This window comes from Camellia sinensis, unplaced genomic scaffold (genome assembly GCF_055761805.1).
Source record: "Camellia sinensis isolate YWXY unplaced genomic scaffold, ASM5576180v1 Unanchor11, whole genome shotgun sequence".
Lineage (NCBI taxonomy): Eukaryota > Viridiplantae > Streptophyta > Magnoliopsida > Ericales > Theaceae > Camellia > Camellia sinensis.
Window position 1 is genome coordinate 7958247 of NW_028128989.1, and position 63189 is coordinate 8021435.

A 63189-nucleotide genomic window follows, 5' to 3' on the forward strand; every position below is an offset into this window, starting at 1 on the left:
AAGGTAGGACATTCATCTTCTTGTTGTTGTTATAGAATTAATTCTTGCATAATTCATGCTTCAATTGTAGAGTTAAGTCTTGTTTTAGTTCATACATGTTGATATAGAGCTCATTTCATGCTTGCATGTTTGAATTGTTGAGTTGTGAGTTGATTTCATGGTAAAATAGTGCATGCATGTCCATAATTTTGTAATGGTCCATGTTTTCAACTTGTTTTGGAATCAATTGGCTCCTTAGAGCATCAAATTGGAGCTTCAAAATGATTTGAATTCATGCATGTTTGCATGTTCATATTTTTCATGAAATTGGTTTGAAATTGGGTTTGAATTAAACACCCTTGGGCTTTGATTTCTCAAAATTGAGCTTTGAACCATGTTATTCTAGGTGTTTATAAAGGTTTTCTAGAAAAATGGGCCCAAGAGGATTGGTTTTGATGCATTTGAACCTGGTTTTGGCTTGGAGGCGCAATCTGGAATTCCCAGATTTTGCACTTCCGCTCGAGCGGGGAAAGTGGCGCTCGAGCGTGGAATCCGAGCATCCAGTATTTCTCTGCACTGTTTTACAGTCCGCTCGAGCGGAGGATTGGGCGCTCGAGCGGAGGATTGTGTCTCAAGCTCGAGCGGGCGTCGAGCGGAGATTTCACCCATCCAGTACTTTTACAGTACGCTCGAGCGGGAAAGTTGACGCTCGAGCGTGTACCCTTGTTGCATGTCCGCTCGAGCGGGTAAACCTGCGCTCGAGCGGGACTCTGTTTTTCTGAATATTCTGAAACTGCTTTTTGAGTACATCTTTGCATCCTCGTCCCATTCTAGGCATTCTTAGACCTAGTTTAAGACATCTTGTTGAGGATATAGATGTAGAACACACCAAGGCAAATTAGGGATTAAGTTATGATATTTACCAACTGTGTAGCTTAGTGTGTGTTCAACCTGTGAACTGTGTAGGGTTGGCGACTGGGGAGACACGCTCTAGCATACTGTAGCCCAAACTCTGTGAGTAACAATTGTGTAAAGATATGTTCAACTGAGAATCTTTTCTGACTGTTTAACGAAACTGTTTTCTGAAGTAATTATTGTTAATTGCTTGAATGTATGTCCTATGTTCTGAAATGTATTGTGGCATCCTTAGCAACTGTTGTATACTGTCACTGCTACTGTTACAGAGATCTCTGTCGGTTCCCTCGTGGAACCACTACTGTTTACTGATTGATGGCCAACATTACTGTTCGCTCTTTAAGACCTACTGTTTACTGCTATGCTAATGGATGTACCACATATGATTGAATAACTGTTCTGACTAAAAGACTGAAGTATTGTTTAATGAACTGCTTTCATTACTGTAAGGACATTTCATTCTTAACCTCTTTACGCATTATGTTATTCACTGGGCTTTAGCTCACTATTTATATATATATATATATATATATGTAGGTGCTCAGCCACCAGATCGGAGCTAGGAGCGTGGGTTAGACTCCAGTTTTGTCAAGCCAGCCTTTGTGCCTCACTGCGAGGTTCCGAGTTGCCATGCTATGGCTTTGGGGTGTTTTGTTTTTCCCCCGTCTGTCTCCATACTGTTTGGATTACTGTATAGACTGTCAGCTACTAACTGTACTGTTATCAAGGGATTAGGTCCCTGTACTGTGTGACTGTGAATTTTGTATAGACTGTATTGTTTGTATGTACGAATGCATGAAAAAAAATCTTTTTGGCATACAGACTGTCACAGCTCAATGGACATTATTTATTTACTGTATTGGCTTCCGCCGGGCCCTGAACTCTGTTTTACTGTACTACTGTTAAGCAGGCCTTCGGTAATCTCGGATTACTGGCCGGTTACGGTGCTAAACCCATAGGGCCGGGTTTGGGTCGTGACAGAGTGGTATCAGAGCGATACTTAACCACGAGTCATACCGCACACACGTGTCCAAATGAGCTATAGGGTGTCCTAGAAAAGTGATTAGGGCATTTCATGAACTTGAAAAGTGTGTGGCTATGTTATGACTAAATACATGTTGATGTGATAACTGTCTAAATATGCAACTGTTTATGTTACAATTGCTATAACTGTTATAACTGCTTATAGTGAAATGGACAATGCAAATGAACCTGAATCCTCATCTACCGAGGCAAGAATGGAAAGAATGGAAAAAATGATGGAACTGATAACTGCTAGACTTGAACAACAACAGAACCAACAGCCCCCACCTCCTCCTCCTCCGGTACAGCCGAAACCTAATGCGAATGTGAATGATGGGGATATTATTGCTCTCACCCATAAATTCAGCAAAATGAAACCGCCGTCCTTTCAGGGAGGCCTCGAACCGTTAAAAGCTGAAGCGTGGGTTCTTGAGACAGAGAAATTATTTGAGGTGTTCCCGTGCTCTGAAGCACACAAGGTACTGTTAGCCACCTTTACTCTGCAGGAAGAAGCTAGAAGGTGGTGGATGCTTATCCGTAATGAAAATACAGTTATGACTTGGGCTCAGTTCAAAGGAGCCTTCTTTGAAAAGTATTTCCCTCAGTGTGTCAGGGATAGAAAAGTGACTGAATTTGAACAGCTGAAGCAAGGCACAATGTCCGTTGCGGAATATGAAACAAAATTTACTGAACTTGCCAGATATGCACCACACATGGTGGACACTGACTACAAGAAGGCCAGAAAATTTGAGGGTGGCCTTAATGTTGCAATACTTGACCGAACAAATGTTTTGAAACTACCGACTTTTGTGGGTGTTCTCGACCGGGCATTGATGGCCGAGTCAAACATTGAAGCACTGAAAACTGAAACACCAACGTCGGAATGGCGTAGTAAGAGGCAGGGTTTTAAATTCAAGAAAGGCAAGCACAACCCGGCTAACAAGAAACAGAATACGGGGTCGACAACTAACCCCAGCAAAGGGAGTGGGTTCATTCCACCCTGCTCTGTATGTGGCAACAAGCACAAAGGGGCTTGTCACAAAATATCCGGAGCCTGTTACAGATGTGGCAAAGTGGGCCACATGGTTAGAGACTGTCCCTCTGCTCCGCAAGTTAGTAGCAAAGCTACGCCAAGTGCAGCAGCGTCAACTGTAGCACCAAAGCCTAACCCCAAAGCTACCGGGAAAGAGCCCATGAGGCAGGGCCGAGTGTTCGCCCTAGTACCGAGAGACGTGCAAAATACTGAAACCGTTGTGTCAGGTATCCTCTCTATTTGTACACAAAATGCATATGTATTGATTGATTCGGGGTTTACACATTCTTATGTATCGCATGCTTTCTCACGGAAATTGAATAGACCCTTAGAACCCATGAACTATCTGCTAGCCGTATCATCACCCGTAGGAGGATCCATGACATGTGCTTATATGTACCCCGTATGTGAAATCATTGTTGGGGATATGCATCTGTTTATTGATTTACTACCATTGAACATTGATCATTTTGATGTAATATTGGAGATGGATTGGTTACAAAAATATCATGCCACTATTGATTGTGTGACCAAGCAAGTTGTTTTCCGTCCACCTGGTTTGCCTGAATTCGTGTTTAATGGGAGTGGAGTAGTACCTCCTCCGTATTTGATTTCGTCAGTGAAAGCTGTTAAATTAATTAAAAAGGGGTGTAAAGGATATCTGTGTTCTGTGCTGACTATGTCTACTGATGATAGTGTTAAAACTGATGTGAATTGTATTTCTATAGTCAAGGAATTCCCAAATGTATTTCCAGATGATCTGCCAGGGGATTTGATTGACAGGGAGATTGAATTCGCTGTTGATGTGATTCTCGGAACGCAGCCAGTATCTAAAGCTCCTTACCGAATGGCCCCAACTGAACTGAAAGAATTGAAAGTGCAACTGCAGGAACTGCTGGATAAGAAGTTTATCAGGCCTAGCACTTCGCCATGGGACGCTCCTGTTTTGTTTGTAAAGAAGAAAGATGGCTCATTGAGATTGTGTATAGACTACCGTGAACTGAACAAGGTAACTGTAAAAAATAAATACCCATTACCGCGCATTGATGACTTATTTGATCAGTTACAGGGTGCTCAAGTGTTTTCTAAGATTGATCTCAGATCGGGGTATCATCAACTGAAGGTTAAACCGGAAGACATTGATAAAACTGTTTTTAGAACGAGGTATGGACATTATGAATTTTTAGTTATGCCATTCGGAGTCACGAATGCCCCTTCTGCTTTTATGGACCTCATGAACAGAATTTTTAAACCATACCTTGATGATTTCATTGTAGTATTTATTGATGACATATTGATTTACTCCAAAAGTATAGAACAACATGAACATCATCTGAGACTTGCCCTGCAGACCCTAAGAGAACAGAAACTGTATGCTAAACTGTCTAAATGTGAATTTTGGCTTGACCATGTTATGTTTTTGGGGCATGTTGTTAGCAAAAATGGAATTTCTGTTGATCCGCAGAAAATTGAAGCTGTAGTGAACTGGCCTAAACCAACAAATGTGCCTGAAGTCCGAAGCTTTTTGGGATTGGCTGGATATTACAGAAGATTTGTCAAAGATTTCTCTAAAATTGCCCTACCATTGACTCAGTTAACTCAGAAGGGGACATCATTTGACTGGACTGACCAAAGGGAATCAGCATTCCAAGAGTTAAAAACTCGACTTGTGACTGCACCGGTTTTGACTTTACCTTCAGGTACGGATGGTTATACCGTATTTAGTGATGCTTCTCATAAGGGTTTGGGGTGTGTTTTAATGTAGAATGGGAGAGTTATTGCTTATGCTTCCCGACAGTTGAGACCACATGAAAAGAACTACCCGACCCATGACCTGGAACTTGCTGCGGTGGTGTTTGCGCTGAAAATTTGGCGTCACTATCTGTATGGGGCGACATGTGAAGTATACACCGACCACAAGAGCTTAAAATATTTCTTCACACAGAAGGAACTAAATATGAGACAACGCAGATGGCTAGAACTGATCAAAGACTACGATCTACAGATTCTGTACTATCCGGGAAAAGCCAATACTGTTGCCGATGCATTGAGCCGAAAGTCAATTGCCAACTTAGCTTGTTTGCTCACCGGACAGAAAGAGCTGCTTGGTGACCTTGAACAATTTGAAATTGAAGTTGTTTTGAGAGAACAAGGTGGAACGCTAGCCGCTATTTCTGCTCAACCAGCCTTGATAGAAGAAATTAAAGAGAAACAACAACAGGATGACTTCTTGAAAAAGATCATCGAAGAAAGAGAGTCTAAGCCGAGACCGGGTTTCAAATTCGAGAACAATGTACTGAAATTTCAAGAAAGACTGTGTGTGCCGAATGACACTGAACTGAAAAGAAGAGTTCTGCAAGAGGGCCACAATTCAAAATTGTCTATCCACCCGGGGAATACGAAAATGTACCAAGATCTGAAACTAAATTTCTGGTGGCCGGGAATGAAGAAAGAAATTGCCGACTTTGTGTCCAAATGTCTTCATTGCCAACAAGTCAAAGCTGAACATCAACAACCTGCCGGATTATTGCAACCCCTACCCATACCAGAGTGGAAATGAGAGCATATCACGAAGGATTTTATCGTTGGGTTACCTCGCTCCAGAAAAGGTATGGATTCAATTTGGGTTATTGTTGATAGACTAACCAAATCTGTTCACTTCTTACCTGTCAAGACAATCTATAATGCGGACAAATTGGCTGTTATCTATATTGATGAAATTGTGAGACTGCATGGAGTGCCTGTGTCTATTGTTTCTGACAGGGATTCGAAGTTTACATCGAGGTTTTGGCAAAGTCTACAGACTGCACTGGGTACTGAATTGAGGCTGAGTAGTGCCTATCATCCTCAGACAGATGGACAGTCAGAAAGGACCATCCAAACTCTGGAGGATTTACTGAGAATGTGTGTCCTTGATTTTCAGGGAGATTGGGAAAGTCATCTGCCATTAGTTAAATTCGCTTACAACAACAACTATCACTCGAGTATTGGCATGGCGTCTTTCGAGGCATTGTATGGCAGAAAATGTAGATCTCCGATTTGCTGGGCAGAAGTTGGAGACGGGCCTTTCCTTGGGCCCGAGATTGTTTATGAAACAACTGAGAAAGTGAAACTGATACAACAGAGATTGAAAACTGCACAGAGCCGACAGAAGAGTTATGCGGATGTCAGAAGACGGGACAGAGAGTATGAAGTGGGTAATCACGTTTTTGTGAAAGTGACACCAATGAAGGGCCAGACTCGTTTTGGAGTCAAAGGCAAGTTAGCGCCAAGATACGTCGGACCGTATGAGATTATTGAGAAAATTAATCCGGTGGCGTATCAAGTTGCGCTCCCTCCCGAAATAGAGCACATGCGTAACGTTTTCCACATTTCGATGTTAAGAGATTATCTCCGGGATCCCTTCCATGTAATTGAGCCTACTCGGGTAGTGTTGAGTGATGACTACACTTACGAGGAACGGCCTATACAGATTGTAAACAGACGGATCAAGAAATTGAGAAACAAAGAGATCCCGCTAGTGAAAGTTGACTAGCAAAACCATGGTGGTGTGTATGCCACTTGGGAAAGGGAAGATGACATGGCTAAAAGATACCCTGAACTATTTCCACTGAATCCTGTTTTCTTCCAGAACGAAGGTAACTCGAGTTTAGAGGACTAAACTCTTTATAAGGAGGGGAGACTGTAATAACCCTCACCACTGATTACCGATAAACATTGATTACCGTTAAACTGAACTGATTATGACTGATAATTGGACTGGTTAAAGTACTGAACTGACTGACTGAAAACTGGAACTGAATTGACTGAGTGTGTATGTTAATATGTATTCTATCTGTTTGATTGATTATTTGATCTGTTTGTGTTTTATGTTTAAACTGCTAATTGAAGGCCTTATCGGCGGCTGAACCGGGAATTGACTGATGTTTTATGATCCTCATAATTAATGTGATTTTATGGTATATTTATCTGAAAACTGAGTAGGTATGATTAAATTAGATTAAATATTGATGGATTACAAGTTTTGGACTTAATTACCAATAAACCATCTAGTGGGCCACTACCTAGGCATATTGAGCTACACCACACTTGAATCAAAAACCATTTCCTCAGCCCTTTTCCTTATACTAGCCGACCAAGAGAGGAAATAGGAGAGAATTGAGTTCATTTTGTTGAATTGGCTTGAATTGCTTGGAATTGAAGTGTAAATTGTCAAATTGGACTCCTAAACCTTGAATACAAGACTAAGGTAGGACATTCATCTTCTTGTTGTTGTTATAGAATTAATTCTTGAATAATTCATGCTTCAATTGTAGAGTTAAGTCTTGTTTTAGTTCATACATGTTAATATAGAGCTCATTTCATGCTTGCATGTTTGAATTGTTGAGTTGTGAGTTGATTTCATGGTAAAATAGTGCATGCATGTCCATAATTTTGTAATGGTCCATGTTTTCAACTTGTTTTGGAATCAATTGGCTCCTTAAAGCATCAAATTGGAGCTTCAAAATGATTTGAATTCATGCATGTTTGCATGTTCATATTGTTCATGAAATTGGTTTGAAATTGGGTTTGAATTAAACACCCTTGGGCTTTGATTTCTCAAAATTGAGCTTTGAACCATGTTATTCTAGGTGTTTATAAAGGTTTTCCAGAAAAATGGGCCCAAGAGGATTGGTTTTGATGCATTTGAACCTGGTTTTGGCTTGGAGGCGCAATCTGGAATTCCCAGATTTTGCACTTCCGCTCTAGCGGGGAAAGTGGCGCTCGAGCGTGGAATCCGAGCATCCAGTATTTCTCTGCACTGTTTTACAGTCCGCTCGAGCGGAGGATTGGGTGCTCGAGCGGAGGATTGTGTCTCAAGCTCGAGCGGGCGTCGAGCGGAGATTTCACCCATCCAGTACTTTTACAGTACGCTCGAGCGGGAAAGTTGACGCTCGAGCGTGTACCCTTGTTGCATGTCCGCTCGAGCGGGTAAACCTGCGCTCGAGCGGGACTCTGTTTTTCTGAATATTCTGAAACTGCTTTTTGAGTACATCTTTGCATCCTCATCCCATTCTAGGCATTCTTAGACCTAGTTTAAGACATCTTGTTGAGGATATAGATGTAGAACACACCAAAGCAAATTAGGGATTAAGTTATGATATTTACCAACTGTGTAGCTTAGTGTGTGTTCAACCTGTGAACTGTGTAGGGTTGGCGACTGGGGAGACACGCTCTAGCATACTGTAGCCCAAACTCTGTGAGTAACAATTGTGTAAAGATATGTTCAACTGAGAATCTTTTCTGACTGTTTAACGAAACTGTTTTCTGAAGTAATTATTGTTAATTGCTTGAATGTATGTCCTATGTTCTGAAACGTATTGTGGCATCCTTAGCAACTGTTGTATACTGTTACTGCTACTGTTACAGAGATCTCTGTCAGTTCCCTCGTGGAACCACTACTGTTTACTGATTGATGGCCATCATTACTGTTCGGTCTTTAAGACCTACTGTTTACTGCTATGCTAATGGATGTACCACATATGACTGAATAACTGTTTTGACTGAAAGACTGAAGTATTGTTTAATGAACTACTTTCATTACTGTAAGGACATTTCATTCTTAACCTCTTTACGCATTATGTTATTCACTGGGCTTTAGCTCACTATTTATATATATATATATATGTAGGTGCTCAGCCACCAGATCGGAGCTAGGAGCGTGGGTTAGACTCCAGTTTTGTCAAGCCAGCCTTTGTGCCTCACTGCGAGGTTCCGAGTTGCCATGCTATGGCTTTAGGGTGTTTTGTTTTTCCCCCGTCTGTCTCTATACTGTTTGGATTACTGTATAGACTGTCAGCTACTAACTGTACTGTTATCAAGGGATTAGGTCCCTGTACTGTGTGACTGTGAATTTTGTATAGACTGTATTGTTTGTATGTACGAATGCATGAAAAAAAATCTTTTTGGCATACAGACTGTCACAGCTCAATGGACATTATTTATTTACTGTATTGGCTTCCGCCGGGCCCTGAACTCTGTTTTACTGTACTACTGTTAAGCAGGCCTTCGGTAATCTCGGATTACTGGCCGGTTACGGTGCTAAACCCATAGGGCCGGGTTTGGGTCGTGACATTTTTGGTTGATGCTTGGGCCGCAACTAAACAAAATAGGTTGACTTACTAAAAGCTTAATCAATGGAAGATCCGTGCTGAACTTTACCGAGATTTGACAAATATTGATCCAAATGACCTTCAACCCAATCAAATTGGTCAAAGGTTTGTTTTGCCATCTTCATTTCCTGGAGGTCCTAGACACATGTTTGAAATCTTTCAAGACTCAATGGCTATCACACGATACAACCAACATCCAGACATTTTTCTCACCATGACTGCAAGTCCTAATTGGCCAGAAATTACTTCGGCATTATTACCGCACCAAAAGCCTATTGATCGTCCTGATTTAATTGCCTGTGTTTTTGAGTTAAAGAGAAAGTGTTTGATGAAGGAGATAGAAACAAACCGAGTGTTTGGTAATAAAGTTGCGCATGTTTTTACAATTGAATTCCAAAAGCGAGGCCTTCCTTATATGCATGCACTCCTATTTCTTAAGGGTCCAGACAAAATTCGGACATGTACTCAAATAGACAAATTGGTTTGTGCAGAATTTCCAGATCCAAAAGATGAACCTATGCTTTTTTAAACAATCAAGTGTTGTATGGTATATAGACCATGTGGTGCACGAAATACACAAGCACCATGTATGGAAAATGGTAAATGCACTAAGAGATACCCTCGAGCGTTCGCAGAAACAACTACTATGGATCAAGATGGATATCCTATCTATTGTCGTCACAATAATGGTCAAGCTCATATTGTGAAGGGGAAAGAAGTTGATAACAGAGACATCGTACCATACAATGCATATCTTTCTAAACGTTTCAACTGTCACATAAATGTCGAAGTTTGTGTCGGAATGAGATGTGTCAAGTATATACACAAGTACATTTACAAGGGTTATGATCGTACAATGATGGTGTTGAGATTGATAAATGAGATCCAACAATATCTCGATGCGAGGTATATTGGACCTCTAGAAGCTGCTTGGCGAATATTTGGTTATCCATTGCATGCAGAGATACCAACAGTTGTACGCTTAGCACTTCATTTACCTGGAATGCACCGCGTTCTTTTTAATCTTGATGAATCATTAAAAGCAATTATTTCGGGAGCTGGCCAACAAATGTCAACTCTTACTGGTTTTTTTGCATGTTGCGCTTCTATGGAAGATGAATGTTCATTCACTTACCAAGAATTTTCACAACATTTTGTTTGGCTTAATTCAGAAAAGAGATGGAAACCAAGGCAGCAGGGCTATGCAATCAGTAGAATGTACTTTGCTAGCCTTAATTGTGGTGAGAGATTTTATTTGCGTTTGCTATCAACTGTTGTCAAAGGACCAAAATCGTTTCAATGTTTATGCACGGTCAACAATGTTTTGCATAATACGTTTAAATCAGCATGTGTTGCAAGAGGACTTTTAGAAGATGATGAAAAATGGATACAATGCCTTAAAGAGGTTGCAGTTATGAAAACTGGTTATCAATTAAGGAGATTGTTTACTATTATTCTTACTCAGCCCACTGCAACCATATGCATTATGGAATCAATTTTCAATGCATATATGTGATGATCTTGCACATAAGATTCGAACATTGTTTGTCATTTCTGAACCAACTGAGGCTCAAATTGAAGACTATGGTCTATATCTTTTGAATCAAATGCTCCAAGAATCAAGAAAAAGTTTAATTGACTTCCCGCCAATGCCACAACCTTCTACAAATTGGAGTGCAGTAGTTGGTAACAGGTTGATATTCGAACATCAACAACTGCATAATGAGGCATAACAGGCAGATGCAGAAATTATTATTGATTGCCTCAACAATGATCAACAAACAGCTTATGATGCAATCACTTCTTCAGTCTTTGAAAATAAAGGAACTATTTTCTTTTTGAATGGAGGTGCCGAAACAGGGAAAACATTTTTGTACAATGCGATTGCATTAAAGTGTCGCAGCCTTGGCCACATTATTATTACTGTGGCTTCATCTGGAATTGCATCATTGGTATTGGCAGGAGGTCGTACTGCTCATTCAACATTTTCCATTCCGTTGGATGTATTGAAAAATTCAATTTTTGGATTTAGCAAGCAATCATTGCAAGCAGAATTGTTTAGAGAAACAAAACTTATAATCTGGGATGAAGTTCCTATGCAGCATAGACATTGTGTTGAGGCAGTTGATCGCACACTTTGGGACACTTGTGATAGTGAAAAGCCATTTGGGGGTATCACTGCTGTTCTTGGCGGAGATTTTCGACAAATCTTACCAGTTATAACCAAAGGAATCCGTGAGCAAATTGTGAATGCATCATTAAGACACTCTTTTCTATGGAAGGATATACATGTTCTGTCTTTAAATTTGAACATGCGCTTGAATCATGCAAATCTTGAAAATGCTAATTTTGCAAAATTCTTGATGGAGGTAATATTTCTTCAAACTTTTTCTCTATTATATGGTTCTTTTAAATTGACGAAATACATTTACGTTTATGTACTTTAATTGATTTTACTTACTATTTTATTTATTTATTTTTATAAATAGATTGGGACCAATCCTCAGGAAATTGTTAAACTTCCATCAACAATACACAAATGCCAAGATCTAAAAGACATAATCTCAGTAGTTTATCCGCAACTGGATGTGGCAATGACATCGACTGCAACATTTTTAACTGAACGTGCAATTCTTTCTGCACGGAATGATGATGTCAGTGCTATCAATACTGCAGCATTGAACATTTTTCCCGGTAACACACATACTTATTTGGCAGCAGACAAGATGTCTGTAGATGATGAAATTGATCGTACTATAATAAATAGATATCTTAATGAATATTTAAATTCATTATATCCTCCTGGGTTGCTGGCTTTTAAGGTAGAGTTGAAAGTGGGTTGTCCTATAATGTTGTTAAGAAATATTGCACCAAAAGATGGACTGTGCAATGGCACAAGATTGATGGTTTCTAGATGCAATACTCGCATAATTAAAGCTCAAATTTTAACTGGAGAAAAATGTGGCAATTTGGTATTCATACCAAGGATATCCTTGACACCATCTTCCTCAGAAATATCTTTCCGAATGACAAGACATCAGTTTCCAGTTCGATTGGCATATGCCTTGACCATTAATAAATCTCAAGGGTAATCTCTGAAATTTGTTGGAGTTGATTTGCGCACACCAGTGTTTAGTCATGGGCAATTGTATGTGGCCCTATCTAGATGCACATCTTTTGATCGTATAAGTGTCCTTTTTCCCAATGATGAGCCAGATTCTACTACAAACATTGTTTATCCTGAAATTTTGTTATAGTGTTACTTATGGATCAAACCACTTTTGTCAAAAGGTACAATTTATTTATTGATAAATATGTTTTTATTGATTACAAATTGTTATTTTTAAAATATTTTACTATATGTGTCGACTTTTGTAGGATTGGGTTAAAAAATATATGGAGCTCAAAAATATAAATACAACTAGATTGTTTCGATGGGGATGTAACAAGGTAATTTCAATTTGAAAGTGTTTTGATATATATATATAAATTTTCTTTTGCTAATATACTAACTTTTTTTATTTTTATAAATTAGTAGATTGTCGTGCATGTTCCTCACTGGGGATACATACAAGTTGATACGAGGACTTTTTGGAAAGTCCTAGGATTTCTAAGAAAGAACAAGTTTGAATCTCATATTTATTTTTGTGAAAAGCGTACATATGCTAGTTACGATCCATATTTTGTAAAGTTTCCGATCGATGTGAAATTTATTACTTACAATAGTTTTGTAAAACCTTTTATCTATGTGAAATTTATAACTAAGTTTAGATGTATGTTAGATAATATTCATTTGAATTATTGATTTATGCTATGAGTTTGTTTTTGTAAATGTAACACACTAGGTGATATATATTTTTTTGTTTTTTCTTCCTAATATGATCTTGAATTAGGTTAAACAAAACTAATCATGTTTTTATTTGGTTATCTTTTTATCAGGAAGAGTGTTGCATTTTCTTTGTATTACAGAACATTGGTTGGTGTGCTTAATTTGTTATTTGACATTTTTTTTTTTTGTATTGCAGAGCACTGGCTGGTGTGCTTAATTTGTTATTTGACATTTTTTTTTTGTATTGCAGAGCATTGGCTTGTGTGCTTAATTTGTTGTTTATTTTTTTCTATTACATAGCATTAGCTGGCGTATTTCGTCTGATTTTTATATAGATGTTTCTGTGTTGTGGGACTTACATTTTATTGTTTGTTTAAAATCTTATACTTTTGTTGTGCTTGAATTTTACATAGCATTTATGTGTTTACTTTTCACTATTTCGTTTACCTATAAATTTGGAAAATTTATGTTCAAATTGATTTATTCACCAAGTAGCATACAATTTATTTATTTTTCATTTATTTAATTTTCTGCACAATAAACTGACCACCAAACCATAAAAATTGGTAGATTTTAACCATTACATTAAAATTGATGCAAAACTATAGCTTTGAGATCTCTCTTCTTTACTTCAATCAAAACTCACTATCTTAAAAAATGTGGATATAGAAATTTATTTGAGTACTGTTATTGGCTAGGATAATAAAATGCTTATTTTTTATTACAAATTGCAAGGGGGTTACATAAACAAAAATACTACAATAGTCAATATTTGTTGATATGATCTTTGTTTGCATTTGTGTCATCATACTACAATACTCCAAACTCTTTTAAAAAATCTAATTATAAAATTCATTTGAAAATTCAAAACCATACAGATCATTTATTTATATTTTCACCTCAATTTTTTTTTCCCAACAAATTAAATAAATTACATTTTAACCTAATAATTCTATATTCAATTACATTTTCATATATTAATAGTCACCGTGCCTTCAAGCACAGGCATACCTAGTAATAAATATTGGAAGGGGGTTGTTATTGTGCTCTTAGTGCGCAACAATCACTGTTGTGCCTCTATTTGAGGCTTATTATAAACTTATTTTTATGATCTGAACCGTTCATTTTGTAGAGTTTGTTGAGTACTTCATATATCAAAAATTATATTGATCGGATATCGGTAGCTACATGATCAGATTGTATATTTTTTATACTATTGTAAAAGAAAAATAGATTGTTTATTTTTTATGAAAAATGTAATCCAATCACATAATCACCGATATCCGATTAATATGATTTTTTACATGCTTGAAGTACTCGACGAGTTTTATAAATGAACAGTTTGGATTATAAAATAAATCTCAAATTGAGGTGCAACAGTTACTGTTGTGCCCTTAGCACAACAACAACCCCTCTTCCATGATTATCCCGTCTTAAAAAAATAAATAAATATGTTTTAAGTATAAAATATATGACAATACTATTTTTCCATATAATTATTGACAAAAATATGAGTAAGGGGTTGTTTGGGTTATCCTAAATAAGTGCATTTTTTGACTTTCTTGACTAAAAAGTTGAGGAAAAAAATATGGTTATTTAGGTTAACTTTTTGACTTTTTATGAAAAAATATGTATTAAAAAATTGTATAAATTAGTGTGTAGGAGAAGATTAGGAGTGTGAGTTGTACGGTTGTCCTATCTGCGCAGGTTGAATGCTAAGAAGTAATTGTCTACTTTTTGGGCATTGCACTGGACGGTGTTGTTCGGCTCGTAGGGGCCATCATGGGTCCCGTTTTGATAATCTAAACCGTTCAATGTGCAGAACTCGTCGAGTACTATATACCTGTAAAAAATTACGTTGATCGGATATCGATAGTTATCTGATCAGATTTGTTTTTTTTCAACCATTAATTATAACACCATCCATTTTTTTTATACAAAATTGATTTGATCATGTAGTTATCGATATCTGATTAATGTGATTTTTTACAGACATATAGTACTCGACGAGTTCTACACATTAACGGTTTAGATTATCAAAACGGGACCTGTAATGGGCCCCTACAGGCTGAACAACAGTGTGTTAAAATTACACCCCAACTGTGCAATTTTTTTTTAAAAACGCAGCACAGATCTAAACAGGTCAAATTGATGAGTTGTAATTTTGTGTGTAAGATTAATTTTTTTTTGTAAATAGTGATAACTTTTTAATTTTTTGAGTAACTTTTTGATTTTTTATCTTTTTTTAGACATGCCAAACTTGGCCTAAATGTTGTACGACTTAAATCCCAAGTGAACCTAGTATAATTATACTAAAATTATGTGACTTGTTATATTCTTTAAAAATGTCAGGTAGATTAGTGTAACTTACCTTTAAATTAATGGTTAATTGGTCTAAGGTTTTGTTTGGAGAGAAACTATTTTAGTCAAAAAATTAAAAAGTCACTCTAAGTTATCATATCATTTTACTTTTCTACATATCTTTTCATAAAAAATCAAAAAATTACTAAAATAACATGTTCTAAACGAAGTCTAAGAGTAATTTTAATAGCAAAGACTAAAATGACAATGTGAATTTTTTTTGAGCTTGTTACCAAGTAAAAAATTTATTTTTTAGTCACACAATTCACATATTACTTTGATATAAATAACTTATTAATTTTTTGCCATTGAATGTTTTTGCCATAAAGTAACCTGTGATGTGATCATGATTTAATTTTTTTTTTTTTTTTTTTGAACACCATCATGATTTAATTTGTTAGCATGATAAAAATGATGTCAAATGTAGCTCAAGTTTCAACTTTGTTATTTTTACAAGACATTTAATTCATATGTGAGAAGAAAGAAATATTAGAGTTGCTTTAATGCAATCATAATTTTATTTTTACTATCTCTGTCTTACCAAACACCCCCCCCCCCGGCCCCCGGCGGACATTTAATTCATATGTGAGAAGAAAGAAATATTAGAGTTGCTTTAATGCAATCATAATTTTATTTTTTCTATCTCTGTCTTACCAACCTCAAAAAAAAAAAAAAATTATATTGAAAATATATATTTCTAGTGAGACTTATCATATTAATATCGCATTGATAAATAATATAAAATAGGGTAAATTACATTTACCTCCCCTGAGGTTTCTGACAAATACAGGGACCTCCCTTGTGGTTTGAATAATTACAATAACACCCCCTACTTTACCTGACAATCTCAAAATTCCCCCATTTCGTCTATTTTGCCCAAGCGACGTTAGTATCCAATAGAAAATGACCATGTGACCCTTGCTTTTTCTTGCAAAAAGACCAAAAAGCCCTTTGTTCACAAAATCCCTAATCAATACATTCACAATACAAATCGAATTGTTCAGAGAAAGAAAAGAGAAAGGGAGGCGATCGTCGTGAACCGATCGTCGATTGTGAAGAAGACGAAAAAGCTTGAGGTTTTGAACCGATCGTCGTTGCCAGTACACAATGTAAAAGAGTTTCATCGGTGAGAAGTTGCTGTTACGACTTCCAGGTAAGATTTCGAACTCTGTAAGCTTCGAATAGTGTTTTAAAATGTGTGTTGATGATTTTCGAATATTTTTTTCCATCTTTTTTCTTACAAATTTGTTTGTATTCTGTGTTTGATTTGATGAAATGTATGTGAAAATGGTTTTCTTCGAAAACAGATATTTAGAGTTTATATTTTATTTGCAAAATTTCTGACTGGAAAAAAGGAATTTGTTGAATATTACTATAATAATAGTGTAATGTAGGGATTTAATATAAATTTCTGATTTTTTTTATTTTATTTATGAGATGTATGTTTAGGGCTTTTATTTGATTTGCAATGTTCAGGGCTTTTATTTGATTTGCAAAATTTCTGATTCGAAAAGAAGAATAGTGTAATGTAGGGATTTAATATAAATTTCTGATTTATTTTATTTTATTTATGAGATGTATGTTTAGGGCTTTTATTTGATTTGCAATGTTCAGGGCTTTTATTTGATTTGCAAAATTTCTGATTCGAAAAGAAGGAATTTGTTGAAAATTTATGAATTTATGATTTTCTGGGTGTTATTCAGGAGATGTATGTTTAGAATGAATTTCTGATTTGTTGGGTTTTACTTATGATTGTTTAATATTAGTTAATTGTTGAGTACTGAGTTAATTGATTTGCATATTTTCTTCAGTTAATTGTTGAGTACTGAGTTAATTGATTTGCATATTTTCTTCAGTTAATTGTTGAGTACTGAGTTAATTTTTACATCATTTTTCTTCTTTTTCTTGTCAATTTGTCATTGTATGGGCTTGCTTATTTTATTTTATAATTGGTACATCATTATGATTACAGTATGGCTGCATTTCCTTATTTTGATTTAATCATCAACTACAAAGGAAAAGTGGGAAGAGTGTTTGATGTGGACCCAAATATGTATTGCTACATTGATGCCTTGAAGGATGTAACTGCAACAGTCCTGTCTCACATTTCTTGTAGTGAAGCAATAGCAATCACATTGCATTGTGATATGCTTGGTACTGACAGAAGGAGATTAGTAGAAAATGATCTTGATGTGCTAGACATGTTTTATGTGCAAGGAAGGAGTAAAACAATTAACTTGTATGTAAACATAGAATATTCTATTGGAATGAGTGATGGTGGACATAAAAGTAATGTTGGAAATGAAAATCATGGAGTAGATGCTGTAGATGTAGAGCAAGACTACCATACTATAGATGTAGATGAAGAGTACCATCAGGACAATGTTTATGGGTTTAGTGATGAGGATAGGGATTGGAATGCAACTGCTGAGGATGAAAACCAATCAGATGCCAATGAGATTTTGAGTGATGATGATGATAATGAGTGCTCAAGTGATGATGCTGAACTTAGTGATTACCAATCTGGTGATGATGAAGTGCCATATTCTACTACTGATGATGATTATGATGATGAAGCAGACTGTCTAGATGATGAAGAGATGAGGTTCCCAGGCATGAAGTATGATGGTACCTACAATGGGAAAGAGCCATATATGAATCAAGATGGAGAAGTTGTGTTGGAAGAAGGGATGATTTTTCCAGAAGTGAATACTTTTAGGGCTACATTAAGGGACTATACAGTGCAAACTGGTTTCAAGATAGTAAGAGACAAAAATGAGAAGTCTAGAGTAACAGCCCATTGTGCTGCTGAGGGCTGCCCTTGGAGAATTCATGCATCTCCACTTCCAGATGGGATCACCTACAAGATTAAAACCTTAGTACCTACTCACACATGTAGCAGGATGAACACAAACACTGAAGCTACATCAGCTTGGATTGCTAAAAAAATAGTTGAAAGTTTTAAGGACAATCCACACATGGGCTTAGATACCATGCAAATGAAACTGAATAAAATGTTTGGGATTGAGGCTTCAAGAATGCAACTGTATAGAGCCAAAAGAAGGTGCAAGGAGGAGCTGGAGGGTGATCATGGGAGCCAATATGTGTTGTTGCCAACATATGCTAGTCAAATCAACAAAACAAACCCTAGCAGCTTGGTTATCATAAATTATGGCATACCCTCTACCCCAGTCTCAGAAGATGGAGAACAACCAGACCCTACCATTCCTCAATATCCATTGTTCCAAAGAATTTTCATATCATTTGATGCAATGAAAGTAGGGTTCATTAATGGATGTAGGCCATTCATAGGGGTAGATGGTTGTCACTTGAAGGGTCCCTATGGTGGTGTTTTAATTTCAGCAGTTGCCTTGGATGGAAATAATGGCTTGTTTCCATTGGCATTGGCAATAGTAGAGGGTGAATGTAAGGACAGTTGGTCTTTTTTCTTGCACAACTTGAGAACAATCATAGAAGATGCACTACCTTCTAGACCATGGACCATCATGTCTGATCAACAAAAGGTACTTTACTGACATATTCAACAACTACTTTACTTACATAATTACAAATGATTCTCTAATTTTAAACTTGTAATGCTTAGTAATGTTTCATTGTTTTTATATGCAGGGCCTTGATAAGATTGTGAGTGACATTATATCGGAGGCAACTCATAGAAGATGTTGCATGCACCTATATAACAATTTCAGAGCCAAATTTTCGGGTTTAATTTTGAGGAAGCAATTTTGGAGAGCAGCAAGGGCTTACAATCAGATGGAGTATGATAAGGCTATGCAAGCCATTAAGGACCTGAACAATGATGCTTGCATTTGGTTGCAGAAGGTTCTAGTTGAAGGAAGGTCTAGGCATGCATTTGATGGTAGGATTAGAAGTGATCACATCACAAATAACATGACAGAGTCCTTCAACAATTGGTTAGGAAATTTGAGAAGTCAGCCAATTTTAACTATGTTAGAGGGCATAAGGTGCAAGTTGATGGGTAAGTTTCAGATGAGGTACCAAAAGGCAATGCAATGGAAATCTAATGTCATATTGAATGTAAAGAAACAGCTTGAGGTCACACTGAAATGGTCAAGGACTTGCACAGTGGAGTATGCAGGAGGCAATGAGTATGAGGTGAAGGATAATGAGGGGGTTAATCACATTGTCCATATTGGGGCAATGACTTGTGTATGTAGACAGTGGGAAATATCTGGTCTTCCATGCAAGCATGCTATGGCTGCAATTTCTCACAGTAGGTTAAACATAGAAGATTTTGTCCACCCCTACTATTCTAAGGCAACTTACTTGAGAGCCAATGGTGGAATGATACATCCCATCTTACACCATAGCATGTGGACACTTATACCTGGGGACCCTTTACAACCCCCACCACTAAAAAGATTGCCAGGAAGGCCAAGGACTTCAAGAAAAAGGGCTGCTCATGAGCCACCAGCTGGAACAAGTCAGACCAAAAGGTCTAGTACCTTGAGATGCAAATGGTGCATGCAATTTGGACACAACAAGAGAACTTGCCAAAGAGGTCCAGTCAGGGGTGAAGCATCTGCTGCTGGTAAGGGCAGTGGCACATCCAGTGGTAGAGGCAGTGGCAAAACTGATGGCACATCCAGTGGTAGAGGCAGTGCCAAAACTGCTGGTAGGGGCAGTGGCAGATCTGTGAGTAGGGGCAGAGGTAGAGACAATTCAAGTGAGAGAGGTAGTTCAGCTAAGAGGGGCAATGCAAGTGGTAGAGGCAACTCAAGTGGGAGGGACAGTTCAGCTGGAAGGGGAAATACAACTACAAGAGGAAGTTCAGCTGGGAAGGGAAGTTCAAGTGGGAGAGGCAAGGGCAAGGCCAACCATGCATAAGTGAGAGGCAATGGCAAGGCCAACCATGCACAAGTAAGTTTTTTGTATTTGTTTTGCCTTTTCATTTGTGATTTTTATTTGTTTTCTATCAATTTATGATATTGATATGCATATTTATTACCTTACTTTGGTTTTCAATTTAGGATATTCCAAGAGGGACCCCCCCAATGCCTGCTGAATGTGTGACACAGGTCACACAACATCATGTTAGTTATGAATTTACTTATGAAGTTACAATGAAATTAGCTAAGTTGTTGATATTTGTTTGTTTGTGACATAGGTCAGACAACATCAATTTATTTGTTTGTTTGTTTGTTTGACTTTTTTTGCAGATGACTTAGCTAAGTTGTTGATATTTTGGGTACAAGGATTAACATAGGTTGAAGGTATAAAATATATGTTGCTTGACTGTATAGTTAGTGAGGATCATGTTCCACTTTTTTGTATTTTTGTAGTGGACATGCAATGCTAAGAATAGCAATATGATGATGTGGCCATTTTTGTTTTTTTGTAGTGGCCATGAAGTATTTTATAACTGATGATGTAACTGAACATATCTGATAGGAATGATGTAAGTAAACTACTTGAACATATTTTACAACAATCATGATGTAATTAAACAGGTGTATATTTATGGAATGGTTTTACTTGCTGTTTAGATTATGTTTACAGGTCATTATGTTATTCAAATGAGATGTGCATATTTACATAATGCTGAAATAACTTCATCATATTTATATATGGTCCATTACAAAACATATTGCATTACAAACATAAGGTCTATTACCAAATATTACAAAACCTTACATAAGGGCCATTACAAAAGGGCCATTACAGGGCCATTACAAAACATTAGGTGAATCATTACCATTACATTTTTAGAGCAACCATTAGGGAAATCAAACACATCACAAAATTCATGATCATTATCATCTTTATAAACCCCATGTTTGCTTCAAGTACTTGCATCCTTGTTTGCATAGCCCCCATTTGGTTCATTAAATTCGTTGCAGGACTTTCTTCTTCATAGGATAAAGTGTGTCTGTTAACAGTTGTTTGAGTGTCTTCCATCATCATTTCTCCTCCAACAGATGAGTTTACTGGTTTGCACCACTCCCAGAATCCGCATTTCCCATTTGGGCATAAATAATACAATTTGCCTATGTTTTTTTCAGATTCAGTGACTTTAATTGTTGCTTTGCTCCCACAGTAACAGATCTTGCTTCTATATTTCATCACCCCTCCTCCATTACTTGATGATGATATATCCATCCAGTGAACCTACATTCATGAAATGTGAGAGTTATAATGCATTTTCAGGACATATATTGATGGGACATACCTGTTTTTGTGTTTCATTTCTCAATAATGGATCATAGTTATAATGCATTTTCAGGACATATATTCATGGGACATACTTGTGTTTGTGCTTCATTTCTCAATAATGGATCATAGTTATAATGCATTTTTAGATGCAATTCTTTTTTTTTTTTAAATAGTTAATGTGACTGGGAACATATGTGTTGTGCTTGTGCTTCATTTCTCAATAATGGATCATAGTTATAATGCATTTTCAGATGCAATTTTTTTTTTTTTTAAATAGTTAATGTGACTGGGAACATGTGTTGTGCTTGTGCTTCATTTCTCAATAATGGGCATAGTTATAATGCATTTTCATATGCAATTTTTTTTTTTTTAAATAGTTAATGTGACTGGGAACATACCTGTGTTGTGCTTGGCCCTTTCTTCTTTTTGTTGTTCTTTAGTTTTGGTTGCCTCTCTAAATTTTTCTCTTCCACTTGGATTTACTGAAGTGAAGCTGGAGACTCTAGCATTTGCTATACATAGATGGGTTGAGGGTATTATGGGCATTTTATTGTTTACATTTGATGACATAGGCAGGGTCTGTTAGGGGTTTAAACGGCTGTCAACTTTTGGGGGAATTTTGAGATTGTCAGGTAAAGTAGGGGGTGTTACTGTAATTATTCAAACCACAGGGGAGGTCCCTGTATTTGTCAGAAATCTCAGGGAAGGTAAATGTAATTTACCCTATAAAATATAATATCATAAAACTGTAGTAAGTATAATATTATTATTGATCTAAATTATAAAAATATTTTTTATTGAATTTTTAAAAATAATATAAAATGTCAATTAGTAAATAAATGAAAAAAAATATTGACCCAAGTCTCGCATTTTGGAAAGGCAAAAAAAAAAAAAAAATCAATTTATTCACTTATTTAGATCATATCACCTCTCTATTTTTTTATACATTTAAAAAAAAATCAATAAATTAAGAAAAAAAATCCACTTTCCAAAATAAGCTATATCTATATATTATATAAAGAAAGGGAGATTTTTAAAAAGAAATCTTCTTGGAGCTCCAAATCCCCATTCTAAAATTATTTAATTTTTTTAATTTTAAATAATTAAGAAAATTCTTATTGGCTAACTTTCATTTACCTTTTATTTAATAATCCCACATCGACAAAATAAAGAAAAAGTGAATTATTTCATTTACATAAAGTGAATTTTATACTCCCATTCAATATCTCATACTAATTTTTTTGATTTTCTTAATTTTAAACAATTAAGAAAATCCTTATTGGTTAGCTTCCATTTAACTTTTATTTTACAATCGCATATAGATGTTTTGATTTTAAAAATAATTTTGTATGATGTTTTGAAACTCTTATAATATCTCTCCTTAAAAGTATTCTTTTGTAACCTATATAGATATTTTTATAATTTCAACGTCACTCTTACTGCTTCTTAATACAAAAATATCATATTAATTATTGTTAAATATCACTTCATTTCACATTTAATTATAAAATTTTATATTTGTCTTAATTATAACTTTTAAATTTGTATATTTTCATAACAAGAAGAGATATGCCATAATTCATTTAATCAAGTTAAACTTTTTTTTTAATATAAATTTTCAAAATTGTACTGAATAGATTTATATATATATAGATATTTTGTAATTTTTTTAAACTAATAATTTAAAAAGTTATAAATACAAAAGTTAACTTATAAATTTCATGTATACCACAAGACAAAATATTAAATTACCTCAAGATAATTATAATGATTATTTTTTTTTTAAAATTTATAAAGCCTCGTGCATAGTACGGATTACCACTAGTATCTATACTATATATTAAGTAAAATTAGGGGTGCAACTTGGGCGGGTTCGGTCGGGTTGGGGGTCTGTCCAAGCCCGACCCGAATTGTATTTAGCAGTGCCCAAGCCCGCCCAAGCCCGACCATGAACCCGAGCATTGCTGCCCAAGCCCGGCCCGAGCTTTGTATTTTGAACTCGGGTTAGCCCGAATTGCCCGAGTCCAGAAACCTGTAGGTAGATCTAAGGGTAGACATAAAAGATGCTAATCTAATGGTAGAAGACTAACCAAAAAAAAATAAAAAATAAAAATTAAGACTAACTCTTTTACTTAATAGAAGACTAACCAAAAAAAAATAAAAAATAAAAATTAAGACTAAATCTTTTACTTAATTTATATATATTATATAATTTATTAAATTATATATATATTATATATTATAATTTATATAATATATTAAATTCAATTCGGGTTCGGGTTGCTCGGGTTGGCCATTGGTTCTGCCCAAGCCCGGCCCGAATTGCAATTCGGGCATCAAAATTTTGCCCAAGTCCGTCCAGATTACAAGATATAGTTGCCCAAACCCTAAAAAAACTCGGGCTGGGCTCGGGTTGCTCGGGTTGAGCCCGCCCGAGTTGCACCCCTAAGTAAAATGAGGTTTTTAACCCTAAGCCTTGTGGGAGCTCCAATATCCCAATCTAAATTTCTTGATTTTTCGATTTTTTTTTTTCAAAAATCTTAGTATTTATTAAATTCTCCCAACTCCCAAGTCTTACCATCATAATAACACTTTAATGCATTAAGAACAAACATAAAAAAAAATTCTTTGAAATCCAACACATATGAATTCCTTGAAAAGTCCCAACACATATGATTATTATCCCTCATAATAACACTTTAATGCATTAAGAACAAGCATAAATTTTTTTTTTTGAAAAGTCCAACACATATGATTATTATCAAAATATTAAACTTTAATATAATATAATAAAAAAATTACTTTTAATTCCTTGAAAAGTCCAACACATATGATTATTATCAAAATATTAAACTTTAATATAATATAAAAAAGGAAAAAAAGAAGACATTTAACAAAAAAAAAAAAAAACATTTAAAAATCTCAATTCACATATATAGATAATTGTAAATACAATCCGTGCGTAGCACGGGTGATATGCTAGTATTATATAAGGAAAAAGAGATTTTTAAGAAAAAATCTTCTAGGAGCTCTAAATCATCATTCAAAATTTATTGATTTTTTTTTAAATTTTAAATAATTAAGAAAATTCTCATTAGTTAACTTCCATTTACCTGTTATTTTACAATCTCACATCAAGAAAAAAAAGAAAAAGTGAATTGTTTCACTTACATAAAGTGAATCTTATATTCGCATTTATATAAGTAAAAAGAGATTTTTAGTGAGAAATCTTATGGTTAATGTCTCACACTAATTTTTTTTAATTTTCTTAATTTTAAACAATACATTTTTTACGGCATACTTTTGCATTTAATTAAGAAAATCCTAGTTTCTATTTAACTTTTATTTTACAATTCCACATAGAGGTTTTGATTTTAAAAATAATTTTGTATGTGATTTTGAAACTCTCATAATATCTCTCCTTAAAAGTATTCTTTTGTAACCTATATAGATATATTGATAATCTCAACATCACTCTTCCTGCTCCTTAATACAAAAATAATGAGATAATTATGATAATTTTAAATTTGTATTTAAAACTTATAAATCATGGGATAGATTATTATAATTTTAAATTTATATAGTGTCAATTTTAAATTTAAATTAATAAATTGTTTTCCATATTTAGTGGTAGTTTAAATTTTAGTAAAATAAAATTTAAAAATTTTAATTAATTAATTAATTTTTGTATAAGTTGGTTGGTCTTTTGACCTAACTGATTAAGCAAAATTGTTTTTTGTTTGAATGATTTGCTGGTTTAATCGTGATTTTAGCGGTTTTATCAAAATATATTAGTTACATTTGTTTGATTCGAAATAAACTAAATAATTGAGATTGTTTGATTAAAAATAAACTTCTTGCCCAAACAATTGTTAATTTTTATTTTACAATCCCACATTAGGAAAAGAAGGAAAAAATAAGTTATTTCATTTATATAAAGTGAATCTTATAAAAGGAGGGAGAAGCCTTATAGAAGTTTCAAATCCTAATTCTAAAATTTTTGAATTTTCTTAATTTTAAACAATTAAAAAAAAATTTATTGGCTAACTTCCATTTACCTTTTATTTTACAATCTTACATTGGGAAAAAAAAAAAAAATTGAATTGTTTCACTTATATAAAGTGAATTTTATGCTTCAATTTATATAAATTATTGAATTTTATTAATTTTAAACAATTAAAAAAATCTCCATTGACTAGTTTCCATTTAACTTTTATTTTACAATCTTATACCAGGAAAAAAGAAGGAAAAAGTGAATCTTATGCTTCAATTTATATAAGCAAAGTGAGATTTTTAGTGAAAAACACTATGATAAATATCTCATCCTAATTTTTTTTTTTGATTTTCTTAATTTTAAACAATTAAGAAAATCTCCATTGTTTAGTTTTCATAAAACTTTTATTTTATAATTTTACATAGAGGTTTTGATTTTAAAAATAATTTTGTATAATATTTTGAAACTGTCATAATATTTAACTTTAAAATAATCACAATCTCACATCGAAAAAAGAAAGAAAAACATGAGTTGTTTCACTTATATAAAGTAAATCTTATACTCCCATTTATATAAATTAATGAATTTTCTTAATTTTAAACAATTAAAAATTTTTTCTCATTGACTAGTTTCTATTTAATTTTTATTTTACAATCCTACATCAAGAAAAAAAGGAAAAATTGAATTGTTTCATTTATATAAAGTGAATCTTATGCTCCCAAGAAAAAGAAGATTTTTAGTGAGAAGCCTTATGATCAATATCTTATACTATTTTTTTTTTATTTTCTTAATTTAAACAATTAAGAAAATCTCGATTGGTTAGCTTTTATATAACTTTTATTTTATAATCTCAAATAGAGGTTTTGATTTTAACAATAATTTTGTATGAGATTTTGAAACTCTTATAACTAATTAATTTTTGTGTAATCTGATTGGTTTTTTGACCTAATTGATTAAACTAAAACATTTTTAGTTTGAATGATTTGCTGGTTTAATTATGATTTTAGCGATTTTATATGTTACGATGATGATTTCTTACTTATTAAGTTTTTAAAATTTCTTTAATTATTTTCCTTTCAAAAACTAATATGACAATTTTTTTAAATTCATATATTTTTATTCTAAAACAGTGAAATATTAGAATTATGTCATCTTTTTATAACAAAGCATAATTTTAATTATTAATTGTCAATATAATAATTTTAATCTATATGTAGTATATGTTATAATAAATGAATATTTGATACAAAATCTTTAAACTTATATATAAAATTTTATTTAAGAGAGATAAAATATAAAAAAATTAAATATAATTATTGTATTTTTAATAAATAATATATTATTTTATCCCATGTATAACACGGGTGATAGAATAATGCTATATATACCAATTAATATGCACACTAGTGTACTAATAGATGATATGACATCATTTGTATGATTTTGGGTATTTGTAACTGGTATAATAAATATGGTCAATAATGATATCATAACACTAGTTAGTATACTAATATGTACACTAATTATTACATGTAACACTACCGCTGAGTGATGCATTCATAGTCACATGCTCAAAGACAATTCGATCTCGCTTAGAAACTTAACAACTTGAGTTATTTTATTTTGCTATTTTATAAATTAAAATTTTTTTTATTTGAAATAATTTTTATTTTTTTAATTAAATAGATAGTTGTAAGAAAAAAATAATAATTAATATATAGAATGTAATATTTTACCTTATTAATTATTTTAATTTTTTTTTGTCTTTATTATTTATTTTAATCAAAAAAAGTTTTTCACCAATCATAAATGCATAGGCTTCTTACTATCTTCCAAACTAAAAATTATTAGTTAGTCTTAGGACATCACGTAATTATACCTTAAACCAATCACAAATTTGTCTTTTCATATTTTTCAATCACTCAATATAAAATCGTAGACTTTATCCCTTTTACTAATTACAATAAATATAGACGTTATCTCTTAACCAACCAATGACCTCTCCTCCCAAACAACCAACGTAAATGTAATAGATTATAGAATGGGTCATGATTGAGGCTCCCTCCGATCACCACCCCCCACCATCCCCACACACACACGTGGCGGGTGGTGATTGGAGGAGAAGGAAAAATCAAAAAAAGAAAAGAAAAATTGGCCGATCATATTGAGAGGGGATCAAAAGGGGTGAGGAAAAGGGAGTCTTGTACATTATTGTTATAGAATAATGCTATATGTACCAATTGATATATTAATTAATATACCAACAGCAATTTATATATTAATTGGTGCATGTAACACAATAGATTATATTATCAAATCCAATTATAATAAAAAATTAGTATCGCGTGATGACGTTGTTGGTACCCAAAAATTCCTCCCAAATCCAGGTCTCCATTTTCGAAGTGTTTTTGTTTGTTGAAGACTTTGTTGACTTAACTATCCTACCGATCATTGACACGTGTACGCAATTCCCGTCATCTTCGGTGATGGTGGCAATGCATTTTTCTCTCAACTCCGTGTTCCTACTTACCTAATTCTATTTTAAACAAATATAAAAAAAGATCGTTGTCTCCCCTCCCCACTGTGTGGACTTGACCGGCCCGGTTCAGGCTCAAGATATATCCCACTGTGCCGTTGACCCTGTTTTGGTAGTACTTATTTTTAACTTATTTTAATTTTTAATTTAATTTAAATTATTTTGATGTGTTTGATTCAGTTTAACAATACAGCTTATAACTTTTTATAAGCAAAAATTGAACTTATTCTTTGAGTGAGGGAGGAGAAGCTTAATTTATAAGTAAAAAATCAGTTTATGTTCACAGTTATAAATTGTTAAATTATAAGTTATAATCACTTTCCCACAGTTTTACCAAATGGGGCCATTGTGCTGTGTGTAAGTCTCCTTAAATTATAAGTATATTCTTGAGTTTTATTAATAAAATATAAATGTGTCTTATTAGTTTTAAAATTTATAAATATTTTATTATCAAAATTTTTTATTTAATAAAATTAATTAAAAAATAAAATTTAAAACTACTTTTATGTACAATAATAAAATTATTTGAATTATTAATTGAAATAAACTTATGATATCATTAAAATTATTAATTAATTTAATAATTTATTAATAAAAGAGATAATTTATTATGAAATTCGAAACTTCAAGAAGCAAAATATAATTATCAGAATTACATGAATAATTTGTATTTAAAAAATATCTAGGGAGATATTTATAATTTATTCAAAATTATTTATAAAAAAATTAAATTAATTCAATAATTATAATTATATAATTTCATTTCATTATCCTTGTCTTAAAAAACAAACAATTTGTGTTAAAAAAATAGATAATGTATTTTTTAAATTGAAAAATGTTATAAATTCATAATTTTAAATTCATTAATTCACTTATATTGATGTGACAACAGAGTGATGTCTTATATTATGTAACAAATTAAAAACTTATAATTGTTATATCATATCATTGTGCATCAAATTGTGAATTTTAAAAAAATAAATAAATCATATCTAATTCAAACTAAATACAAAATTATTTACATTTCATAAACAAATATGATGAAATTATATAACCACAATTATTGATTTAATTTAATTTTTTCTATAAGTGATCTATGAACATGAACATATAAATCAATAAATTCATTCATTAGAGTTAGATTCATAACGACTGTGATCTAGTTTAAAATAACAATGTTTGGTAGTTTAAATTTTTATAGTCTGAATAACTCGAATGTTTTAAAACGACGTCATTTTAAATGTAAACGACGTCATTTTGAGATGTTTAAGCCATTCAAATCACATAAATTTAAGTTACCAAATATTTTTCAATCTAAAATTGGGTTATGAGGCAAGATGGCTCTAATAAAAAAATCAGAGTCAATGATTACCGATTTGTAAAAACTAGTAATAAAATCACCACGTTGTAAATGAGATAAAAAAAAAAAAAATTCTGACAAAATATTATAATGATGTATACTAACATTTTTAAATTAAACTTCATTAGTTTATTATTAGGCTCCAGTGAGCCATTAACCTACTACAGCTAGCGTGCCATTGGACTGGGCTGAAATTTTTTGAACAATTCAGGACAGGCCCATCGTCAATTCAGACCGATAATAAGGCCCCCCCAAAAAGAAGGCAATCTGTCAAACTCCTCCTCCGCCACCGTGATAGGCGGCGCAGTTGATCCCCGCCTGAGTTCGCCACCGTGTCTCCGCCCCATCCCCTGTGACTCCTTGCTTTTTCCTTTGCGATTTTTTTATTTTTATTTTCTTTGTTTCAGCATCAAGCCAAAGCGATCAAGCTCAGGGTTTGATTGATAGGCAAATTAAGCAAAGATTTTTCTTGCTTTTTGCTGAGGGATCATTATTGTTCAGCTACAATCGGGTAACTATTGATATGTGTATCTCTTATATGATCAGATTTGGACCAAAGATTTTGTGCAACTTCATGTTCGATCAATTTCCTGGCTGAGAACACTGCTAAACTTTGATTATATTGTGTTGTTTTAAAAATACAGTTCATTACAGGTTCAATGATTTTATCGAATCATCCGCTCATGCGTTTTTTTCTTTGATAATATTGCGGTTGTTTATTAGCTCATTTTTGTCTTTGTAGAATTTTTCTTTTTTAAATTTAATTTTATTTATCATTTTTCACATGCTAATCTTGCTTAACTTTTCTTTCTCAATTATCAAGAGGTCTTTGTGTATATGACCTGTGCTTAATTAATGTGCTGATTGTAGCCCAAAAGGTGAAGGGATCATGGTGGGATTCAAAAATAGGTATATGGTCATGGAGGTTTTTCTGGATCCTAATAGAGATCTTGTGGTAGATGATCCCATTATAATCACCCAATTTAATGTGTCAAAAGCAATCAAAGATAGCCTTCTTGAAAATTTTGGGGAGTGTGGTCTAGCTTCATCACTTGGATCATTACAAGGTGAGTGCATATTGCCAGAAGTTTTATCGGTTGCATTATAAGCTTGCTTTTCAACATTTAATAATATGCCCTGATATATTTGGTGACCTTTTGTTATTTTTGAACAGTCAAGTATGTGAATCCCATTACAAAACTTAGCATCATCAGAGCCTCAAGGGAGGAGTACCAAAAAGTTTGGTCTGCGATAACCATGGTCAGGAGTATAGGAAATTGCCCAGTCCTATTCAACTTATTGGATCTTAGTGGTAAGTTAAACTGCTGTGGGATGGTAAGCTTTAGTGACTTGACGATATGTTATTAAAACTGTTAAAGATGATATTGATGCTTAATTTAAACCTTTCATATGTATTTTGTTGAAAATTGATGATTCTAGTGATTAACATGGAACACTTCCTGAGAAATCTGCAATAATGGCTTTTAATTTCTTCATGTGTAAATAATATGTGAAATAAAAATACACTCATAATATAGATTAAGGAGCTTTTACTTTGGAACCTCATCATTTTGGTCTGAAAAGGATTTTCTTCTTTCTCAATGCCTTATTTTTGTCTGTCATGATCTAAGAAAACATGGACACTTCTAAGATCTAAGAAGGTGGCATGTCATACACGACATGACACTCATGGGACACTTCTTGACCATTGTTGGACACACCTCCAAAGATGTCTGACTGTTTTTTTAAAATTTTCTAGACTCAAACATGCTTTAGACACTTGAGGAACACGTGCCTATCGCTTAGACTCACATGAAATACAATACAAGTTTAAATAAAATAACTTAAAATGCAATGATAAAAGAAAAATAATGTAAAGCTATACCTATTCTCCCTTTTTAGAGTTTAGAATCTAGTGTTATATATCATTTGTTTATTGTCTTTGAATTAAATAGCATTTACGTGATATATAATTAGCACTTGTCCTTGTGTATGACATATAACTAAATATATATAATTATATATTTTACACGTGTCCCATGTGTTGTGTCCTATTTTTTTTTTTTTTTTTTTTTTTGAAAATTTACGTGTCATTGTGTCACATGTCACCGGTCATTTGTCTGTGTCTGTGCTTCTTAAGTCACAATAAGTGTGACAATAGATCATTAAGTGCTCAATGTGCTGTCCTGTTGGCACAGCTATTAGCTTGATTCTCTTTCCATACTCAAAAACGGGAGGTGGAGGATTCAGGTTCTAGTTTGGACATGATTGTGGTTGTCTTATCAAAGAAAAAAGTGCTTGATTTGTTGTTGCTTATTCTTAGATAACTTAAAAGTTGTTAATCATCTTTATTCAGATAATTACAGTAGATTTGTTTGGTATTGTACTGTAATTGGAACTGAATCTGATTCATATGTTTCAATTCTGTGGATTCCAGGTTGGTCATTGGTTTTGACTATCTTTAATTTTACAGAAAATAAGTCTGAGAAATGCCACAATCCATTGAAGAATTATAAGAAAAATAATATATAAAAGAATTTCAATGAAGTAACCTTTGTGGGAATTTGATTACAATGGATTACTTTTAAATAGCATCTCATTAGCATCAAAATGATGGCATCTCATCCAATAATGCTTATCTGATTATGTATTCTACTGCTGAAAAAATGAGTTCTTTTTCTTAAAATTCTTTTTTGTTTGTTTGTTTGTTTGTATTTAGGAAGTATCAAGGCCTGTAAAAATGCAGCTTTGAAATGTGAGGAATTGAAATTTGAACAGTACAAGCTTGTGGCAGGAGCGAGTCTCACAGCTGAAGTAAACCAGCATATGCAGAATTGTCTTGAGAAGATTAGAACTTTGGAACACTGAACACATTCATTGGCGGTGGTGTATGTGTTCAGGTTAAGCGTGCTATCATTATTTCCCTTATATTCTGCTCACACTTCTGTACTTTGTTTCCCATTTTTTATTGCATTCAAGTGTTTTTATCTCCCTTATGTATAATCGTCTTTTTCAATCCCTGTTATGTATTATCGTCTGAGTTGAAATTGATGCTCGTTTTCACCTGACAAATTGTTGGTTATTTCCTTTGCTCGTGTAATCATTGTTGTTATTATTTTGGTGTTTAACGTTGTGACTTTCCCTGATTGTGGACCTGTTCAGATATGTGCAGGAGATTCTCTTGAACTTGTTTTCTTATCTCTTAAGATATTTCTTTGATTCTTGAACATGGCTTTGTTGTCGGCTGCACTTCCCCCTAAAAAGCATGGACATTTGTCATGACACGGACATGCTGACCTGTTAATTTTTTTTAAAATACGCATGACACATGAGGGACACAAAAATGCAACATAATACTAATTCATAAAGTTTAAAACAGGAGAGATTAATGGATATAAATCTATATTAGTTATCTTTCATCATTGTATCCTATAAGATATTTTGTTCAAATTTATAATGTGTTTCATGTATTTCTAAACGATGAACATGTGTGTCCCTCAAGAGTCTAAAGCATGTTTGGGTCTAAAAAAACTAATGTAAGACATTTGGATGTGTGCTTGACACATGCTGGGACGTGTCTGATAAGTGTGGTTGGGACATAGACACGACAAAACACGACACGGACACGCACTTAGAAGTGTATGTGTTTCTTACTTCCTCTATGTGCATGATGCAGCCAGTTCAAAACATCCTTATGTGCTCTCCTTGCGGTAGTGCTGGACTTTTCTTTTGACAATAACTCGTCTGTCTTATGCTTAGTGCTGATTCAGCCATGAACCTTTTAATGGTTGTTATTGGACAGTTCAAAAGCATTTAGGCTGTAGAGTGAGAAAAGCATGGAAATGTCATCCATATTTCTAGTCCTAGTCACCAGGGGGATAAAGTTGTTTGAGTTTGGGAATCTATGAGAGGTTATTGCATGAAGACCTGAGAAAACTAAAAATTGTTTAGGTCTTCATGAGTCCAGGCAAATTCAACAGAAAGCCATGTCTCCACTACAACTAGTTATTGGCCATGTTTGGTACAGTTTATTGAAGTTGTTTATAACTTTTTATTTTTATTTTGGGAGTCTGTATCAAAGTGTTTGATGTAGATTTTACTTATAGTTTATGAGTCACAAATAGATTAAATGAACTGAAAAAACTGATTTTTTGAAAATTGAAGAACGAATGTTTTTAACTTATAATTTTTTGTTATGAAATTTCAGTTTGCAAGAAGCTGCACCAAACAGACTCATCATATAGGTGGAATGGATGGAGTTAACTTGACCTACCGTTGTCGGTTGTGCGCGAGATAAGGTCGGCCCCCATCCATTCTATTGTGGGGTGCTTTATATTTTTATGGTATGCTCGGTTTTATTGTAAGGGGCCTTTCTCGAAAATAGATATTTATTATATTTTTCAACTAGAGTTTTAATGCATATAAGAATATTGTAGAGATTTGATTCTCCCCCTCATGATATAAGACACATTGTCTAATCAGGTATATCTTATATTTTGTGTTTGTTTACTCATTTATTTTTAACTATATTATGATTAAAATTATTCAATTTTTACATAATACATATTAATCTCATGTGTTTATGTCACGGTGGTGCTTTGCCCTGAAGAGGAAAAAGAATATTCGTGCTTGTACAAGTCATTAGAGGCATGCGTGTAGGAGTTAAATATGTATATATATATATATATTTACTGAATGGTTTACCACCAACAAATCACTCAATCCTTAGAATAAAGTCAATTTAAGCATTATGACATTTATGGCTTAACCATGTGAAATTGTGGATGCAACAAATGTGCGCTAGTGGGGTTAAAAAAAAATGCGCACTAGTGTGTTTTATGTTAAAAAAATAGGAGCCAAATTGGGTAAGAATAATGGCTTAGGTTGTATTTGGAGTATAAATTTGGATATAAATTTAAAAAAGGAAAGAAAAAATATGTATGAAATATAATTGTGTTTAATTTTTATTTCACTTATCTTTCTTTTTTTGTTTCCAAATTTTTATCCAAATGTATACTCCAAATATAACCTTAAGCTATGTTTGGTTCAAAGATTTGGTGAGGATTTTAAAAAGAGAAATTAAAAAATGTACGAAAAGTGTGTAAAATATAATTATATTTTATTCATATTTTATCTACATTTTTATTTTTTTTTGTTTTCTTTTTAAATTTCTCACCAAATCTTTAAGCCAAACCCAACATCAATGTGTTGGTCCTATTAAAATTCTCTCATCTCGTCTTAGGGATGATGGACACTTGAAATAGTTATATATGTGTCGCAAAGAGATTGATTTGGGTTTGGAGGGAACACTTCTTATTGTCTGATTTTTCAGAATCAGTAATTTTATGTTCAAATTACAAAAATAAATAAATAAATAAATAAATAAAATTTAGAGTTTTGCATGTTTTTTAATTTAAATCTCAGGGTTTCAATTTTGATAAATTAAATTCTGGAGTTTCTTCCGTGTTTCAATTTGAATCCTCCGTCCATATCCGTTTGATTGAACTAATTGAATTTGGGTAAAATTTTCAAATTCAAAAACACATGGTTGAACACTTATATCTTTCTCGTCGTAACTCCGTTTTGTCTTATTTTTGCGTCGTTGGATTAATCTCATGGCCTAGTTTTCATTCCATCCCTCATACACCTTATTCCACCTGTTTTTGCATGCCATTGAAACTCCAAAAGTTGGCCAAAAATAAGATTTTTCTCTTTTTTGACAAAATTTTCCAATTCAAACACATGTTCAAGCACTTGTACCTCCTTCGTCGAAATTCCGTTTCGTCTCATTTTTTATGTTGTTGGATTCATGTCATGGCCTAATTTTTGCTCCATCTCTCATAAATCTTGTTTCACCTCTTTTTGTATACTGTTGGAGCTCCGAAAGTTGGATAAAAATAAAATTTTCTCTCTTTAGGCAAGATTTTTGTATTTAAATCCACATGTTCAAGGACTTGTATCTCCCTCATCGTAACTCCGTTCGTGTCATTTTTGTGTTATTGGATTCATCTTATGGCCTACTTTTCATTTCACCCATCACGCGTTTTATTTCACCTCTTTTTGAATGCCGTCAAAACTCCAATAGTTGGTCAAAAATATCTTTTTTTTCTGCCTCCATCTTGTGTCTCCATGCTTCTTCCTTCCTACTTCCTTTCCGCAATTGCTCTTTTTTTTCTTTTCCTTCATGGCCTTTCCACCGAGCTTACTAAACCTTCAACGGTGGCGGGATCGTCAAGTATGATTTTTTTTTTGGTTTAACAGCCTTTGATCTTTATGTATTTTACCCTCCCTGTTTTCGTCCTTGGTTGATTGATTAATTGTTAGTTAATGTTGAACCTTCCGTCCGAAATAGCTCTGTGCTTTCTTTTTCCCTGCAGTCGCAGCAAATCTGATCTCTCAAAAGGGTCAATTTGTTGGGATCTGGGATCCCGCCCAAGACCTTATAGAAATTATTCCATGCAGAAAAACACACCCACACTCAAGGAGACACAATATTTAACGTGGTTCGGCCTCAATGCCTACGTCCACGGGAGAGTAGCCGGTTATCACTATAACAATGGAGATATTACAGAAAGATTACAATAGAGGAGGAGCTCACACTCTCCTCACTCACCCGTCTCCCTTGCTCACACCGAGGAAGACGGTCTCTCCGCCTCAGATATCTCACTCTCTGTGGCTTGCTCTGCTCTATCTCTCAAACCCTCCCCTCAGCCTCCATTTATACACTAACAGAATGGTGGATGGAGGGGCTGGCCAGCACATGGCCAGCTTGTGCCAACTCCTTCTTCACATGGCTAAAGGTTGGCTTCCTAACATGGCCAACTCATGTGTGTTGGCTTCACCCCTCACATGGGGTGATGATATCCCACAAATCACCCCTTCAGCCCATGTGAGGTGATCCACAACAAAACCTGCTGCCAAGGTATCAAGCACCCCCTGATTGGATGCCCTGTACCCTCTGCTCGGGATACCCTTGCATTACCGTGCAACTCCTTACATGATGAACACGGGAGCAACTAGAAAACTTCAGAGTTTGACACATCAACATCCTCAATTTTCCTTGCTCGGAGCTTATTTCTGAACAACCAGCCTTTGCTTTCTACACTTTAGAACAACTTCCCAGCGATCTCATACGCCCGTTGTCTGTGCTGCAATCCCTGATGTTCGGTTCTGTCTCACTTGTACGCCCGTACTGATGTTTGACAGTTAGCCCTTCTGCCAAGACAACTTCCACCGGTCTGTACAAGTTACCACTATGCAACTCCGTGCATAGTGCTTGCACCACCTTATTGGAGTGCATTGCAAAGCTCACTTTGTGACTCGAAATTGCATCCCTCCCTTCAATGCATCTTTTGAGAGGTTGCAAAATGTCTTTAACACGGGAGCAAAAGAAACTCTCTTCTTCACTGGCATAGTCTCTACAGACTTGGTTTCTTTGCTCTGAACTTTCTTCAAGATTGGCTTCACTGGCTCAGATCTGTGCACCTTTGAACTGCCTCCTTGCGTTCCCGTGCACCGTTTTCGCCATTCCTGATGAAAGCCTTGCCCAATCATACGCTTTGGTTGCGTATGTTCTCTCTTTGTACCCTTCGACTGGCATTTGACAACACTCATCTTTGTCAAAACTTCTCCTTCCAGTCTATACAGTTTGTTGCACAATTTGCCTTGCAACATTTCTCTATCACCTCTGTGTACATGAAGAACCCCGCCACTAGATGAGAAACAATTTCCTTTTAGATCTAGCATACTCAGGGAGATTAGATTCCTCCGTACTCCTGGCACATGTCGGACCTCAGATAAAATTACTTTTCTTCCAGCCTTAGTAAGGAACCGCACTGTCCCTATGCCGACAACTCTGTTCACTGTGTTGTTGGCCATCTGGATAGTGCTACCGCTGACTCTTCGATAAGTGGAGAAAAGCTTCTTATCCGCACATATGTGGAACGTACACCCTGAATCCAAAATCCAGCTGGGTGTCTCCAACTCTGACGAGATTGTAAGCATTACCTCTTCATCGTCAGAGGAATTCACTGCAACTGCTGTAGTTGAGGGACCTCCGTGTCCCTTAGCCTTCTCTTTGGCTTGTCTGTCCGCCTTTTTCTCTGGGCAATCTCTTATTACGTGATCCTCTTGATCACAGTAAAAACACCTCCTCATGTTGTCCTGTCTGGACTGTGAACGCCCTCTGCTTTTACTTCTTCCTCTACCTCTGCCCCTTTCTCTATCTCTGCCTCTACTTTCTGTGACAAAGGCATGGGACTGCTCTCCTTCCATCTCTTTCTTCCTTGCCTCCTCGTTGAATAAGGCGTCTGTGACCATCCCCATGGTCAGCTTCCCTTCGGGTGCAGAATTACTGAGAGAAACCACCAACGTCTCCCAGCTGTCTGGTAAGGAACTGAGTAATAATAATGCTTGCATCTCATCCTCCAACTCCATTTTGATTGATGCAAGCTGGTTCACAAGGCTGTGGAATTCACTGGTGTGTTCAGTAACAGACACACCATTCTTCAGCTTCAGGTTTATAAGCCTTCTCATTATCAAGGCTTTGTTCCGTGCGGTTTTGGACTGGTACATGCCCTCCAATTTCATCCATAGGGCATAGGCGTCTGTCTCTTGGGCAACATGGTGGAACACACTGTGGTCAATCCACTGTCTGATTTGACCGACAGTCTTCCGGTTGGTTTTTATCCAGTCCCCATCCTTGTCTCCATCTGGTTTGACCCCCTTTAGCGTTATAGGGTCAAACAAATCTCTACAATACAGGATGTCCTCCATCCGCGGCTTCCATATCGCATAATTAGAAGCGTTCAACCGAATCATCAGCCCTGAAACTGATGTGGATTCCTCCATCATCCAGAAAGTAATCTCTGTTTGAAAAACAAGCTTTGCTGTGAAGTCCGGACTGCTCAAATTAGCCAGAAAAGTACTTCGGATTGCCAAAATAAAAACTGCAAATTTTTTTGAAACCTTATTTGCAAAATCTGACCGTACGGATGTGTCCGGAATACTCCAAATAGTCGGAAACCACTATTGGATCACCAAAAACGGACTCCAAATGGCTTCGATCTAGCCAAAATATTTTGTACGCCTCAGATCTGCGGCTGTACCTTCGCCGCAAAGCACTGGATCCTTCCCTGCCTCTTGTTGACGGGGCAGACACGTGGCAAACCTTTGCTGACGTGTCGCCACGTGTTGACGACGTGGCACGCTGACGCGGCTTGCGCGTGTTCCAGGCGCGTAGATGACACGTGCTGCCTGCCCACTCGTCTTCTTCCTTCGTCTGCGCGTGGGGCGCGTGGGGGAGACTGGGACCACGCACCGGGTGCCTGCACGACGCGTGTTGGCGCGTGACGAGGCTGGGACTCACGCGCTAACTTCCAGAGGTGCATGAGGGCGCGTCCGGCCTCCGTTGGGTGTCTGCTTTATATTTCTGGACTCCTCTCGTCGAGCCCTTGCTCCTGGTATGCTCAAAACCTGATTTCGAGCAACTTGATTTCTGGGCAGTTTCAAACAACACGCTGTTTTTGTTCCGAAATGCCACCAACGAGGCTCTGATACCACTTGTTGGGATCTGGGATCCCGCCCAAGACCTTATAGAAATTATTCCATGCAGAAAAACACACCCACACTCAAGGAGACACAATATTTAACGTGGTTCGGCCTCAATGCCTACGTCCACGGGAGAGTAGCCGGTTATCACTATAACAATGGAGATATTACAGAAAGATTACAATAGAGGAGGAGCTCACACTCTCCTCACTCACCCACTCACCCGTCTCCTTTGCTCACACCGAGGAAGACGATCTCTCCGCCTCAGATATCTCACTCTCTGTGGCTTGCTCTGCTCTATCTCTCAAACCCTCCCCTCAGCTTCCATTTATACACTAACAGAATGGTGGATGGAGGGGCTGGCCAACACATGGCCAGCTTGTGCCAACTCCTTCTTCACATGGCTAAAGGTTGGCTTCCTAACATGGCCAACTCATGTGTGTTGGCTTCACCCCTCACATGGGGTGATGATATCCCACACAATTTGGGTTTTTGCAAATTTGATTCTTCCTAGTTGATTAACAATTTTGGAGTCTCTTTCACTCCCAAAAAAAAAAAAAAAAAAAACAAAAAAACTTTGGTGTCTCTGGGTTTCATAGTATCCGCATTTGCTTTGAGACTGGATAGCGACTGTGATCGTAAAGGTGATATATATAGAGAGAGTGCCAGGGGTTGCAAAGTGGTGATCGTTGGGGTGGGGGAGGGCTGCGAGTTGGTGTGGGCGAGAGCTGCAATGGGGCTGTGGAGTGGCGTGTGTTGGTAGCCATGGGAGGATGAAGAAGACAAGTAAAAGAGAAGGTATAAAGGTTAATTTATACGATCCAATAGTGTGCAATTTAGCCGCAAATTATTAGGATTATCTGATTATTTCTAAATGATAGGAATGTGTTCTACACATGGGTTAAATCACAAAGAATTAAAGTGAAATTTATCCTATTATTTAATAATTGCCACATTGCTTAGATGGAAGAGTGCAGTATTGTTTTATATTTTTGAAAAATTCAATTTTTACATAAAACTCATACATAAAATTTGATGAGAATAATGTGACAATATCATTATTGTAAATAAATTCATCTTTAATAGTGTTTTATTTGGAAGTAAAAGGTTGAAATCGCATCATTATATACAATTTTTTTGTTTTTATAGCATTACTTTATATTTTTTCATGACAATATTTTTGAACCACAAAAATATAATATAATTATAAAAATACATGATTTTATCAAAAAATTACACAACATTTAGGCCAAGTTTGGGAAGACTAAATAAGTGCACTTTTTATTTTTTTTTTGTATTATGTGTAGAAAAAGTAGAGAGGAGATGTTGATTGATGTGATCCAAAAAAGATAAAAAGATGAAATAAGTACACTTTTTTAGGTTAGCCAAACTTGGTCTTATTATAAAAATAGGTAAATATACAAAGAGTACGTACCAAAGGTGTTCCTTTTATAATATCACACCTCAGAAAAATATTTGGTTGGTGTGGATGTATGTAAGTATAAACAATGCTACATATTCCAAAATTTTTAGGAGGATTTATCTGTACATCTTAATAGGTGAACTTATTGTTTAATAAATTCTGTGAGAATTAATGACATTTTTCATCAAACACTATTAAAAAAGTCATTAATTATTAATTTTCAACGACAGTTTAAAAATTATCATAAAAAATGTCACTAATTATAAGTATTTGCAACGGTTTTAAAAAATCGTCACCAATTTTAAACTTTCAACAACAGTTTGAAAAATTCATCATAGAAAAACGCCACTAATTGTAAATTCTAGCGACAATTTATAAAAATCGTAACAAAAAATGTCACTAATTGTCAATCTTTTGCGACATATGTAAAAAAATTTCACAAAAAATTATTTTTAGTGGCAATTTTATTAAAATTTATTTTCAGTAGGACTTGATAAAAATTAACTCTAACTATTAGGATCTATTAGTAGTTTACCTAAATTTTTATTAAATTTTAGGCAAATTACCCAGAAGTCCTTTTTGAAAAGTGTATATTCTATTTAATTCCAAAACCTTTTACATAAACCCAAAAGTCTTATACCCATTTATCTTCTCCTCTCTTTCGTACACCTTACTTCTTCTCTTTATCTCTCTCTCTCTGATATCAGTGGCGGCGACGACGATGACAATGATACCTTTCTTCTTTTATTTCTCTTTCTAAACTATAATCACCGGCGACTGGGGATCACCATTGATTGGAGTTCGTGGGCAACCACCAAACACCAACTCCTTGTTTCGTGCTCACCGACGGAAAAAGTGATGAGAGTAGATCTACTCAAATATGATGTAGATCTATTGAGTAGATCTATGTTAGATCTGACTAAATCTAAATTAAAAAATAGTTATCGGAGTACAAGTATCTCTCTATATTTGTCTATTTTCTTCAATTTCTCAGTTATAATACTTTTTTTATACTACATACTTTTAATTTTTCTGTTATAATGGAGAAAATTTTCAAATTTTGAACAAGTTGTTTTCGAGTTTTAATTACAGTTGGTGAAAATTGTAAAATTTTACAGTTTAGTTTTTTTTTTTTTGGTGCTGAAATGAATCATTTTTTAGAACTGTAAAATTTTACAGTTTCATAACTTTCTTTAGAACTTTCATAATTTTACAGTTTCACAACTTTCATAATTTTGCAATTTCATAAAATGTTTTTCAGTTTCATTTTACAGTTTCAAAATTTGTTTTTCAGTTTGATCAATTGAAAAATATTTACTTAAGCCTTACAAAAATTGAAAATAACATATTCCCCCCCTCAATTCAGTTTATCAATATTTAATACATTTTGCTATGTTTTTTCACTTTAATTTCTCAATTTATTCTTATTTTTTTAGCAATATTCTAGACATTTTGATGAGTCTCTGGCTATATTCTTGACGTCTAGCGAACATTAAATATTACAATAACTTCCGGTGATGTTCAGAACATTTCGATAATATTCCGGCGATTTTTCGGTGATGTTGAACATTGCGGTGAGTCTGTGATGACGTCTGATGAAAGTCTGACAGTAGTGAGATTTAGCAACGTTTTAATTTTTTTTTTTTTCAAAAAATAGGATTTTTTGATAAAAATTACGACTATATAAAACTAATTAGTGCCAGTGTTTTGTTTGAGACTATAAATTTTGAACTTTGTATATAAGACTCATCAATAAATTCTTAAATTTTTTACCAAATATTTCATATAGATTTGAGATACATATATATATATATATATAGTGTAGGTCACATGTATATGAGATGTTCAGAAAAAATGTAGAATCTCTAGTATTTTTCAGGTATAAATGAACCTATGATACGAGTAGTGGGTTTAGTTTGGCATCACCGTTGCGGAACCTAGGGATTATACTTGGTCAACAATACACGCACACCACAAACAGCCGTGTAACACTTGGATTCGGTCTCTCCACTACTTCATTCATTCGGTGTTGAACAATCCCTGGGGAAAGAGAAAGCGATTTGATGGAGAAACAAGTAGTTGATTACATGTTAGTACCAACAGGGCTGCTGATAATGGTGGCTTACCACATCTGGCTATTCTATCAGGTCATCAAACACCCTTCTCGCACCGTCATCGGCATCAACGCCATCAACCGCCGCTTCTGGGTTCGTGCCATGATGGAGGTATACATCTATCTATGTCTCTTTCAATTCCCATCACATTCCTTTCATTTCTTATAATTTTTTCATATCAAATCTATATATATATATATATATATGCAATGTTGTTGATGTTGAAATCTTCATGTTAGAGCTTCAACATAATAATGAAGGGTCCAGCTTGTTTTAGGTTGAGATCAAGACTAAATCCGTTCAGTCGAGCCCATGTGTCCTTTTTGGATCCGTTTTGATAATTCAAATCGTTAATATGTAGAACTCGTCGAGTACTATATCCCTGTAAAATATCATATTGATCGGATATCGATAGCAATTTGATTGGATCAGATTTGTATTAAAAAAAATAAATGATGAAAAAATAAATAGTTGACAAAATTTTAATTTGATTAAATAATTATCGATATCCGATCAACATGATTTTTTCAAAAATATAGTACTCAACGAGTTTAACATATTGAACGGTTTAGATTATCGAAACGGGGCCCAAACAAGGGCCCATGGGCCACACTGGACGGGTCTAGTTGGACCTAATAATGAAAGGGTGCGGACTGTCTTCATTCTAGATCTGGGACAGTTCGGTTCAGTTCGATTCATTGGGCTCACTTTTGGGTCCATTTTCAATAATCAGAACTGTTTACAATTTAGGATTTATTGAGTACATTATTCCTGTAAAAATTATTTTGATCGGATAACATATACTATGTATTCGGATTACTTTTGTCTAGAAAAAATGAACAGTCAAAAAATTAACGGTTCATAAAAAAGTGATCTGAATACCTAGTATCCGTTCTTTGATTGACGTGATATTTTACAGGGATAATGTACTTAACAAACTTTAAAATGTGAACGGTTCGAATTATCAAAAAGGAATTCAAAAGTAAGCCCAATGGATTAGACTGGACCCTCCAGTCCAGATGGTAGACTGGAGGCAAGCCCCGCCATAATGAAAATCTTAAATTAATGTGCAAAAAGTGAGGAAAAAATGATAGTAGTTTTTGATCAAATATATATAAAAAGAAATTCATATTATTAATAAATTTTATCAATTAAATGTGAAAAAATTTAACGAAAATATATTTGATATTTTATTAAAAATAATTATTAATTAACATATCTTTCTCGAGCTGAATTTGAGTTTAGTCAAGCTTCGACTTGATCACTGAACTTGAATACAAAACCTTCAAAGTTCCCTTTTAGATGATAGGAGACTCCAATGGGTTAGACAGGAAATCTCCTGAGACCATCTTCAACGTTGCATCAGATTCAGTATCAAATTTGAATTTGATGAAAAAAGTCACTTTTTCTGTTCCAATGGTTTCACCAAACTGATATTAAATTGAGAACGGAGCAAATTTTTCACCAAATTAAGAATCTTCGTGAGCCTTCACCAATTCACTGTGTTGTAACGTTGCAAGTGGGCCCATCGGTCAACCTACTGGATGTCCGACTGGTCGACCGGAAACAGGTTCAAACAGTTTAAATAGGTAGGTTCAAACAATTCAAAAAGGTTAAAAAAAAAATAAAAAAATTTGTCTTACCAGTCGACTGACCGGCCGACCAACCTGTTGACCCACTGGTTGACCCTTCTTTTGATGCACCGTTAGAGCAACTGATATCAGATTGAGAAAATGAGCAATTTTTTACTCAAATTTGATGAAAAAAATACTGAACCGTTGGAGATGCTATAACTTAAAAAATTTGACTCAAAACTGATCTATTTGGCAAACAAGATTAAACGACCCGTGCTCGAGTTAGTTTTTTGCCGTATTTAAATTTCATTGATTGTATCTAAAATTGCAATGGGATATGGATAATGGCAGGACGCATCAAAAACTGGAGTTTTGGCAGTGCAAACGCTGAGAAACAACATAATGGCATCCACCCTTTTGGCCTCGACGGCGATCATGCTCAGCTCTCTCATCGCCCTCCTCATGAGCAACTCAGGCAGCAGTCGGTCCGCAGGCAGGTTCGTGTTCGGAGACCGATCCGAGCTCGGATTCTCCATAAAATTCTTCTCAATACTAGTCTGCTTCCTCATTGCATTCTTGTTCAATGTCCAGTCCATTAGGTACTACAGTCATGCCAGCATACTCATCAATGTCCCACTCAAGAAGATGACTCTCCACGATCATCATCACTGTCATAGCGGCCATTTGACACCAGAGTATGTGGGGAGGACAGTGAACAGGGGAAGCTATTTCTGGTCATTGGGTCTCAGAGCATTCTACTTTTCTTTCCCTCTGTTTCTTTGGATTTTTGGTCCAATTCCCATGTTTATTAGCTGCCTTGTGCTGGTTTTCCTGCTCTATTTTCTTGATGTTACCTTCGATTTTGGTTGGGTTGCTAGTGCTGCTGAGGACGATGATCATCACCACGGCGAGGATGAGGAGAACAATACTGGGTGATACAGTGGTCATTGTTGATTTTGTTTTGGTTTTTGGTTCACTATCAAGTAGTAACAATCTAGCTACTTGTACTAGCAGCATCTAATATGGATTCGATACAGAGTGAGAGATAGAGAGCAATTAATATGGATTCAACTCAAGTTGAATTGAATTGAATTGCTCAACTTAGCTACTTGTACTAGCATCCTCTGTTTTCTTTTCAATCTCTATGTGTCGGACAACTTGAAATAATATTAGAAATCATTTTACGGTGGAAAAATTATTCACTCTCACATGCGATAATGTTACAAATAAATTTGGATCGTTCATTTTGTTGGTCTCACATAAACCTCCCTCAAATGGATAACTCAAATCTGTTTGCAGTATAACCACGTCAGTGTAAAGTGTAATGGCATTCTCAAACCCTCTCTCTATATGCATCTTCTTTTCATAATTTATTTAGAGTATCAACACTACATTTTGGAAGTATATTTCAAATACAATATCAATTTCTATCAAAACACAAAATATTAAAAATATGGCAAAATTATATCATTAGATTTTTTTATTCATCAATACATATAATTACTCAATATAATATCCAACTTGTCTCCACTTGTCTGAGGTGTTTATCTAACAATATTGAATCACAAAGCATTATTGAACACTCGCACGCCACAACCCTATAACACTTCTGTCACCCTCTCTCTCTCTACCTCTGTCTCCACAGTTTTGGAGTTCAACAATTCCTCGGGGGAGGGAGAGAGAGAGAGAGAGGATCTTCATCTTCAAACTGAGGTCATTTTTAACTGTGATGGAGAAACAAGTTCTTGATTACTTGTTAGTACCAGCAGGACTCTTCATAATGGTGGCTTACCATGCCTGGCTCGTCTATCAGGTCGTCAACCACCCTTCTCGCACCTTTATCGGAGTCAACGCCATCAACCGCCGCTTCTGGGTTTGTGCTATGATGGAGGTATCTATTTCAAATTTCACCTTCTGTTTATTTGCTCAAAAAAAAAAAAAAAAAAAAAAAAATCATAGAAAATTTTGTAAATTGCATCATTAATGGTGGTGAAGTTGTTGAGGTGATGGTGGCGGCAGGTGGTGGTCTTAGTGGTGGTAACATGGTTTTAAATATCAATACCAGTGATATTGATACATAAGCGATACAGTTATTTAAAACCATGGGTGGTGGGGGCTTTGTGGAGGTGATTGTGGCGTCAAGGCACGTGGTGGAAGTGGAGGTGGTGGTGGTGGTTTGGTTGAAGTGGTCATGGTGGGGTGGGGTAGAGGCGGCAAGGTGGTGGTGGTGGGCTAAATGATTTAGGTTTCAAAACTTTTTTTTCTTACTTTCAACCCAAATAAACTTGTTTTCTGATGATCAAAATTTTTTATTTTTCATTCATTTAACATTTTCTATTGTACCAAATACTTGAAAAAAGTGAATATTTTTCGGGCAAACAAAACAGGGTGAATTCGTATATAAACATACACATGCAATATTGATGATTCTGAAATTGAAAAGGGCTATGGATGATGGCAGGACGCATCAAAGTACGGAGTTCTGGCGGTGCAGACGCTGAGAAACAACATAATGGCATCGACCCTTTTGGCATCAATGGCGATCATGCTCAGCTCTATCATCGCCCTCCTCATGAGCAACATAATCAGCACTAAGTCAGCAGGCAAGTTCGTATTGGGAGACAAAAGTGAGATGGGATTCTCCATAAAGTTCTTCTCAATACTAGTCTGCTTCCTCGTTGCATTTTTGTTCAATGTCCAGTCCATCAGGTACTACAGCCATGCCAGCATACTCATCAACGTTCCACACAAGAAAATGACTCACAATCGTCTCCACCATAGCCGCTATCTGACGCCCGAGTATGTGGGGAGGACGGTGAACAGGGGAAGCTATTTCTGGTCATTGGGTCTCAGAGCATTCTACTTTTCTTTCCCCCTGTTTCTTTGGATCTTCGGTCCGATTCCCATGTTTCTTAGCTGCCCTGTTCTGGTTTTCTTGTTCTATTTTCTTGATTTCATCTTCGATTTTGGATTGGTTGCTGCTGCTGCTTCTTCTTCTGACGATGATGATCAGCATGGCGACAATGAGGAATAGGACAACGCAGGGTGATAATGCTTATACACTGGTCGCTGTCCATGAAAAAATAAAATAAAATAGCAACATAGAAACAGAGAGAGCAATTACTATGGATTCAACTGAAGTTGAATTGAATTGAATTGCTCAACTTAGCTACTTGTACTATAGCCTTCTCTATTTTCTTTTCAATATCTATGTGATCACTCAGATTTGTTATTACCATTCAATCATATATTGCACTGTGTATATGTTGCAATTAGCATGGATTCAACTGAAGTTGAATTGAATTGCTCAGCGTAGCAACTTGTATACTAGCATTTTCTGTTTTCTTTTCAGTCTCTATGGTGAACACTTATTCGTGGTATCACTATTTAATAATATTTTTGTGTGTAAATCACTGGGCAACGACACTGTTATGCTAATGGAGTGTCATCTCCAGAATTATGCGAAAGTATGTTTAGAGTTACAAACCCTTATAATTATAAATTTTCTAATATAATATATGATATTTTAAAAAATTTTGAGGGCGCAGCCCATTCGCACCCCCCTAGATCTATCCTTGCCCATGCACGCTCATTTCAAATGCACCCTCCAACACTTATTACTACTTACGCGGATATTTATGACTGGGTTTTTATTCAGAAATCATCGTTAAAGAAATAATAAAAACAAATAACATAATGTCATGTAATCAGTGATATCCAATAGTGATAAAAAAAAAAAAGAGATTATACATAGGAGTTCTTTTATTAGTTAGTGATATTATGTATCAGTGCTGTAGTATTACCCTGATACAATGCAAGAGAAGATAGATATTCTGAATTCATGGGATTAAAGTTCCACAAGAGTCATGTCACACAACAATTTTAGCCAATGAGCTTACAAAAGATACACCTCTTATTATTTTATCAAACAAATGATCGCACCTTAAAATGCATGGAGGTTGGCGTTGCACTCAAAATTAGGCTGTGAGAAGAAGAGAGGTCATTTTCACTGTAAAAAAATATATATATTTGAAGCAAAACCGTTGACATAATATTTTGAAAGGGTTTGTCCAATTTCTGTCGTAATATTGAAATGTATAAGAACTTGAATATCATCCTTGGTTTCTTTAATTATTATTATTATTATTTTTTTTAGGGTATTAACACAATGAGGTGATGGGAAGTAAGAAGATGCCTCGAATACACACATAGGCAAAGGTGGGTTGGTAGAGTAGATGGTGGGAGATGTGAAAGGTTAGGCAATTCAAAGTTCTGTTGCATGAACACTTTCCCCCATATTTCTACCTCAAGTACTAATCAATGCTAACTGAACTTTCAATTTTATATCCCCCCATTCATTCACCAACTTCCTTACCAAGAGAGCTTTGTGTGTTTTCTATTTTCTATTTTTGGGCGGCCAAGAGGGTATGCGGACTGGGGAAGGTAATCAAAACAAGTAAATATATTTTGGAAAAATTGTAGTCATCTCCCTTAACATTTAGAAAAAATACAATAAATTTTACAATTTTAACATAATTATATCAATCTATTTATTTCAGTTGGGCCTTCAAAAGTACATGCAAATTCAATTTGGAACTCATGTTTCCATTGGCATTGAACTCTAAAGCGGTGTTTTTAATAAGAATAATAGTTAGATGGACTTGGGGCTGCTGCTGTGAGGATCTGCTGTGAGCCCGTGGGGGCTTTTTCCGAGTTTTTTTCAATGATCCGAACCGTTCATATTGTAGGGTTCGTCGAGTATATCATTTATGCAAAAAAATCAAGTTAAATCAGAAATCTGTAACCCTATGATTAGATTCAAATTGTTTTACAAAAATTATCGAGATAATGTGAACCGTTTGTATTTTTGAAAACAAATGTACTCTTGTTATAAAGTTATAGATTTCCAATCAATTTGATTTTTTGCATGGATGATCTATTTAACAAACCCTACAATATGAACGGTTCAGATCATCAAAATATACTCGAAAAAATCCTCCACAGAACCACTGTGACTAAGTCACAGCAGCACCCCTAGGTTCAGATGGGACCAGGGAGTAAATCCCACAATCTCATAATCTGTCTCTTTTTTTTATTATTTTTTTAGGCTTTTTTTTTTGTTTTTGGTGATTTTTTTATTATTATAAAACTTATGTCAATTTATTTTATTTTATTTTATTTTTTATGTCCATCTAGACCAAATAACCTTGAAAAAATAAAAAAAAAAGTCACTAAACTTATAAAAATTGCTTATCTTTGATTTAAATAATAATAAAAAAAAAGGCTTTGGATTGAACTAAAAAGTATATTATTTTAACTTAAAATTGAAAAAAGTTTTTTAAAGATAAAAATAAACTTAAAAAAATATTATTACTACTCTATAGCTGAAAAGACCTCTAAAGTTCATGTATTCACTAACTTTCATCTCAAGTGGTGTTTATAGGAATTATTTAGAATATTCTAAAAAAAATTAACATTTTCGAGTAATGTTAGGGGTGCCAATATTTCTATTAAATATTTGATCAAATGTCTCATATGAGTGTAGTGTGAAATATTTGATCAAATATTTAATAAAAATGTTAGGGCCTATAACATTTACATTTTCTAACTTTTTGATTAAATAGTCAAAAAGCTTATTTGTCAATAGTTAGAAAAGTCAAAGAAAATCTCTCCACGACTCTATTCACAAAAGAAAAATAAAAAAATCCTCGCAAACGGCCGCTTAATAGACTTGTTTATCATGATTAATTGAGTCAGTGTTCGGGATAAAAAATTTTGGTGGTTTTTATTTTTTTTGGTCTTTGATGATTTTTTTTAAAAAGATTTAAGTTTTCGGATTTTACATAATTAGACGGACCGCAAAGGTAAGATTTTAAAATAAGCCTAAAAATATTGTTATTACTCTACAGCCAAAACGACATCTAAAGTTCATGTATCTGCTAACCTTCATATCGAGTAGTGTTCATAGGAATTGTTTAAGATGTTCTTAAAAAGCTAACTTTTTTGAATAATATTAGGGATACCAATATTTCTATCAAATATTTGATCAAATGTCTCACATGAGTATAGCACACTCATGTGATCAAATATTTGGTAAAAATGTTAGGGCCTATAGCATTTTCTAACTTTTTGATTAAATAGTCAAAAAGTTTGTTTGTCAATAGTTAAAAAAGTAAGAAAAAAAAAACCACTCAACGACTTCACGTACAAAAAAAATCTTTCCAAGCCTCTTAATAGACCTGCTTATCATGATTAATTGAGTCAATGTCCGGGATAAACATTTTTGGTTTGGTGGGTTTATTTATTTTTTTTTAAATTTTGATTTTGATTTTTATGTCTTTGATAGGGATTTTTTTTAATCATGATTAATTGAGTCAGTGTTCGGGATAAATATATGGTTTTGCTTATTACTTATGATGATTAGTTGAGTCAATGTCTGGTATAAACACTTTTTAGAAGTCTTCCAACCTATTGCAACCTCCTTAGTTAATACTATCATCATGTCTATCTTGTTCGGTAATGTAAATCCTGACAAGTTCTAGACGTTAATCTTTTGATTGTGGATCCAACTTTGAGGTAAATTGACGGAGAGTGTCCGAAGGTGGGGGGTGCTTTCTCCCAACCCGAATTTGCAGTAAGGGTAATTTTGTATTTTTGTACCTGTGAATTGTTGTCATAATTTCTATGTATATATATATATATATATAGTTGAGGGTGAATGACTATTTTTTGGATACCTTGTGTAACATTTTTTATCATTGTGAAATTGTAACAACCATGAAGGTAATGATTGTGTTCTTTGTGTATGCACATAATTTACAATTCTTGTGTGTTTATTCTTTTTTATTTTCATATCTTATCGATCTTAGTCATGTTTAACCTTTGAAAGTCACAATTACCATGAAAAGAGATTAAAAAAAAAAAAAAAAAAACTACTTCACCAAACATGAATATGTATAACAGAGGTCAAGTGGCACTTTTTTTTTTCTTTTCTTTTTTTTTTTTTTGTTTTGTTTTTTTTTCAGCAGTGGATTAGTTCTCTCTACAATGTGCAAAGAAATGAACTACTGATTGTGAATGCTCAAGGTGACCCAAATTCATGAAAGCCCTATCTACCCAAAAGGATGGAAAAGAAGGAAGAAAATAAATTTTGAGCAAACTATTAGAGCTAAGCAAATATTTTGGGCTTGAGCTGAGCTGTGTAGCTTTTGCTGGTTTTGCAGTAAGTACCAACACACGTTGTTGAGGCAAGTTCTTGTTGTATACCAGTTTTTGCATTTGTTCCACATTACTTGTTTAACTTTTCATTTATGAGTTTGCAAATGGAATCTCATTTCTTATATTTGAACAGGATTCTATAAGGCTCATGTTAGCCCATGGTTTGGACCTAGCCCATATTGAGCAAGGCAAGTTTGCTTGATAAACCGATTCTCTCTCAAATTAGTTTATGTAAAAGTCTCTTTAGGTACGCCTTACAAATTAAGTACAAATTGTTGCCAAAAAAAAGGGAAGCAGATTAAACTGATGCTGGAGTACTTTTTTATGTTGTGTTTGGTTGAGGCATTTGAGGAGGGATTTGGAAAGGGAAATGGAAAAGGTAGGTGAAATATAAATAAAACATGCTTAAATTTCACATAGTTTCACACATCTTTTCCCTTTCCCTTTCCAAATTCCTCCCCAAATCTTCCAACCAAACACACCATTAATGTAGATTTTGCCTACTTCATACACAATTATAGTTCTACACTTTTTTCTTTTCTTTTTTTTGCTCAACAGTAAAACGATTCCTCTTGTAAAGGAACTTTGTCATAATTATTGTCAATTAGAGGTTGATGTTATGTTCTCTTATGTCTCAATATTTTGGGACATGGTGGACTGATCTAACCAGAATCGAACTGATGTTTTGCCAAAAGAGAGAGAAAGAAGGAAAAAAAAAGAAAAAAGAGTACAAATAGAGTTTTCATACAAAAGCTCAATAAGAATGATGATTCATATTATAAGTCATAACAACGAATGTTTTAGTCGGAAATGAAAGGAACATAAAGGGCCATATTATTTTGTAAGTAAATTCTGTTTAAAATATCAGTTTGTATATCTTACTGTAGTAGTAGAATATTCTTACAATTATTGAACAATGTTCTTAACTCCACAATCCAAGAACTCACTTCATGCACTCTTGTATTTTCTAGAGAGCGATTAGAGAGAAAAGAATACATAATATGTTAGAATTGTCGATTTGCAATCCTGGAAGTGTATATTATATGTAGTTATACACTGTTTGAGTCTAAACTCAAATCAAAATACCCACATCTCCTACTGACACATGATTTGGGCTATGGAACAATTTTTTTTAATCAATTGGATGCATGGAGTGCTACTTGTTGCCATCTAGCCGACTGTTTTTTTTAGCAGAGTACTGGCAGAAAGAAGAGAAAAATGTCTTTGTAAGTTGATTCCAATTACTAGATACCAATTCCACTCATACTTTACAAATTAGTGATCCATCACTTTCCATAGTTTAAAATAACTTGGTGCCAATTAAGTATATTTGAAATCAGCGTATGTGAAATTGTACAATTTTGAGGCATACAACAAACTAACAACCTTTCATTTTCTAGGCCATATCCATCTTCTTTTACCAGAAGTAACAGATCAAACCTTTACTGTTTTGGGTTTTGACAGAAAAAGTTTAGCCATCAAACACCTCTGCGCTTGGCATTGTAATTTAGCTTGTATGAGGTAGTTAATTTTGTTTTCATAAAGCATTCACAACTCACAAGAACAATGGATTTAGCATGTCCTTTTTAAATTGGCATTAATAAAATTTGACAAATAAAATGTACATATCTGTTTTGTCAGAGACTCCACTGCTAATTCTTATGCCATTCTGTATAAATGGAGTAGTAAAAAGACACGATCAACTACAGGACAAGCAGAATAATGCTATATGTATTAATTAATGTACTAATTAGTATACTAACAAATGATTTGGCATAATTTTTGAAATTTTAGATATTTGTAATTTGTATAATAGGTGGGATCAGTAATAATAACATAATACTAGTTAGTACGCTAACATGTATATTAATTGGTGCATGTAGCACTGCCGGGACAAACATAATTGTGATTCATAAGTATTTATTGCGTAGTACTCATCTTCGAATCTTCTAAATACTTCCAGTCCCTCTCTCTCTCTCTCTCTCTCTCTCATCCAAATTCAATGTTTCAGGAACGGATTTAGGATTTGAGTTTTGGCAAGGCAAAAATACTGTAACTTTTTATCGAAAAAAATTATAACAAAATTTTAAATTTTGATTTATACCAATTCAAAATAAAATAAAATAATAATATTACTATTAATTAGATATTCTTTGTCAACATAATTGAAAACAAAAATATAATTGGATATATTTCTTGTAAACATCAACTTGACAAAATATTAACTATTACTATGTCTCTGTCTAGTAAAGTTAACTATTTAAAAATGTTGTAATTGCTATTGTTTCTATTATATATAAAAACATCTATAATAAACTCCACATAAAAACCTTAATTAATATTTTTCTTAATAAATATGATCAGATAACTTGCTATAAGATCATCTTCCATCTTATTATGCAATTTAATTTTGAAAAAAAAAAATATAATTGAAAATGTATGTTTTTATGAGCATAATGATAATCCATTTCAATAAGTGGTATTAAAATTTATTAACTTGTTTTAAAAATGTCATTGAAATAGACAATATTCTTATTTCTAGAGAATGAACAAACAAGAATGAGTGCAAAATAAGATGAGAGAATGAACAAACAAATGAGTGTAAAATAAGATGCATAAGTAAATTAAAATGTGTGATTTATAAAACAATAAGAAAAAACATAGATGACATATGAACAAAAAATAAGAATACTAATAAATAGAAACCGATAAAAAAAATACAAGTAACTTTAAAAAATATAGAAATATAATAAATAATACAGATAACAAATAGAATAGATCAATATTTGATAAAACTCAATTTAAAAATTATTTTTAAAATTTTGTAACGTAAATAATTTGTAGGGCGCAAACTACTGAAATTTTGGGAGTGCAAAATATTCTAATTTGAAATTATCTTACTAATTATTAGTATCATATATATAATTTTTTAAAGTTTTGGGAGTGCAACCGCCCCTGCCTGCACCCCCTACATCCATCCTTGATGGGTTTACAAGCTGATTCCAACATCAAATCCATTCACATTATATTCCGAGTTAGTAGAGAGTCATTAGCCCATTATTCTTATCATCATAATTTCATTACCTTAGTAGGCAATCCAGTAGATTATACAAGCTGATTCCAACATCAAACCCATTCACATTATAGTAAGTTAGTAGATAGTCATTAGCGCATTATTCTTATCATCATAATTTCATTACCTTAGTAGGCAATCCAGTAGATTAAGCAACCTAGAAAAGACTTAATCACGGGATTTTTCTAAACCTCAAGTTGAAATAATTAACAGAAAAGAACTGTAAAGGGCAGTTCAGTGGACGACAACCTAATTCGTAACCACTACAAAAGTACAATACTAGTAATTCTCTATGAAAACAGAGGTAATAACTATTAACAAAGGCAAGTGAAAATTTACAAGGTGTTTAAAACAACAAAGAAGTCAATCATGATATTAATGTGACACAAATTATATCAAATATGAATGACATCATTGAATGAATCGGTACCATAAAGTAGAATTTATCTGTCACTCGTGTTCATCAACGTGCTTATCTAGAAATGCTTGAGCTAGATTACTGAAGCTTACACTAACTGCACCAGCTGCCGCATACCTTCTCATGACATCCACCACCTCTGGTTTCAATATCTCTTCCTTGTTAGAAGCATTACACAGATAATACAGAGCCCCGAGAGCATAATTTACCTACAAATCGTAATTTACTTGAATTAGAAACATACATGAATATGATTCTACACCATATATATAAATTAAAAACATAATTTTATTAGTAGCTACAAAGCAAAAAAACCTGTCTCAAATATGTTGTTATCTAATACACACCACAAACTTGAATGAGCAAAATCTACAAACAAAATGCAAATTATTTTGTTTTCCTTCAAATTATGAAATCATGGTGGTTGAGTATCTAATTCAAAGTTCCTTCCAATCTATGATGGAACCCAACTTCAAGAAGTGAAGAAGCAATGACAATTGAAATGATGTGTTCTAACCCATGAAAAAGATTTACGCCTTACAGTGTTTCTAACAGGACTTGATAAACATTGAATGATAAGAGGAATCCCACCACACTGGGTGACAATGGCAGCATTTGCTGGATCTGCAGAGAGAATTCAATAAGTTAGACACCATTACGTGTGCCCGCGCACACACAACTCTAATAGCACTCATTACTTTGAAAGAAGTTGAAGAACATGAGCAAGAAAATTGGAATGTTTTGAGTTAATATAGAAGTATCTAGCAAAAGGTGTAGATCTTTTGGCTACCAACACAAGAATTGCAGATCCCTCCAACACCAAATTCTACAAGCTTCTCATTTGGTTCTGTTACGCAATCAAGGAAAAGTTCCAAAATGTTGAGCTGTTTAAAATCACAAATAGAAGTTATTATGTGATAAGATAAGATCAGGAAATAAATTACAAGTTGTTCACCATTCAGTCGAGGACACTGAACCTGACGCAAGAAGGTATAATTGTAAGGATCATACGCGAAGTTTGCTAAATTAGCAACAATCCTCTCTTTTGATTCTGCAAACACAAGTATCAATCATTCATGTTAATGGTAATGGTTGAGGTTTATCGAAAGCAAGATTAAGTAAAAGAAATTGGAACACTGCCATTGACTTCATTCACTTAAATATTCAACCAGGCATTTCTACAACTACATGAACTGAGTGACATGAATTACTAATTCATGGAACTTTTCCACCAGAACTGATCCTGAACCTTTTATCATCATATAATTTGAAATGAGGTACTTAATACTCTCAGATGTCACTCTAAAAAAAAGTATCAAGCAGGATGAGAAAATCTGGAAATTCATTTCACCTTAGGTAATGTGTTCAAAAGCAAGCATGTCCCCAGGACCTCTATTTTTTCATTCCGCTCAATTAAGGGTCAGAATTTCAGTTAAACTAAAGCTATAGCAGGTCTTTCTGTAAACCCAAGTTAAGCTTGGTCTCCCTCGTTTCCTAACATTACCCTCAACGCAGATAGTGTCACCCTTCCTAACTGGGGCACTTACTAGTCTTCATAGCACACAACCAAACCATTTTAATCAATTTATCCTCATTTAAGGTGCTACCTCTACCATCTCATGAATTCATTCATACCGAACTCTCTCTCCTAATTTTTCCACACATCCACCTCAGTATACTACCACACTTGGTAATCAAAATCCAAACTACCCTCTTATGCTAAACAAAATGAACCCCTTATGTTTGACAATCCCTAATGCTGAGTTATTACTCAGAGCATTTCTAGTGATTGGGAAGAGGTGAGGTGGACTCAAGACTTGCCACTAAATCCAAAGTAACTAAATTGCAACCTTATCAACTTTTCTTTGTTTAAGAAAGGCATAGCTAATTTCAAGATTCCGCATTAAGTTAAATTTCAAAAAGAGGAAAAATCACAGAAATACAACAATGTTGACACATCATACCTTCACTAGTCGCATTCTGAAACTGAGACACTAATTCCTGAAACCAAAAGGTGAAATTTAATCAACACCCACATACATAAAATACTTCACTAGTCATGCATGTAACTGTTCCATCCTTACTAACACTAATTTCTAACTTATTTGTTTCTGCAATAAAATCTGAGTTTGAATTCAATTTTGTTTTATAATTGATTTGAAGAAGCAACATTCAAAACTATTACTTGAATAATTGGTTTTTGGGAAAACACTGAAAATTGATAGGGCACTAACATAAACAATAAAAGGAGAGAATTCATGTGATACCAATCTGGGTCTAAGTGTGTGAAGTAATGGACCTGAAGATATTGAAGCCTTGGAGTTCCATATTTTCCAGTACGCTCTTCTTGCCTCCGACTATTGGTGAACATAATAGACTCTGTTTAACATTGAAATCACAACCAACTAACTATTCCTTTGTTTATCACAATTCTGCAAACAACGATCACTCAAACTAGGGCTAGAATTAGTAGGTTTTCAAGGAGAGAGAGAGAGAGAGAGACCTGAGATGGAGACTGAAGGCGTGAAGAGACTCGTAGCTTGAGACAAAGCTGGAAGAAGGAATTCGAAGAGACCGATTTGCAAAATCGAATCGCCGGGAGGGTATTCCGAAAAACCGTAGACCACTGCAGAAGTAGATGTGGGCCTGGGATTTCAAACTCAACAAGCCCAATTTCGCAAGTGATAGCCCAACAAGCCCAATTATTTAAAATAAAAAGGATAAATTACAAATACATTCCTTGAGATTTGCTTAAAATATGAATTGTCTCATGTGATTTAGAAAATTACAAATACCTCCCTGTCAGAATTTTTTATTTAACAGAATTAATTAAAAAAGTGAAATTTCTAACTGTTCATCTATATAATAATAAAATTATTTGAATTATTAATTGAAATAAAATTTTAACATTATGAAAAAATTGTTAATTAACTTGATAATTTATTAATAAAAGGACCTATTTGCTATGAAATTAAAAATCTTAAGAGATATAATGTAATTTTTAAAATCATAAGAAAAATAATCTAAGTAACTATCAAAACGTGTGTTTATAATTTACCTAAATATAAATGAAACAGATGAACCAAATAATATTCTGCTTGCTACAGCCTACAGCCATGAGCAACAAAAAGTGACCAACCATTAAGTGTGACATATATCTATATCTATTACTGACTGTAATAACTTACAGATGTATATTCGCACATATAATCAAAATTAAGAATTAAAAAGTAGAACTTAAACCCACAAATAGCCTTCCAGAAACGAAGAAATAATATACGCAGCCCCATCGAACACAAAATGAGCATAATAATCAATAACACAATTGATTGGCCACATCCTAAGCAAAATAACAATGGGCATTAGAATCAAATAACAATTTGATTGGCCACAACCAATCGATTAGTCAATTGATTGAATGGATTGGCTATATCTAATCAATTGGCCAATTCATTGCACATTTAAAATTTCACAAAAAAAAATTGATTGCTCAATCAATTTGAAGAATTGGTCCCAATCAATTGTGTAATTAATCGGATGGCTTAGCCACATGTAATCAATTGGCCAATCGATTCGCTTCTTCAATTAATTGGATAAATTGGTCAATAAACATTGTACAATATGACCTACCAAGAATTTACTTTTTGTGTGATAACCAATAAGAACAAATTTAGAATAAAAGAATTAAAAAGAAAAAGAAAAAGAAAAAGAAAAGACATGATCAACAAAGTTCAACGATGGGGAAACAAATTCAACAATTTAAGGCATACTTAGGAAAAAAATAAGAAGGGATTAGATGATTATGATTTGTATAGTAAGGAAGATTAATCTTTCTTACATAATTTACCCACAACCTTAATAACACAACGTTAATAACATAACTTCAAGTTACGTCTCGGATTCAAGTGGTGACAACATGATCTTCTCCATATGTCCCGAATTCTAGAGACCCCATCACTTTCATAGAACAAAGAGTGCATGTGCATAATAAGTGTGCGAGTGAATTTTTGACCACACTGCCAACTCATTATTCAACTGGAGAGCACTGGCAGAATAGATGGCGCTTGAATGACCTGTAACAGAAAGAAGAGATTCCGGTGGTGGTTCGTCCACCCGGGGGCACTCTGACGATCAAGTTAGTTAAATATCTCCAAAAGATAACCAAAGTGCTAAACCCATTATTCAGAATATAAATTGCGTACGTTCGACCCATTGGGGTGCCCCTCTTTTATAGCCAACTCAATCCTAGTCCCAATAGAAGCCTAGCTTCAATGGATTTCAGCTCAGTGCTTATCTTGGACTCTCCAATAGATAAAGATAAACTCCCTAAGAGCTTTATCCTTATCCAGGCTGAGGTCCTTCCTCATTCTAGGACTTTTGTCCCTTATCCGCTTATCCCGGATTCCGATATCTTCGGAGATAACCTCGGCCTAGCCGAGATCACCTCGGCGTTACGACCAGGATACGTGGTACCCCGGCTGACACGTCGGCATCACCTTGGCCACATATTGGTACTCAGAAAATATATCCCCACAACTGCCCTCTAAGTTCTATTATCTCGGCATCCTGAGGTGATGGAACCTATATCGTCATATCGTATAGCATGTCGGCTATCTTGCTGTATCATCCATTTACCGAGGTCATAATACGTCGGCTTCACACGACCAGGTCCTGTAGTCTGTCTCATCAAGGCTTTTAGAACCAATAACCTAGTTTTATTCGAGTTTATTTAGCCGAGATCCTCCTACCAGCCGAGGTCATTGCTTCATTAAACCAAGAACTCCAAGAGTTTTATCACGCGTATGAGTTGTCACGCAAAATAAATCAACCGTTTTTGCTACGCGTCTTCCCCTCACTAGATCGTACTTGGTACGCGCCTGTAAGTCGTCTTGTGTCTGGGTGCGCCGTCTGACAAGCACGTCGCCCTAGACGCATTGATGGTATTTTGCCGCCATTCTCCGCGTTTTGATCAAAATCAATTCTCTTTCTCCGTCTCTTCATTTTTTGTATCATCGTTTTTGAAGTATCCAACTTTTTCTCTCTCTCTAATCTGTCTTTGTTCAAGCTTTTCTAGCTCTGCAACTTGCTCCGTTCACCTCCTCCGGCGTGATTTTCACCGCTCCGTCGCTTTTGTAACCATCGTCTGACTTCGGCGATCCTCATACCGGCCTCATTTTCTCTGGTAAGCCACTATCCCTCATGGTTTTCAGTTCTTGATTTCACTGCGAACTCTGTTGTTTTTTACAAACTTGCTTATGTCTTCGATCATTTTTAATCTGTACCTTGATTTGCACTACGTGTTTGAGTATGTTTGCTTCGTGATTCTGTTTTTGCCCAATCCTTTCTCGAATATTCACACACTACTCACAAATTTGTTCACTTTCGCCATTGTTCTTGGCCTCGCACCCTTGTGCACACTTTGTCACAGTGTTCTTGATAATTCGTCACTGTTCTTGATTCTGAAACACGTTCTTGTTTTTTGTTTTCTGCGTCTTCTCCAGATTTGTGCTTTCAATCTTCGTTTCCGTAGATCTAGGTTTGGGATTTGCTTGTAAAACCCACAAATTTTTAGGAAAAACTGAAACACATTCCCCTTAAGATCCCCACAAATTCTTACCCCAGCTTACATTTAGGTTTTAGCCGAGGTCCTTAAAAAGTCGTCACAAAACACTTTCTTCCGAAATCCTACACCTTCCCCTTAGGCCGACACCATGGGTATGTGGAAGCATAGGGTAGACACCCCGACCAAGTTAGAATACTTTAGGCGGGAGTTTTCCATCCCTGCCGACGTCCACCTCAGGTTGGCTAGGGAGGAGGATTCCATTATGCCCGATGTGAACCTCATGCCTTTCCCAGTAGTGGCCTTTATCGAGTGTGGACTTAGGTTTCCACTTGACACATTTTTTCCGAGAAATCCTTCATTACTATAAATTGAACCTAATGCAGCTTGCCATAAACTCTTACCGAGTTATTAACGGTATAATAGCCTTAGTCAAACAAGAGAATGCTAGAGTTACTTTTGCCAATATCCAGTACTGCTACACTATGTGTTGCCTAAAATCAGAAAAAGGCCACATCTATTACCTCAAGCCGAGGTCCACTGAGTACAAGCTCATTGCTGACCTCCCAGACTCAAACAAGGGTGCTGGAGACGATTACTTCATCGTCTCGGGCAACTGGGAGTTTCAACCAAACGATGACCTCCACCTTTATCCCCTAAGCCGAATAGTTTTCGGGGAAGGAGATGGTAAGATCCAAGTGTCACCTTTCCTTGCTCTCTTTTTTAGAGTTTTCAATACTTTGTTCTAACGTCTGTGCTCTTTTTTTTGCAGTTCTTCCCCAGCCACCAAAGGGCTTTCGCAAGTCTTTCTTCCCATGGCCAGCAAGGACTTGAAGAAGCTATTGAATTTGCCCATCCACAAGCGGAGAGCCCCTCTGCTACTCAATTTCATTCCTACTTACAAGTTGGTTCTTCCCGACGTTCCAAAGAAGAAGAAGAGTCAGTCTCCTCCGTCTGCCACTACTCCTCCAGCAACCTCGTCATCTCAGTCAGATCAAGGGTCAACTTCTGATCTAGCAGAGCAACCATCTACCTCAGTGTAACAACCCTCATACTGTTTACTGATTAATGACTGATTGATTACCGATAATTACCGATTACTGCTAAACGAAACTGATAATGACTGATAACTGACTGAGAATTGAACTGATTAAAGTACTGAACTGACTGACCGAAATTGAAAATGAATTGAGCGAATACATCTGTTTGAATTGCATTTTATCTGTTGACTGTTTGTTTGATCTGTTCATGTTTTATGTTTAAACTGCTAATTGAAGGCCTTATCGGCGGCCGAATCCGAAATTGATTGGTGTTTTATGATCGTCATATTTAATATGATTTTATGGTATAATTATCTGAAAACTGATTAGGTATGATTAAATTAGATTAAAATAAGCCAATTAAAGAGTTTGACGAAATTACACTTTTGCCATCTAGTGGGGCCTTTGTTTTCTCATATTTGAAGCCTTGTGTATGCTTTATCAAAACATTTCCTCAGCCTTGTTTGAGCACTCAGCCGAATTTAGAGAGAGAGGAAGTGAGAGTCTTGAGTTCACTTGTAGAATTGCTTGGAAATTGAAGGATTTAGAGCATAAGATTGCATAGTTGAGCTTGTTCATCTTGCATTCAAGACCTAAGGTAGAGTAATTACCCTCTTGTTTATGAATTGAGCTTGTTCTTGCATGATTCATGTCAAATTGAGGAGCTAAGTCTTGTTTTAGTTCATACATGTTGAAATAGAACATAATTCATGCATGCATGTTTGAATTGTTGGATTTTGAGTTGAATTCATGGCAAATTGTCACATGCATGTCCATGTTTTAAGAGTAGTCCATGCTTTCATCATGTTTTGGAATCAATTGGCTCACTAGAGCATGTTTTGAGCTTGAAAGTTATTTAAAGATCATGCATGTCATGTTTGAAGATTGTTCTTGAAAATGATTTGAAATTGAGTTTGAGTTAAACACCCTTGGGCTTTGATTTCTCAAATTGAGCTTTGAACCATGTTATTCTATGTGTTTATAAATGTTTTCCAGAAAATGGGCCCAAGAGGATCGGCTTTAATGCTTTTGAACTTGGTTTTTGGCTTGGAGGTGCAATTTGGAATTTCCAGATTCTGCACTTCCGCTCGAGCGGAGTAAGTACCGCTCGAGCGTAGAATTCGAGCATCCAGTATCTCTGTACTGTTTTACAGTCCGCTCGAGCGGAGTCAGGTCTCACGCTCGAGCGGCGTCGAGCGGAGATTTCACCCATCCAGTACTTTTGCAGTACGCTCGAGCGGAAAAGTTTACGCTCGAGCGTGTACCTTTGTTGCATGACCGCTCGAGCGGGGAAACCTGCGCTCGAGCGGGACTCTGTTTTTCTGAAAATGCTTTTAAATGTACATCTTTGCATCCTCATCCCATTCTAGGCATTCTTAGGCCTAGTTTAAAGCATCTTGTTGAGGATATAGATGTAGAACACACCGAGGCATTAGGGGTTAAGTTATTATCTCTCCCAATTGTGTAGCTTAGTGTGTTCAATCTGTTAACTGTGTAGGGTTGGCGACTGGGGAGGCACGCTCTAGCATACTGTAGCCCAAACTCTGTGAGTAACAATTGTGTAAAGATATGTTCAACTGATATCTTTTGAATACTGAACTGAACTGTTTACTGAACTGGTATTACTGAATGAATGTATGTCCCTTATTTCTGAACTGTACTGTGGCATCCTTAGTACCTACTGTTTACTGTTACTGTTACAGAGATCTCTATCGGTTCCCTCGTGGAGCCACTACTGTTTACTGACTGATGGCCATCATTACTGTTCGGTCTTTTAAGACCTACTGTTACTGTTATGCTAATGGATGTACCACATATGACTGTTTACTGTACTGAACAACTG

General features: G+C 34.8%; 4 protein-coding genes and 1 long non-coding RNA gene across 10 annotated transcripts; 4 read left to right on the forward strand and 1 right to left on the reverse strand.

Annotated features, from left to right (window-relative positions):
- Nucleotides 1-20087: 20087 nt before the first annotated feature.
- On the forward strand, nt 20088-20819 carry LOC145814532 (uncharacterized). Its single transcript, XR_014357870.1, has 3 exons — nt 20088-20161; nt 20305-20367; nt 20494-20819. It is a non-coding gene; the product is annotated as an uncharacterized LOC145814532 (long non-coding RNA).
- Nucleotides 20820-29537: 8718 nt separating this feature from the next.
- Nucleotides 29538-33869, forward strand: LOC145788563 (putative ribonuclease P/MRP protein subunit POP5). Of its 2 annotated transcripts, XM_082911340.1 has the most exons (5): nt 29538-29888; nt 30248-30444; nt 30552-30689; nt 32097-32277; nt 33585-33869. In XM_082911340.1, exons 2-4 carry the CDS (start codon nt 30267-30269, stop codon nt 32243-32245), a joined length of 465 nt encoding a protein of 154 aa, XP_082767466.1. In that variant the 5' UTR covers nt 29538-29888; nt 30248-30266; the 3' UTR covers nt 32246-32277; nt 33585-33869. The 2 variants fall into 2 exon arrangements, with proteins under 2 accessions (XP_082767466.1, XP_082767467.1); XM_082911341.1 differs by lacking the exon at nt 29538-29888 and having other exon boundaries at nt 30122-30444.
- A 7970-nt stretch (nt 33870-41839) lies between these two features.
- Nucleotides 41840-45232, forward strand: LOC145788565 (uncharacterized). Of its 2 annotated transcripts, XM_082911343.1 has the most exons (3): nt 41840-42574; nt 44389-44534; nt 44629-45232. In XM_082911343.1, the coding sequence occupies exons 1-3, from the start codon at nt 42413-42415 to the stop codon at nt 44684-44686; spliced, it is 366 nt and encodes a 121-aa protein (XP_082767469.1). In that variant the 5' UTR covers nt 41840-42412; the 3' UTR covers nt 44687-45232. The 2 variants fall into 2 exon arrangements, with proteins under 2 accessions (XP_082767469.1, XP_082767468.1); XM_082911342.1 differs by having other exon boundaries at nt 42184-42574; nt 44389-45232.
- A 147-nt stretch (nt 45233-45379) lies between these two features.
- On the forward strand, nt 45380-47280 carry LOC114307728 (uncharacterized). Its single transcript, XM_028253146.2, has 2 exons — nt 45380-45928; nt 46499-47280. Exons 1-2 carry the CDS (start codon nt 45767-45769, stop codon nt 47069-47071), a joined length of 735 nt encoding a protein of 244 aa, XP_028108947.2. The 5' UTR covers nt 45380-45766; the 3' UTR covers nt 47072-47280.
- Nucleotides 47281-54614: 7334 nt separating this feature from the next.
- Nucleotides 54615-57411, reverse strand: LOC114265259 (uncharacterized). 4 transcript variants are annotated; one of them, XM_028206024.2, is made up of 7 exons: nt 57250-57411; nt 57046-57125; nt 56711-56747; nt 55724-55797; nt 55537-55630; nt 55288-55370; nt 54615-54955 (listed from the first exon to the last, which is right to left on the reverse strand). In XM_028206024.2, exons 2-7 carry the CDS (start codon nt 57115-57117, stop codon nt 54779-54781), a joined length of 537 nt encoding a protein of 178 aa, XP_028061825.2. In that variant the 5' UTR covers nt 57118-57125; nt 57250-57411; the 3' UTR covers nt 54615-54778. The 4 variants fall into 4 exon arrangements, with proteins under 4 accessions (XP_028061825.2, XP_028061823.2, XP_028061824.2 ...); XM_028206022.2 differs by having other exon boundaries at nt 57046-57200; nt 57250-57371; XM_028206023.2 differs by having other exon boundaries at nt 57046-57178; nt 57250-57364.
- Between the last annotated feature and the right edge of the window lie 5778 nt (nt 57412-63189).

What these genes read in the sequence shown, in the direction of transcription:
- LOC114307728 (XM_028253146.2), top strand. Translation starts at nt 45,767, where the DNA reads ATGGAGAAACAAGTTCTTGATTACTTGTTAGTACCAGCAGGACTCTTC. An exon ending in GGGTTTGTGCTATGATGGAG is followed by an intron (nt 45,929 to 46,498) that starts GTATCTATTTCA and finishes GGATGATGGCAG; the next exon opens with GACGCATCAAAGTACGGAGT.
- LOC145788565 (XM_082911342.1), top strand. Translation starts at nt 42,413, where the DNA reads ATGGAGAAACAAGTAGTTGATTACATGTTAGTACCAACAGGGCTGCTG. An exon ending in GGGTTCGTGCCATGATGGAG is followed by an intron (nt 42,575 to 44,388) that starts GTATACATCTAT and finishes GGATAATGGCAG; the next exon opens with GACGCATCAAAAACTGGAGT.
- LOC145788563 (XM_082911340.1), top strand. Translation starts at nt 30,267, where the DNA reads ATGGTGGGATTCAAAAATAGGTATATGGTCATGGAGGTTTTTCTGGAT. An exon ending in ATCACTTGGATCATTACAAG is followed by an intron (nt 30,445 to 30,551) that starts GTGAGTGCATAT and finishes ATTTTTGAACAG; the next exon opens with TCAAGTATGTGAATCCCATT. An exon ending in CAACTTATTGGATCTTAGTG is followed by an intron (nt 30,690 to 32,096) that starts GTAAGTTAAACT and finishes GTTTGTATTTAG; the next exon opens with GAAGTATCAAGGCCTGTAAA.
- LOC114265259 (XM_028206024.2), bottom strand. Translation starts at nt 57,117, where the DNA reads ATGTTCACCAATAGTCGGAGGCAAGAAGAGCGTACTGGAAAATATGGA. An exon ending in GATCTGCAATTCTTGTGTTG is followed by an intron (nt 55,371 to 55,536) that starts GTAGCCAAAAGA and finishes TTCTCTCTGCAG; the next exon opens with ATCCAGCAAATGCTGCCATT. An exon ending in CAAGTCCTGTTAGAAACACT is followed by an intron (nt 54,956 to 55,287) that starts GTAAGGCGTAAA and finishes TACGATTTGTAG; the next exon opens with GTAAATTATGCTCTCGGGGC.